This window comes from Paroedura picta, chromosome 7 (assembly GCF_049243985.1).
Source record: "Paroedura picta isolate Pp20150507F chromosome 7, Ppicta_v3.0, whole genome shotgun sequence".
NCBI lineage: Eukaryota > Metazoa > Chordata > Lepidosauria > Squamata > Gekkonidae > Paroedura > Paroedura picta.
In genome coordinates this window covers 114,892,880-114,961,379 of record NC_135375.1, presented here as the reverse complement: position 1 = coordinate 114,961,379, position 68,500 = coordinate 114,892,880, and the positions used below count along the sequence as shown (strand labels likewise).

At 53.8% G+C, this 68,500-nt stretch overlaps 5 protein-coding genes across 5 annotated transcripts; all 5 read left to right on the top strand.

The window, feature by feature from the left end:
* The first annotated feature begins 9,869 nt into the window (after window positions 1-9,869).
* On the top strand, window positions 9,870-11,167 carry LOC143841972 (uncharacterized). The gene is made up of 2 exons (XM_077346522.1): window positions 9,870-10,271; window positions 10,887-11,167. The coding sequence occupies exons 1-2, from the start codon at window positions 9,870-9,872 to the stop codon at window positions 11,112-11,114; spliced, it is 630 nt and encodes a 209-aa protein (XP_077202637.1). The 3' UTR covers window positions 11,115-11,167.
* Window positions 11,168-15,889: 4,722 nt separating this feature from the next.
* LOC143841593 (transmembrane emp24 domain-containing protein 1-like) lies at window positions 15,890-17,792 on the top strand. Its single transcript, XM_077346071.1, has 2 exons — window positions 15,890-16,147; window positions 17,352-17,792. Exons 1-2 carry the CDS (start codon window positions 15,980-15,982, stop codon window positions 17,568-17,570), a joined length of 387 nt encoding a protein of 128 aa, XP_077202186.1. The 5' UTR covers window positions 15,890-15,979; the 3' UTR covers window positions 17,571-17,792.
* Window positions 17,793-25,558: 7,766 nt separating this feature from the next.
* On the top strand, window positions 25,559-33,811 carry LOC143841971 (uncharacterized). Its single transcript, XM_077346521.1, has 6 exons — window positions 25,559-25,573; window positions 26,436-26,600; window positions 31,055-31,219; window positions 31,657-31,809; window positions 32,634-32,924; window positions 33,540-33,811. The coding sequence occupies exons 1-6, from the start codon at window positions 25,559-25,561 to the stop codon at window positions 33,765-33,767; spliced, it is 1,017 nt and encodes a 338-aa protein (XP_077202636.1). The 3' UTR covers window positions 33,768-33,811.
* A 6,453-nt stretch (window positions 33,812-40,264) lies between these two features.
* On the top strand, window positions 40,265-42,273 carry LOC143841970 (transmembrane emp24 domain-containing protein 1-like; the record flags this gene model as incomplete). Its single annotated transcript, XM_077346520.1, has 2 exons — window positions 40,265-40,466; window positions 41,557-42,273. Coding segments are annotated over 2 exons (546 nt in total), but the record flags the coding sequence as incomplete, so codon positions are not given.
* A 16,745-nt stretch (window positions 42,274-59,018) lies between these two features.
* On the top strand, window positions 59,019-60,901 carry LOC143841592 (transmembrane emp24 domain-containing protein 1-like). Its single transcript, XM_077346070.1, has 2 exons — window positions 59,019-59,222; window positions 60,461-60,901. Exons 1-2 carry the CDS (start codon window positions 59,055-59,057, stop codon window positions 60,677-60,679), a joined length of 387 nt encoding a protein of 128 aa, XP_077202185.1. The 5' UTR covers window positions 59,019-59,054; the 3' UTR covers window positions 60,680-60,901.
* The last annotated feature ends 7,599 nt before the right edge of the window (window positions 60,902-68,500 follow it).

Genomic DNA, 68,500 nt, shown 5'->3' with positions numbered 1-68,500 from the left:
CATTTTGTTCCGTTTAGCCCACTTCTCAAGCCTTTTAGTTCTCTTCCCCTTGAGGTTCCCAGGTGACCCAATCTGGTGGGAATTAGAATTGAAAAGCAAGGGGAAAGGCCGCTTGGAGGGATGGATCCAGGCCCCTCTCCACCCCGCCCCTCCCTTGTGCCTCTCCAGCACCTGGTGTTTTCTTGGGAGACGGCCTCTGAATCGTCAGTGGGAATTCAGGTCAGTAGATGAAAAGCTCTCAGAGAGAAGTCCTATTGTGGAGGACGTCCAGTGATGAAGAAATGGCCATTTGGCTCTTGGTCAGAGTACTGATGACACGTAATGGGCACCAAACTGCCAGTTCTTACCATACAATTTATTTATAGTGCCATTCCTCATACGATCCACAGTAGAAGAGCAGATCAGTAGAACGTGACTGCTTTCCAGTGTAGTAATTGATGCATAAGACAAGCCCTAATGATGTGAGACTATTGTGACCACTTGAGGCTAAGCCATTCTGGGTCTGGTCCCTTTGGCCAGCCAGATCTCTCTGGCCTTTCCCTCGGCTAGTGGCGTTTCTGTGCATGCAGCCCCCTCAGCCTCCGGACAGAAAGTCACCGTCTCTCTTACCATTCCCTCATCCATTCTTCTGGCAGCTGCTCGAGAGGATCCAGCTCCTGGAAATATAGCAGGGAGATGTGAACCCACAATTCCGCTGACCGTTGAGCCTGGACCCAACTGACCGGGCCAGCGAGGTTCCGAGCTGACATCATCAAAGGTTCTGGATTTGTCCCCTGGGGAAGATTCCGTTCCGACTGGGACTGCCTTGGTCTCCCACAGAACTGCAAGGAAAGACATGTCAATGCCTAACGCTTGAAGGAGAGCAAACTCTTATTAAAAACCTTTTCATGTTTTTGGCAACCCATAAAATCAGGCTTATTCTAAAGAGCCAGTGGCTAATTGTATGCCATGTACCAGCCCAGACACACACACACACAGACAGATATCCAGCAGGGCATTATGCCAGGAAGCCCCTCCTCCCGAAGAGCCATTTTCTGGAGATCAGTTGGGATTTGGGGACATCTCCAGACTAAGAATGCCATTCTCCAGTTGGGGCTTGAGGATCTCGCGATTAGTGAGATCAGGAGCCCAAAACAGCTGCTTTGCAGGGTGGACTTGTGCCCTGCTGAGGTCTCTGTCCTCCCTCTCCCACCTCCAGGCCTGCAGGGGAAGAAGCAGGGAGTCCTGAGGGCCAAGGGAACCGGGAAGCCATCTGGGTCTGAGAAGGGCAAAGAATGGGGCGACTCCAGAAGGAGCCTCCCTAGATCTCCAGCCTCCGGGGAACTGCAAGCCTTGAGAGCCCCCAGCCCAGGAGAAGAGGCGGCTGGAGGCCCCTCACGTCCTGCTCTGATGTTCCTGGATACAAAAGGCAAAGATCTTAAGGAAATGGCAAATACAAATAGATCAATTCATTTTTAGATCCAGGAAACCGAGAGTAGCAAAATTATTGAGATACCATTCAGTGAAAGAAGGAGGTTGGGGAATCCCAAATATTTCGCTATATTATGATGGGTATCAATTAAGACATATTATTCCTTTCCTATCTCTCTCAAGGGAAATTAACAGCTCAAACTTGGATAATTAGATTTCGGAGAAAATAGGAGGTTTCCAGGTTTTATTTGGCAAGATCGCAGGTAAAAATTTAAACATAAACTCATTGCTTAGTCTTCATAGTCCGATACTCGTGTGGAAAAAAAGGAAAAAGAACCTATACCCTGCCATCTTCCCATTAACACCTATTTTTTGCCACCCAAAATTTGTAGCATTTAAAAGTTAATGATTAGACCTTATAGGAGACCTTGGTAAAGTCCTTTTTCGTAAAAATATACATACAAATTTATCAGAGGTTAGCAAAATGTGAAGGCTTGAAAGATATTTTCCAGAGGGACATAACTGGATGTTGAAACTTCTGCAAGGAAATAAATTCAAATCCAGTTGGCTAGACCAGTGACAGACTTTGAAAAACTAATTGATAACATAGATAAAATAGAAGGGAAACTAATATCAAACTTATATAAGATACTGTTAGATCAGGAACAATCAGCATCACAAACAATAAAACTGTGGGAATTAGACTTAAATATCATTATTCATGGGATGGAGGGGAATAAGACGGTGGTCCCCAACCACCGGGCCGTGGCACGGTGCCGGGCCGTGGTCCTGGCACCGGACCGCAGTTCCCTCTCCCTGCAGGGCCGTGCTGGCCCGCGCATGTGTGTTTGCGCCATGCGCAGCCGCAAACGCGCATGCGTGGCATTCCCGCGCATGTGTGCATGAACGGCCGTGTCGCACGTGCGTGTTTGCACCATGCGTGGCCGCAAACACGCATGCACGACCCCGGCAACGCATGCGCGGCATGCGCGGCCGGGCCATCGCCCTCCCCGCCGCCGCCGGTCCACAGCCTGAAGAAGGTTGCGGATCACTGGAATAAGATATTTAGGCAAGTTTCATTTAAGTCAATATCAAGGAAAGTACAAGAACATCCAAAAAAGGTAATACAAAAATGGTATTATACCCCAATTGGGCTATATCGGATGATCTAGCAAATCCCTCTGCCTTCATTGTTAGTGAAGGCAACAGGTATGTCACAGCTCCCTTGGCTTATCTGACGAATCTTGAGGTGCCGAGTCACCGGAGGGCCTTCCCTTTAGCTCCCTGCAATGCCCTTCCCTCAGCTGTCCTTGACGGGAGATGCAAGAAAACCCCCTATGGTGAAAGGAAGTGCCCCTGTGGCTCCGGCCAGCTAGAAACATTGGAACAGATCCTTTTGCATGGTCAGTTTCATGAGGATGTTCGTCCCAGATTTATCACACCCTGGTTACATAGAGTCCCAGGGAGTTCAGGACAATCCTATATCTCCCTGCTGCTCACAGACACAAACTGCTCCATCACATAGCGTGTCGCCAGGTTTTGTGCTGCAGCCATGAAATTGCGGCGAAAGTGGACTAAAACGTAACTGACCCTGAGAGCAATTAGAACAATTACCTGTATTTCCCTTTACTTTTAACTGGTATTTTAGCAGACTCATAATCTGTTTAATATAATGCGATTTTATGAGTGAAACCATGTTTTGGCCATATTATTGGTGTCACTGTGAAATTGTTTTGATTTTGCTGGTCTGTGACCGTCATAAAGATATGTGTGCATGTATGTATGTATGCTCAATGCGAGCAGAAAACATTGGTGAACTTTCTGCTTGTAGCTGCCAGGATGTAAATTGCTACTAACGGGAAAAAGGCGGATAATATCTCACGAGATAACTGGCAAAAGAACATTAGGCAGCTTATGTTGTTGGAGAAGTTACCAAATAACATCAAAGTAATCCAAGGAGAGAAAAAGACTGAAGATTTCAATGAAATTCGGCTTGATTTGGCAAATGACTTAAGGCAATTTTCGGACTGTGAAGTATGTGATCTGGTGTGATCTGATGTGAGGCCTGGAATTATGATGGGCAGCTGAGATGTAATAGATGAAATGGACACCGTTTACTGGACTCAAAATTTTCATGAAGCTACAGAGTTGTGTTGGGGTGAATTTTGTTTTTGCTGGGTGTTTCTGTTAGTTGTCTGTTATTTATTCAATAAAATTTAAAAATGTATTTAAAAAAAGATGGTCTTGGTATCTCCACGGCAGCCCCCTCCCCCGGCAGCAGCCGTAGGGTTGGGCCTCCCCATCTCCTCTTCCTCCCTGCCCCTCCTCTTGCTCTCCATCTCTGGCCCCCGAGCCCTCCTGACGGGAATTTCAGGCTGGACGGGGAAACCCCTCTCCTGTCACAGAGAAGCAGGGGAAGCCCTGCCTGGCAGCATTCCCCTGGGAGGGTGACGGGCCCCTGCAGCCAAGGGAGTGCACGGAGGGTGGAGATGCGCATCCCATGAAGATCTGGATCCCAACCCTGTGCAGGGGCCTCCCAAGAGTCAGGGCCCCCCAGAGTCTTCTCCTGCCCTGAGGGGAGGCTCCGTGGCAGGCTGGAGGGGGCTGGGGAAGAAGCCCCACTGGGCCTCCTTGGAGGGTCCCCAGGCCTGTGGGGAAAGACAGGGCACAGCGGGGGTGGGGAAGAATACCAACTCCCCACTCGGGCCACGGGTGCAGACTGGCTGCCCGTGGGCCTGTCACCTCTCTCAGCCTAGCCTACCTCCCACGGTTGCTCAGGGCAGGAGAAGACTCTGGGGGGCCCTGACTCTTGGGAGGCCCCTGCACAGGGTTGGGATCCAGATCTTCATGGGATGCGCATCTCCACCCTCCGTGCACTCCCTTGGCTGCAGGGGCCCGTCACCCTCCCAGGGGAATGCTGCCAGGCAGGGCTTCCCCTGCTTCTCTGTGACAGGAGAGGGGTTTCCCCGTCCAGCCTGAAATTCCCGTCAGGAGGGCTCGGGGGCCAGAGATGGAGAGCAAGAGGAGGGGCAGGGAGGAAGAGGAGATGGGGAGGCCCAACCCTACGGCTGCTGCCGGGGGAGGGGGCTGCCGTGGAGATACCAAGACCATCTTTTTTTAAATACATTTTTAAATTTTATTGAATAAATAACAGACAACTAACAGAAACACCCAGCAAAAACAAAATTCACCCCAACACAACTCTGTAGCTTCATGAAAATTTTGAGTCCAGTAAACGGTGTCCATTTCATCTATTACATCTCAGCTGCCCATCATAATTCCAGGCCTCACATCAGATCACACCAGATCACATACTTCACAGTCCGAAAATTGCCTTAAGTCATTTGCCAAATCAAGCCGAATTTCATTGAAATCTTCAGTCTTTTTCTCTCCTTGGATTACTTTGATGTTATTTGGTAACTTCTCCAACAACATAAGCTGCCTAATGTTCTTTTGCCAGTTATCTCGTGAGATATTATCCGCCTTTTTCCCGTTAGTAGCAATTTACATCCTGGCAGCTACAAGCAGAAAGTTCACCAATGTTTTCTGCTCGCATTGAGCATACATACATACATGCACACATATCTTTATGACGGTCACAGACCAGCAAAATCAAAACAATTTCACAGTGACACCAATAATATGGCCAAAACATGGTTTCACTCATAAAATCGCATTATATTAAACAGATTATGAGTCTGCTAAAATACCAGTTAAAAGTAAAGGGAAATACAGGTAATTGTTCTAATTGCTCTCAGGGTCAGTTACGTTTTAGTCCACTTTCGCCGCAATTTCATGGCTGCAGCACAAAACCTGGCGACACGCTATGTGATGGAGCAGTTTGTGTCTGTGAGCAGCAGGGAGATATAGGATTGTCCTGAACTCCCTGGGACTCTATGTAACCAGGGTGTGATAAATCTGGGACGAACATCCTCATGAAACTGACCATGCAAAAGGATCTGTTCCAATGTTTCTAGCTGGCCGGAGCCACAGGGGCACTTCCTTTCACCATAGGGGGTTTTCTTGCATCTCCCGTCAAGGACAGCTGAGGGAAGGGCATTGCAGGGAGCTAAAGGGAAGGCCCTCCGGTGACTCGGCACCTCAAGATTCGTCAGATAAGCCAAGGGAGCTGTGACATACCTGTTGCCTTCACTAACAATGAAGGCAGAGGGATTTGCTAGATCATCCGATATAGCCCAATTGGGGTATAATACCATTTTTGTATTACCTTTTTTGGATGTTCTTGTACTTTCCTTGATATTGACTTAAATGAAACTTGCCTAAATATCTTATTCCAGTGATCCGCAACCTTCTTCAGGCTGTGGACCGGCGGCGGCGGGGAGGGCGATGGCCCGGCCGCGCATGCCGCGCATGCGTTGCCGGGGTCGTGCATGCGTGTTTGCGGCCACGCATGGTGCAAACACGCACGTGCGACACGGCCGTTCATGCACACATGCGCGGGAATGCCACGCATGCGCGTTTGCGGCTGCGCATGGCGCAAACACACATGCGCGGGCCAGCACGGCCCTGCAGGGAGAGGGAACTGCGGTCCGGTGCCAGGACCACGGCCCGGCACCGTGCCACGGCCCGGTGGTTGGGGACCACCGTCTTATTCCCCTCCATCCCATGAATAATGATATTTAAGTCTAATTCCCACAGTTTTATTGTTTGTGATGCTGATTGTTCCTGATCTAACAGTATCTTATATAAGTTTGATATTAGTTTCCCTTCTATTTTATCTATGTTATCAATTAGTTTTTCAAAGTCTGTCACTGGTCTAGCCAACTGGATTTGAATTTATTTCCTTGCAGAAGTTTCAACATCCAGTTATGTCCCTCTGGAAAATATCTTTCAAGCCTTCACATTTTGCTAACCTCTGATAAATTTGTATGTATATTTTTACGAAAAAGGACTTTACCAAGGTCTCCTATAAGGTCTAATCATTAACTTTTAAATGCTACAAATTTTGGGTGGCAAAAAATAGGTGTTAATGGGAAGATGGCAGGGTATAGGTTCTTTTTCCTTTTTTTCCACACGAGTATCGGACTATGAAGACTAAGCAATGAGTTTATGTTTAAATTTTTACCTGCGATCTTGCCAAATAAAACCTGGAAACCTCCTATTTTCTCCGAAATCTAATTATCCAAGTTTGAGCTGTTAATTTCCCTTGAGAGAGATAGGAAAGGAATAATATGTCTTAATTGATACCCATCATAATATAGCGAAATATTTGGGATTCCCCAACCTCCTTCTTTCACTGAATGGTATCTCAATAATTTTGCTACTCTCGGTTTCCTGGATCTAAAAATGAATTGATCTATTTGTATTTGCCATTTCCTTAAGATCTTTGCCTTTTGTATCCAGGAACATCAGAGCAGGACGTGAGGGGCCTCCAGCCGCCTCTTCTCCTGGGCTGGGGGCTCTCAAGGCTTGCAGTTCCCCGGAGGCTGGAGATCTAGGGAGGCTCCTTCTGGAGTCGCCCCATTCTTTGCCCTTCTCAGACCCAGATGGCTTCCCGGTTCCCTTGGCCCTCAGGACTCCCTGCTTCTTCCCCTGCAGGCCTGGAGGTGGGAGAGGGAGGACAGAGACCTCAGCAGGGCACAAGTCCACCCTGCAAAGCAGCTGTTTTGGGCTCCTGATCTCACTAATCGCGAGATCCTCAAGCCCCAACTGGAGAATGGCATTCTTAGTCTGGAGATGTCCCCAAATCCCAACTGATCTCCAGAAAATGGCTCTTCGGGAGGAGGGGCTTCCTGGCATAATGCCCTGCTGGATATCTGTCTGTGTGTGTGTGTGTCTGGGCTGGTACATGGCATACAATTAGCCACTGGCTCTTTAGAATAAGCCTGATTTTATGGGTTGCCAAAAACATGAAAAGGTTTTTAATAAGAGTTTGCTCTCCTTCAAGCGTTAGGCATTGACATGTCTTTCCTTGCAGTTCTGTGGGAGACCAAGGCAGTCCCAGTCGGAACGGAATCTTCCCCAGGGGACAAATCCAGAACCTTTGATGATGTCAGCTCGGAACCTCGCTGGCCCGGTCAGTTGGGTCCAGGCTCAACGGTCAGCGGAATTGTGGGTTCACATCTCCCTGCTATATTTCCAGGAGCTGGATCCTCTCGAGCAGCTGCCAGAAGAATGGATGAGGGAATGGTAAGAGAGACGGTGACTTTCTGTCCGGAGGCTGAGGGGGCTGCATGCACAGAAACGCCACTAGCCGAGGGAAAGGCCAGAGAGATCTGGCTGGCCAAAGGGACCAGACCCAGAATGGCTTAGCCTCAAGTGGTCACAATAGTCTCACATCATTAGGGCTTGTCTTATGCATCAATTACTACACTGGAAAGCAGTCACGTTCTACTGATCTGCTCTTCTACTGTGGATCGTATGAGGAATGGCACTATAAATAAATTGTATGGTAAGAACTGGCAGTTTGGTGCCCATTACGTGTCATCAGTACTCTGACCAAGAGCCAAATGGCCATTTCTTCATCACTGGACGTCCTCCACAATAGGACTTCTCTCTGAGAGCTTTTCATCTACTGACCTGAATTCCCACTGACGATTCAGAGGCCGTCTCCCAAGAAAACACCAGGTGCTGGAGAGGCACAAGGGAGGGGCGGGGTGGAGAGGGGCCTGGATCCATCCCTCCAAGCGGCCTTTCCCCTTGCTTTTCAATTCTAATTCCCACCAGATTGGGTCACCTGGGAACCTCAAGGGGAAGAGAACTAAAAGGCTTGAGAAGTGGGCTAAACGGAACAAAATGAACTTCAACAGGGACAAATGTGCAGTTCTGCATTTAGGTAGGAAAAACCACCTACACCAGAATAGGATGGGGGAGACTTGTCTTGGCAGTAGTAAGTGCAAAAGGGATCTAGGAGTCTTGGTAGACCATACATGGAACAGGAGTCAGCAGTGTGCCTCAGTGGCTAAAAAGGCCAATGGGATTTCTGAGAAGGGTCTTAAAGTCCAACTTCTCTGGACACTTTGGCCTTGCAGGTGTAGCAGCAGGAGAGACCGGAGGAGGAAGAGGTGCGGCAGGATACGTCCAGAGAAGGGAAAGAAGACGGTGCAGAAAGGCCTTTGTCTTCTGACAGCCGGGAGGAGTGTGGTCCTCTGCAGAGGATGTGCCTGAAGGTGTACCTGAGGTTGTTAGAAAAGCAGGTGAGTCTTGATAGGAAAGGCAGAAGCTGGGCAGATCACCAGAAGGACAGGCTGGCTTAGGAGTTGGAGGAATGAAGGAAAAATCAGTTAGAGGTCCATGTCCAGAAAATGAATGAGGGAGCAAACCAGCTGCCAGGAGGACACGCCCCATGAAGCTGCCAGATGTAGCCTCAGAGTGCCTGTTTCCATAGCCTGGTCTCCTTTCCCCGGTCTTGAGCATCAGCTCTACCCTGGCACCTGGGATCCCCGTGAGGCCAGAATTAAAATTCCTGTATGCAGAGCACGGCCTCCGGAGTCACCACATTGCCCCTCTCGTGCAAATGAACGAGATAAGAAATATATGAATGAAATGTGCATCCTTGTTTCTTCATGAAAAGCCAACTGTGATGATTCCTAGGCGGGCCATAATTTTAACCTTCTTTGGGCACTTGGTCTTGCAGATGGATGAACTTGACAAACAGCTGTCCCAGGACAACCCAGGTTTCACAGAGGAAGGGGATGTGGACGAGGCTTCATCTCTGGGCTCCCAGGAGGACATCTGGCCTCAGCCAGGAGAAGAACACGGTCCACCCCTGGAGGTCCATGTAATAGTGGTGAGTCTTCAAAGGAGAGGCGGAGAAGCCGGTCGGTTCAGGGGCCCTGGGGAATGAGAGAAGAATTCAGTGGGCAGGCAAGATCCTGTCAGGGAGGGAGGCAGGGCAATGAGATGAGAAGCCACCACTGGACATTTAACAAGCCTTATTTCTATCATTCAATGCACCAAGTGATTAGGAACAATTTACCATGTTGAAAACTCACCTAAGGAAAACCATTCCTTCCAAATACATGAGAGTGCCAGGTCCATAGGATGGACGAGAGGGCACCCCCACCTTCCTGGGAAGCTGCCAAAGGAGACTCCAGCTGGCCATCCCGGTTGTCTCCTCTCCTCTGACTGGCAGGAGCTACTCCCCAGGTGCCCCCGGGATCTTCATGGCATGTGCAAAACATGGTGCCTGACCATTGAGCGATGGGCCCTTCCAGAAACCCCTGGAGCTGATTGAGGCAGAGTCAGCCTCTTGGTCTGCCGGCTTTAATATTGCCAGCTCTGACTGGCAGCTGCTCTGCAGGCAGTGACAGCCCTCTCACCATGCCTGCTGCCTGAGAGCCTTTAATTCTAGAGGGAGCCCAGGACCTTCAGCATGCAGATTGTGGCCTCTGACCCTGGAGAAATGGGCCTTACTTCCTATGGAACATCTGCTGCGACCGTCCAGCTCTGCGTTCCCCCCTGGCTCCTAACACCCGAGACCTTCTCCACCAGAGCTAATGGGAAATGGATCCGGGCTTCCTCCCTTCCCTGAGTACGACTTTGACTCCGAGATTCCCCTGGCACCGTCCAAAGCACTCGCTGGTTTTAAAATCATGTTTCCCTTCCAGGTTCCCTCGGTTTACAGCCTTGACAGTTGCGAGATTGACAGCCCCCAGACCCCCCAGCCAGAGTCTTCTCAAGACAGCACAACGGAGGGAGACCTTTCCCACCTCCTGGGCCTCCAGGACTCCGGGTCTTCCAGAGCCTCCTCACCCGCCTACAGCACCATCAGCACTCTGTGCGAGGCTGCGGACCCTCCCCAGCCCCCTGGCAGGAAAGATGAGGGAGCTCCGGCTGGAGCCAGCAAGGGGGACAGAGGACTGGAGGCCACCCCCAGCGGGGAAGCGATCAACAGTGAGGTACGTGGTGCTAACCCCATCTCAGCCAAGAGGCAAGTTCTGGAAGGTTTGAGGAAGGGGGACGTGGGACTCAAAAGACAGGGATGACCAGAGGGGGCCTCTCGCTCCCATCGCCCTGGCCCTTTCCTGCATTCTGAAAGTAGCCCCCCGGGTCTGTCAGGGAAAGGTGCGGGCCCTCTTTGGCTGCCTGCGCCCAACTCCAGGCACTCGGAGATAGACTGCTCCTGCATGCAAGTGATCTACTTGGCACTCTTCCACAAACTGGTCCAATTCAGTCAGCCCGATCTTCTGCTGACACAGCCGTCTAGCAAAAAGGCCCCGGAAGGCATGGCCAATTTTGCCTCCAGCAAATGCCACCCCCCTGAATGGGCCCAATGGGTCAGGGGGCAGGCTGGAGTATAGCCCTGAAACCATCTCCCTCCCCCTTCGCTCCCTCCCTCCCTGCTTTAGAGATTGGCCGCTCCACACTCCACAGGCCAGGCCCACCTGAGCAGCCCGCCTGGGACCCCCAGCCACTTGGGGGGAGAGCCCACGTCCCTCCCTGAAGCCGCGGCCCCAGAGCCACAGTCAGGGCCTGAGGCCGAGGTCAGCCTGTGGCATCTCTCCTTCCTGCAGGGTCTGGACGGGGCCACGGCAGAGGAGGACGTGGGCACCCCAGCGGCTCCGGCCACCCCCCGGCGGAGGATCTCCACGTGGGTCCGCCAGGCCTTCCGGTGTAGCTGTGTGCCGCGGCCAGAGCCCAGCCCAGTGGCGGAAGAAGACGGGAGAAGGAGGCGTCTGGGCGGTCGGCTGAGGGCCTGGATCCGGAAGCACCGGGGGCGCGTGCACCCAGACCTGGGCTGAGAAAAGCCTGAGCACAAATGGGACTCTTTGTAAATATGTTCTTTAGACAAGGTTTGTAGATTACGATCATATAGATACGTAGATGTAGATGTAGTACTTTTAGTTGATTTAATGGTGCCTTTTTGATTGGGTTTAATAAATGGTGTTATTATGTACGTTTTTCGGTGCCTGGTGGCCTTTGTGAGGCTATAAAGTCAGATCCAAATTTTGAAAAATAAATAAATACATTTCAGGGGGCTCCGTGGGGTGCCGTGGGGAGAGGGGAATCAGGGGTAATTCCCATCCTTGTAAGAACTTACTGCCCTCCAGAACGAGGTGGCTTGTGAGACCCAGGGGAGGGGGGGGTCTCAACCGGGTGGCCCTTTATGGCCTCTTTCAACTCGGGGTGGTTCTGGGATTACCTATTACTCTCTGTGGCCCCTTTTACTGGAGGCCACTAGCGGGAGCTGTAAAATAACAGAGCTAGGAGAGTGGCCATGTGGGTGGCCGTGCTTGAGCAAAACATGCGCAGGAGTTTTAAGGAACGCTCAACGGACATTGATGCAGATCCAGGAAGCTCCAGGGATCAGGGAGGGAAAGGGCCCTGGAGCCCTCCTGGGCAGGGGCAGCTTCTCCACCCCTTCCCAGTTTCACGCCTGGCGAAGAAGGCACTTTCAGTACACTTTCACTGCACCCCCACCTACCACCCTCACCCCTCAATGGGCACCCTGCGGATTTTGCCCCAACCTACCTTGGCTCATGGCCACTGAGGCCCCTGGCGAGCCAGCAGGCCTCATGGTCTGGGTCTCCAGGCTCTTCTTTTTGCCCAGGGGCCAAGTGACATGGCAGCAGTGGCTCCAGGAGATGGCCAGGCTCCCCTTTGACCTCCCAAAAGCAGGACTCCAAAGTGATGCTCATACCTGCAGTGGTGGTGAGCACCCTGAGCTGGAAGAAGCCAGGGGCTGCACATGAGGGACCGCCAAGGAACTGGGTGAGTGGACCGAGGCGGGTCGACACAGAAGCCCTGAAGTGGAGATGTTGCTGCGATGGGAGTTTGTTGAAATGAAGCCGCAATCCAAAGCCCAGCTGGACGATCTGTTGGGGGCTACAGCAATGCTGTTCCTGGGAAAGGAAGGGAAGGCCAGGGCATCTGCCCAACGCAGTCTGGGGAAATACGCAGGTGAAATGGAGGAAGAAGGTGTGACGTCGGCCGTGGCCTTGGAGGCAAGAGCCCCCACGGCCAGGGTCCCCCAGGCGGGGGGAAATGCCTCTTGAATGGCAGCCCTGATCCCAGCCCCGGGGGGGGGGGGTTCCAGAGCGGCAGAAACTCCGCACCAATTTTGATGTTCGTGAAGGAAACATCGGGGTCCCTGCGACCAGGAACGGATTCCTGGGGGCTCAAGGCCATTTGCACCTCCAATGTCTACCCTCTCCCGCTTGTCAAGGAGCTCTTGGGACAGTGAGGACTGGGTAGGATCTTCACTACATTCAGTCCAGGAGTATGAATGAATCTCATAGACGAGGTCCTGCACAATCTGTTGTGCAAGGGGGTCTTGGTTTGGTTTAATGACATCTCAATATATTCAAAAATGAGTGATGAGTGTGTACACGTGACCTGGGAGGTGTTGAAGAGACTTGGGAGTGCCCTGCCTAGCTCAGGGGCTTGGGCTCGATGGCCCAGGAGATGACGCAGGCTCCCAGTCCGTGGGGCCATTTACAGTTTCCCGTATCATTAAGGAGGTGGCGGTGGAGCTCTCTCTGCCTACGACTCATAAAAAGGTCCACCCTGTGTTTCCATGTAGCATGCTGCACCGTGCTCCTGAACCAGACCCCTACTGAGAGGCGCACCGAGCATGGGCACCCGAAATTGGGGAGGCTGCCTCCTTGCTGCTTTGGAAGCAGCCAGCGCCTGGTCGCCCCGGTTGAGATTGTGCACGAGAAGACCTGCTGGTGCATTTCACTGGCAATTTTACTGGCATTTCATTGGTCTTAGTAATAAAACTTTGTTATAGGAAAGACTTTATGGATTTTTTTCCAGCCACTTTAGGGGCAGCGTTTGGGCATGGGGGCTGCCGGTAGGGAGGTCTGAAACTCTTCTGGATGACAACCTCTTCCGTTTCCTTATTTTATGGGCTTCGTTGGCCTGCCTGCCTTCCTCCCCCATGGGGGCCCGAAATGGCTCATGTCCTTCTCTTCTCCTCTCTCACAGCAACCGTGGGAGGTAGGCTAGGCTGAGAGAGGTGACAGGCCCACGGGCAGCCAGTCTGCACCCGTGGCCCGAGTGGGGAGTTGGTATTCTTCCCCGCCCCCGCTGTGCCCTGTCTTTCCCCACAGGCCTGGGGACCCTCCAAGGAGGCCCAGTGGGGCTTCTTCCCAGCCCCCTCCAGCCTGCCACGGAGCCTCCCCTCAGGGCAGGAGAAGACTCTGGGGGGCCCTGACTCTTGGGAGGCCCCTGCACAGGGTTGGGATCCAGATCTTCATGGGATGCGCATCTCCACCCTCCGTGCACTCCCTTGGCAGCAGGGGCCCGTCACCCGCCCAGGGGAATGCTGCCAGGCAGGGCTTCCCCTGCTTCTCTGTGACAGGAGAGGGGTTTCCCCGTCCAGCCTGAAATTCCCGTCAGGAGGGCTCGGGGGCCAGAGATGGAGAGCAAGAGGAGGGGCAGGGAAGAAGGAGAGGTGGGGAGGCCCAACCCTACGGCTGCTGCCCTTGGTGGGAGGGCTGCCATGGAGATACCACCACTATCTTCAAGCGATTGAAAAATGTCATGAGGTCTCAACCTTGATCAGACTCACAGAGCAGTGAGAGCTAGCATGGCTCAGGTAGGTGGGGCTGAGAGAGCTCTAAGAGAACTGAGTCATCTAGTCCAACCCCCTGCACTATGCAGGACACCCACAACTCACAATCTACCATTGATATAACAATGGGAATGAATTCTCAGGGATTTCTCGTGACAGCCTAGGCTCCCCAAGGTCCCCTGGAAAGCCAGTCCAGTTCCTGCAGCTACTGAAGGCTTCCTTCCAGGAGGAATTTGGACCAATGAGGGTAAAGCCTCTGCTTCATTGTAGGTGCAAGCCCCCCCGCCCACCACCACCTCCACCTTTGCTGCTAGGGTAACACCTATTGGAATATAAAAGGGCCTATCGAGATATGCAAGTTATCTTACTTTTTAAAGTATTTTTAAAGCTCAAATGGTGTTACTCAGAGCAGCCCTTTCCTGCTGAGGATGGCATTACGTAAGAGACATGCTGGATCAGGCCACTAGGCCAGTGGTCTGTCTACTGCAGAATCCTGTTTCACTCGGTGGCCAATCAAGCTGCCCCTCGAAAGAATAATGGGAACCCAAATAGAAGGACCGGCATTTAGAAGAAGAAGAAGAAGAAGAAGAAGAAGAAGAAGAAGAAGAAGAAGAAGAGGAAGAAGAAGAAGAAGAAGGAGAGTTGGCTCTTATATGCCACATTTCTGTACCCGAAGGAGGCTCAAAGTGGCTTCCAGTCGCCTTCCCTTTCCTCCCCCCTCAACAGACACCCTGTGAGGGACGTGGGGCTGAGAGAGCCCTGAGATTACTGAAGAAGGACAGTTGGCTCATATATGCCACATTTCTGTACCCGAAGGAGGCTCAAAGTGGCTTCCAGTCGCCTTCCCTTTCCTCCCCCCTCAACAGACACCCTGTGAGGGACGTGGGGCTGAGAGAGCCCTGAGATTACTGAAGAAGGACAGTTGGCTCATATATGCCACATTTCTGTACCAGAAGGAGGCTCAAAGTGGCTTCCAGTCGCCTTCCATTTCCTCCCCCCTCAACAGACACCCCTGTGAGGGACGTGGGGCTGAGAGAGCCCTGATATTCCTGCTCGGTCAGAACAGCTTTCTCAGTGCCATGGCGATCCCAAGGTCACCCAGATGGCTGCATGTCGGGGAGCAAAGAATTAAACCCGCCTCGCCAGGTAGGAAGTCTGCACTCCGAAACAAAACACCAAGCGGGCGGATAACTGTGGAGATAGTTTGGCTTGATTTCAGTAAGGCTTTTGATAAGGTTCCACATTCTTATTAACAAGGTAAAATGTGGTATGGATCCTGTTTCTGTTAGGTGGATCGAGAACTGGTTGGCAGATCGCATCCAAAGGGTGCTTGTAAATGGCTCGTCAGCTTCTTGGAGAGGACTGATGAGTGGAGTGCCCCAGGGATCTGTCCTGGGCCTGTGTTGTTCCATTTAATATTTCTAATAAGGGCTTGGAGGAGGAGTTGGCCACATTCCCAGTATTGCCATGAAAGCAGGGAACTGGCCACTTCCATTGACCTGGGGGGGCATTCTCGCACCTGGGAAAGGGGTGGAGCCTGGACGCCTGCTGCCTCCTTTCTCCCCCCCCCCCAATCCTCTTTTAGCATGGCCCACTGATATCACTTCCAGCTGGTTCCAAGGCTCCTCAAAGCCTGAACACCATTTTACCAAATATTTGTAACCATTTTGGCAAGGTTCCCACAGCCTTAAAAAGATTGGAGCCCGCTGGTATAAATCACGTTCTCGAGGACAGAATCCTGTAAGAGAAATCAAACCTAAAAGCTAGCTCTTACGGAGAGGATAGAGATGATGTGGCTGAAGTGGAAGAATCCTAGATGACCTCCAGGGTCATCTAGTTCAGGGGGAGTCAACCTGTGGTCCTCCAGATGCCCATGGATTACAATTCCTATGAGCCCCTGCCAGCAAACGTTGGCAGGGGCTCATGGGAATTGTAGTCCATGAACATCTGGAGGACCACAGGTTGACTAGTCCCTGCAGAATGCAGGACACTCACAACTCAAGACGCGTGCCTTTCTCGTCCAAGCCTTCTTGACTTTGCCCCCCTGTTGGTTTCTGTTTCCCCGCCGGCAGCATTGAACCCACCGAGATGGGGGACTACAAGCTCTGCTTTGACAACTCCTTCAGCACCCTCTCCGAGAAGCTCGTCTTCTTTGAACTGATCTTTGACAGCCCCCAGGAGGACGAGGACTTAGCCGGCTGGGCAGAAATGGCAGAGCCAGAAGAGACGCTCGACATTAAGATGGAGGACATCAAGGTGGGCTGAGAGCTGGGGGGGGGGCTGGGGGGCGCTGAGGACAGAGGAAATTTTTCTAGCACTGATGTTTGAATTGAGGAGCACATCTCCAAATCCATGCACAGTGCAATATTATTGGACCCAAGCTTTTGGAGTCCCGGGCACCTTTGGGATTCTGGCACTGTGGATTGGGTCCTGCTGCGAAATGGCTGCTTCAGAAGGAGTGCCGCAGGAGGCAGAGGCAGAGCCAGCCCCGATATGACTCCCAGAGCTTGCCTCCAGTCGTATAGAGAAGGTCTTTGTGATGGGGTGGCAGGTGCTGCTCAAGCAACATTTTTAAAAACTGCATAGCCAATCGAAAGCCTTGCTGGGCAGAAGCCCCCCCCCCCGCCAGAACAGGTGTTAGCAGGTGCTGAAGTGGTGGTGGGCACCTCGTTGGGGACCCCTACATTCAACCAAAGGGGTCCAAGGCCAGTCCGCAGGAAGGCCTGACGTCAGAGGCCTTGGCTGGGGGCGGGGGAGGGGGAATGATGGGGTTTGATGGTGAAAATATTGAGGGTAATATTGGGATTTTGATGTCTGTCAATACCTCAGCTGAGGAAAAAATAAAACAGGACGAGATCCTTTGGTGGAAGCTGGCCAACATACACTAATCTTCAAGTCAGAGTTTGTTCAGCCCAGTGAGAAACCGGTGTAAAAGCTGCCAGGTGACAGCAATTTCTTATCCTCTTCTTATTTCAAATAACAAGGCCTGCCATCTTCTGCAGTCATACTGAGCATGTTTGCTGTCATCGTAGGGAACAGTCAAACCCAATCTTTAACAGAAACCTTTTCTCTGAGGTAAAAACCTGCTCTTCAGAGATATTCTTTCCCCCTGGTTCATATGAAGTTAACAATCAGGATGTTCACAATATGGACATAGTACATAGTAATTGCTTCACACACAGTTTATGGCATAGTCTACCTCAGGGGTAGTCAAACTGCGGCCCTCCAGATGTCCATGGACTACAATTCCCAGGAGCCCCTGCCAGCGAATGGCAGGGGGCTCCTGGGAATTGTAGTCCATGGACATCTGGAGGGCCGCAGTTTGACTACCCCTGGTCTACCTGGTACTATAGCAGACCATCGGATTCAAATTCTAGCCGAACGTCGTTGTGTCTTTCTCTCTCCGGGCGAGTCCATCCAAGGGTTCTCTGAGCAGTCTTTCTCCGGTCTGCTGTTCTAGGGATCCATTGAGACGGTGAAGAGCCGCCTGGAAAGGAGTCTCCAGATGCAGGCCCTCCTGAGAGCCTTTGAGGCCCGCGACCGCAACCTGCAGGAGAGCAACCTCAGCAGAGTCACCTTCTGGTCCGCCGTCAACCTCAGCGTGCTGCTGGTCGTCTCCTTTCTCCAGGTGTCCCTGTTGAAAAGCCTCTTTGAGAACAAGAGGCGAGTTTGGATGTAGCGCATGAGACAGGCCTCCTGCATGGGCCAGGGTCCGCCCTCCCGGCCCAGACTGCTTGAAGGCTGCTGCCATCCTTGTCCGAGGAAACTATGGACGAAAAGCTGCCCTCGAGATCAAGGGCCGACTGGGCTCCAGGCGGCCATCGAGGTGTGCGGCAGCTGCCAGTGAGCAAGAGCAGATTTCTGTGCCTTGGACATTGCAATAAACTTTGGCGTTCTCAGGGCCTGAGTGCGGGCTACGTCTGTAAACATGGCTTATCCCGTAGACCTCATCTGGGAGGGACCGCTGCGCCTGGCCAGAAGCTGCCTTTTCCTCCCGACGGCTTCTGGCCAGAGCTCTCCAGGGGGGCTGTCATCCCTCCGGCCTCTTCTTCCCTGGCCCTGCATTCCCAGCCTGTCTCCCTCAGGAATAGCCACCACTGCCTCTGATTGGAGGGCCTGTTCTCAAGGAAGTGTTTGGCCCTCTGCTGGGGGGCACGGGGGGACGGGGCGTGTGCCAGCCTGTGGTGCTGCCACCTGCTCAAGCCGGAGCTGCTTTCCAGCGGGAGGTTGTGTCTGGGGCTGCCCCTCTGCCTTTGCGAAGCCCACGTCTTTCAGGATTCGGGGGCAAGAAGAGCCATGACTCCTGTTTTTCATATGCTCACAGTCTCCGGATGTCACCTGGGGAAGAGATCGGGTTACATTGATGCTTTTTGTGTCCAGGTTGCCACCAGAAGCTCTTTGCTGGACCCACAGTTAAGAAGGCTTGACCCTGACTTGGAATATAGGGCAGGCCCAGTGATGTGTAACTGACCACCCTCTCCTGTGCCTCTGAGATCCCCTGGCTAGTCTAGGAGCAGCCTGGGCAGGCAAAACCCATCATCGGATGATGGAAGCCAAGCAGGGGTCCCTCAAGGCACTCGGGGTGGGGGTGGGGGGCGGCGCAGAGGCAAGCAACGGCCAGCCCCCTCTGGATGCCTCTTGCCTGGGAAGGCCTGCAGGGATTGCCCTAAGTTGGTGGCAAAGGAAAGGGAGGACAGGGCTCTGAGAAGGAGGCTTGGAAAGGAAACAGGTCAGCGGTCCTTTGGTAGAGCGGTACTGGCCCGAGATCAGGGAGAAATGTCCGCAGTCCGAGAAGTTCAGCAGCCGAATCAGTTGCCTCCGGAGGTGGTGAGCTCTCCATCCCAGGCAGTCCTTGCATGGGTGCTTGAGGCTGATCCTGCATTGAACAGGGGGGTGGTCTAGATGGCCTCTGTGGGCATTCCCACTCTTGCTCTCCGTGTGCCTCTTCCCAGGTAGGTGGCAGCCAGAGACAGGGGGCCTTCCGCTTGAAGCTCACCTGGCACCTGATTTCACACGGAAACACACCTTTTTGGCCGTTTAGGCTGTCTTGTGCTGTTCCTACTGGCTTCCCTACCAATTTTGATAACTGTACAGTCATAGCGTTTATAATTTTTGTTTTTATGTGATGAGTGACCTTGAGCAGGTCTCTGGAGAGGTGACATATGAACTTTCTAAATAAACTTATGTTCCACGAGATGACTCGAATGCCATCTGCTGCAGTGTAGCAAAATGGATCTTTATTTTTCTCTCCTGCCCTTCCTGTGAGGCTCAGGGGGGAGATGCCAAGCTGAAGAGCACATCCCTACTCAGAAGCTAATCCCGGTGGGCGCTGCTTGGCTCTTGGAGGGGCACCGCAGAGGAAGTCCGGGGGGACTTCTGCTCACCTCTTGCCCTGGAAGCCCTATGAGGTTGCCCTCGTCTCCTGTGACTTGACAGGACTGCCCACCACAGATAGTTGAAGAAGCAGACACAGACACAATCAGTGACTGCTTTTTGACTTAAATATATATAAGTATTTTTAAAGCTCAAATGGTGTTACTCAGAGCAGCCCTTTCCTGCTTAGGATGGCATTACGTAAGAGACATGCTGGATCAGGCCACTAGGCCAGTGGTCTGTCTATTGCAGAATCCTGTTTCACTCGGTGGCCAATCAAGCTGCCCCTCGAAAGAATAACGGGAACCCAAATATAAGGACCGGCATTTAGAAGAAGAAGAAGAAGAAGAAGCAGGAGGAGGAGGAGGAGGAGGAGGGACACCCCTGTGAGGGACGTGGGGCTGAGAGAGCCCTGATATTCCTGCTCGGTCAGAACAGCTTTCTCAGTGCCATGGCGATCCCAAGGTCACCCAGACGGCTGCATGTCGGGGAGCAAAGAATTAAACCCGCCTCGCCAGGTTGGAAGTCTGCACTCCGAAACAAAACACCAAGCAGGCTTTAGAAGTCCCATTTAATCGTCGCCAGTGGAGATGACTGTGTTTTTACACTGAACTGTGTTATCATGTGAACGGCCCCTTCCTTGCTTACATCTTTTAATGGTTTTCCCAGGTTTGCTGCCATACGGAGGGCAGCATAGAAGAAAGGGACCAAACTGGGCAGAGTGGTTAGGAGTGGTGGCTTCTCATCTGGCGAGATGGGTTTCATTCCCCCCTCTGTTTCCACACGCAGCCAGCTGGTGACCTTGGGATAGTCACAGTCGTGTTCTCACAGAGCGATTCTGTCAGTGATCTCTCAGCCCCTTCTCCCTCACGGGTTGTCTGTTGTACGGAGAGGAAGGGAAGACGATTGGAAGCCACTTTGACATTCCTTCAGGTAGCGAAAAGCAGAGAATAAAAATCGACTCTTGTTTATCTTCCAATCTTTCCACCGTCAAATTTCGTTAAGGGGTAAGTGGGCGGAGAGTGGGTGGGGCCGGTCCGGGTGAGGGGCCAATCGGAAGGCGCAGAGTCCCTTCCAATTGGATCCTCCCCCGGACGGACAACAGGGAGGGCTTCCCCGCCAGCCTCCGATGTCACCGGGGAGAGGGTAGGCCGGGGATGGCTTCCCCGGGGAGGGCAGCCGGCCACGGAGGCCGGCAGGAGGGCCCTTCAAAACCCGTCCTTAGGGACAGGCTTTGAATCTAGTAAATAAATAAGAGAGTGGTCTCCCAGAAGGCAGCAGGGCCCCCACAGTCGTACTTCAGCGGTCATTTCTTACCTTGTTCTGTGTCAAAGATGGCAAAGACATGCTTGGTGGACAGGAACCCCTTCTCCACATCTCTGATTTTGAGGTTGTCCAGAGGCAGCAAGTCTTTCTTCTCTTTCTCCTATGAGGGGAAACACACACACAAGCCACAGAGTCACAGGCATTGGCATCCAGCAGAAAGCATCTCCGCTCAGATATCTGCATGGCATTCAGTGGGGACAGAGGTCCAGTGAAAGGTCCAGCTTGGAGCGTGAGCTTCTCTTCATGCTTCCCCACAGGACTCCACAAAGCTGTTCTGTTCCCAGCAGGAAAACACACACACACACAGTGCAATCCAAGGCTACGATGATCCCAAGCCCAGGGGTGGGAGTCCAGTACAAATGCTTCAATGCACATCGGAGCCTCCGATTAGCAAGTGGTCACTATCTCAAGCGGTGACTCCCATCTCAGAAAGTCAGGAAGTCGACTGCTGGGTTCATCTCATTCACATACCCACGAAGCACTCGGTGCCAGTCACGCTTTCTAGAAGCTGAGAGTTTGGCAGCAGCCCAAAAGGCTGCAAACGTTTTCATGACTGGCTCAGCTCCTCCCAGTTCACACGTCTCCTATTAGGTGATATTTTCATTCCTGGGGAACATGGGAAGGACGTCCCCAAGAAATGTTACCAGGCTAACAACTTTCACCCCGCTGTCAGCCTCAGCATGGCCAGTCCACACAACAGGGATGTATTCTGGACACCTCTTATGGCCAAACCCACCACCTTGTGCTGAAAACCCACCAACCCTCCCCAGGCTTCCAGCTACTTAAAACCAAACAAAGGTTACAATCCCATTTGCTTCCATCCCTCAGACAGCAACTCTCTCCTAAAGGATAAGCCACATGCCTTCCTCGCATTATGGCCCCCTCCCTGGTCCAGGAAAGACGGAAGAAGCCAGAACGTTTCCTGGAAAGAGCCGATCACAGCAGAACGAGACACAGGACCCCCCGGAAGGTTTCTTCCCTTCAGTGGGGCAAAGTCACCCAAGCTGGTTGGGTCACACCTCTGCTCTCTCAGGAAGGCACTGCAAACATATGCAAAGTTTCTGAATACCCAAAGCCTGACCTCCCAAGTCTTGCCCCAAGCCCTGATGCGTTTACATGTATCAGCCTTGCTGACCATTCTGGGCTAGTCTGCCCCTGGAGTCTCGTCCGCTCCTTCTGGGCCCTGTTCATGTATTCAAGTATTCATTTATTCTCCTTGTTGTAACCTTGAGTCTACACGGCCTCCCAAGGGTGGGAAGTCGATGCCTTTGCTCCTTCAGGGGAGTCCAATGTTTCGGTCTCCTTCAGGGGGGCCAAAGGCAGCACCCAAGCAGGCCTCCAGGGCAGGAGTGCAGAATCCCCCTCAGTCCTGGGCGACCTGTTGCAGCACCCCGTGGGGCCAAAGGTCTCTTCCACTGTGTCCAGTCTGGTCAAGGCAGTAGTGCTTGACAAGTGTGGAAAATGACGTCCGTGCATTCTCTCTGCCACTGGGGCCCCGGTGGAGAAGGAAGCGGAAGGAAGCTGCAGCCTGGATCGAATGCCAGGGGATCTTGCCCTCAGACCCATGAGTCTGGATGATACATGGTTTGACCCAGTCACCTTCCTGCCCAGCCTCTGGGTGCTGCGGGAGACGAACGGAGCATCTGAGCATGTGAAACCGCCTGCCCTCTTGGCACAGACATGCAACAAGCTACATACATCTAGTTTGTGGCGCTCCTTCTCTCTCTGGTTCCTCAGTTTGGGGCAGAAAGCCTGAGGTACCACTGGCTGCTCCAAGTGTTGGGGCCACAGCAATGTTGTTCCTGGGAAAGGAAGAGAAGGCCAGGGCACATGCCCAACGCATTCTGGGGAAATACGCAGGTGAAATGGAGGAAGAAGGTGTGACTTTGGCCGTGGCCTTGGAGGCAAGAGCCCCCACGGCCAGGGTCCCCCAGGCGGGGGGAGATTCCTCCTGAATGGCGGCCCTGATCCCAGCCCCCGGGAGGGGGGGTTCCAGAGCGGCAGAAACTCCGCACCAAGTTTGATGTTTGTGAAGGAAACATCGGGGTCCCTGCGACCAGGCACGGATTCCTGGGGGCTCAAGGCCATTTGCACCTCCAATGTCTACCCTCTCCCGCTTGTCAAGGATCTCTTGGGACAGTGAGGACTTGACTGCATTCAGTCCAGGAGTATGAATGAATCTCATAGACGAGGTCCTGCACAGTCTGTTGTGCAAGGGGGACTTGGTTTGGTTTAATGACATCTCAATATATTCAAAAATGAGTGATGAGTGTGTACACGTGACCTGGGAGGTGTTGAAGAGACTTGGGAGTGCCCTGCCTAGCTCAGGGAGTTGGGCTCGATGGCCCAGGAGATGACGCAGGCTCCCAGTCCGTGGGGCCATTTACAGTTTCCCGTATCATTAAGGAGGTGGCGGTGGAGCTCTCTCTGCCTACAACTCATAAAAAGGTCCACCCTGTGTTTCCATGTAGCATGCTGCACCGTGCTCCTGAACCAGACCCCTACTGAGAGGCGCACTGAGCATGGGCACCCAAAATTGGGGAGGCTGCCTCCTTGCTGCTTGGGAAGCAGCCAGCGCCTGGTCGCCCCGGTTGAGATTGTGCACGAGAAGACCTGCTGGTGCATTTCACTGGCAATTTTACTGGCATTTCATTGGTCTTAATAATAAAACTTTGTTATAGGAAAGACTTTGGGGATTTTTTCCCAGTCACTTTAGGGGCAGCGTTTGGGCATGGGGGCTGCCGGTAGGGAGGTCTGAAACTCTTCTGGATGACAACCTCTTCCGTTTCCTTATTTTATGGGCTTCGTTGGCCGGCCTGCCTTCCTCCCCCATGGGGGCCCGAAATGGCTCATGTCCTTCTCCTCTCCTCTCTCACAGCAACCGTGGGAGGTAGGCTAGGCTGAGAGAGGTGACAGGCCCACGGGCAGCCAGTCTGCACCCGTGGCCCGAGTGGGGAGTTGGTATTCTTCCCCACCCCCGCTGTGCCCTGTCTTTCCCCACAGGCCTGGGGACCCTCCAAGGAGGCCCAGTGGGGCTTCTTCCCCAGCCCCCTCCAGCCTGCCACGGAGCCTCCCCTCAGGGCAGGAGAAGACTCTGGGGGGGCCTGACTCTTGGGAGGCCCCTGCACAGGGTTGGGATCCAGATCTTCATGGGATGCGCATCTCCACCCTCCGTGCAGTCCCTTGGCAGCAGGGGCCCGTCACCCGCCCAGGGGAACGCTGCCAGGCAGGGCTTCCCCTGCTTCTCTGTGACAGGAGAGGGGTTTCCCCGTCCAGCCTGAAATTCCCGTCAGGAGGGCTCGGGGGCCAGAGATGGAGAGCAAGAGGAGGGGCAGGGAAGAAGGAGAGGTGGGGAGGCCCAACCCTACGGCTGCTGCCGGGGGAGGGGGCTGCCGTGGAGATACCAAGACCATCTTTTTTTAAATACATTTTTAAATTTTATTGAATAAATAACAGACAACTAACAGAAACACCCAGCTAAAACAAAATTCACCCCAACACAACTCTGTAGCTTCATGAAAATTTTGAGTCCAGTAAACGGTGTCCTTTTCATCTATTACATCTCCGCTGCCCATCATAATTCCAGGCCTCACATCAGATCACACCAGATCACATACTTCACAGTCCGAAAATTGCCTTAAGTCATTTGCCAAAGCAAGCCGAATTTCATTGAAATCTTCAGTCTTTTTCTCCCCTTGGATTACTTTGATGTTATTTGTTAACTTCTCCAACAACATAAGCTGCCTAATGTTCTTTTGCCAGTTATCTCGTGAGATATTATCCGCCTTTTTCCCGTTAGTAGCAATTTACATCCTGGCAGCTACAAGCAGAAAGTTCACCAATGTTTTCTGCTCACATTGAGCATACATACATACATGCACACATATCTTTATGACGGTCACAGACCAGCAAAATCAAAACAATTTCACAGTGACACCAATAATATGGCCAAAACATGGTTTCACTCATAAAATCGCATTATATTAAACAGATTATGAGTCTGCTAAAATACCAGTTAAAAGTAAAGGGAAATACAGGTAATTGTTCTAATTGCTCTCAGGGTCAGTTACGTTTTAGTCCACTTTCGCCCCAATTTCATGGCTGCAGCACAAAACCTGGCGACACGCTATGTGATGGAGCCCTGGGACTCTATGTAACCAGGGTGTGATAAATCTGGGACGAACATCCTCATGAAACTGACCATGCAAAAGGATCTGTTCCAATGTTTCTAGCTGGCCGGAGCCACAGGGGCACTTCCTTTCACCATAGGGGGTTTTCTTGCATCTCCCGTCAAGGACAGCTGAGGGAAGGGCATTGCAGGGAGCTAAAGGGAAGGCCCTCCGGTGACTCGGCACCTCAAGATTCGTCAGATAAGCCAAGGGAGCTGTGACATACCTGTCGCCTTCACTAACAATGAAGGCAGAGGGATTTGCTAGATCATCCGATATAGCCCAATTGGGGTATAATACCATTTTTGTATTACCTTTTTTGGATGTTCTTGTACTTTCCTTGATATTGACTTAAATGAAACTTGCCTAAATATCTTACTCCAGTGATCCGCAACCTTCTTCAGGAGGAGGGGCTTCCTGGCATAATGCCCTGCTGGATATCTGTCGGTGTGTGTGTGTGTCTGGGCTGGTACATGGCATAGAATTAGCCACTGGCTCTTCAGAATAAGCCTGATTTAATGGGTTGCCAAAAACATGAAATGGTTTTTAATTACAGTTTGCTCTCCTTCAAGCGTTAGGCATTGACATCTCTTTCCTTGCAGTTCTGTGGGAGACCAAGGCAGTCCCAGTCGGAACGGAATCTTCCCCAGGGGACAAATCCAGAACCTTTGATGATGTCAGCTCGGAACCTCGCTGGCCCGGTCAGTTGGGTCCAGGCTCAACGGTCAGCGGAATTGTGGGTTCACATCTCCCTGCTATATTTCCAGGAGCTGGATCCTCTCGAGCAGCTGCCAGAAGAATGGATGAGGGAATGGTAAGAGAGACGGTGACCTTCTGTCCGGAGGCTGAGGGGGCTGCATGCACAGAAACGCCACTAGCTGAGGGAAAGGCCAGAGAGATCTGATGGCCAAAGGGACCAGACCCCCCATGGCTTAGCCTCAAGTGGTCACAATAGTCTCACATCATTAGGGCTTGTCTTATGCATCAATTACTACACTGGAAAGCAGTCACGTTCTACTGATCTGCTCTTCTACTGTGGATCGTATGAGGAATGGCACTATAAATAAATTGTATGGTAAGAACTGGCAGTTTGGTGCCCATTACGTGTCATCAGTACTCTGACCAAGAGCCAAATGGCCATTTCTTCATCACTGGACGTCCTCCACAATAGGACTTCTCTCTGAGAGCTTTTCATCTACTGCCCTGAATTCCCACTGACGATTCAGAGGCCGTCTCCCAAGAAAACACCAGGTGCTGGAGAGGCACAAGGGAGGGGCGGGGTGGAGAGGGGCCTCCAGCCCTCTGCATCTGGTCTGGATCCATCCCTCCAAGCGGCCTTTTCCCTTGCTTTTCAATTCTCACTCCCACCAGATGGGGTCACCTGGGAACCTCAAGGGGAAGAGAACTAAAAGGCTTGAGAAGTGGGCTAAATGGAACAAAATGAACTTCAATAGGGACAAATGTGCAGTTCTGCATTTAGGTAGGAAAAACCACCTACACCAGTATAGGATGGGGGAGACTTGTCTTGGCAGTAGTAAGTGCAAAAGGGATCTAGGAGTCTTGGTAGACCATACATGGAACAGGAGTCAGCAGTGTGCCTCAGCGGCTAAAAGGGCAAATGGGATTTCTGAGAAGGGTCTTAAAGTCCAACTTCTCTGGACACTTTGGCTTTGCAGGTGCAGCAGCAGGAAAGACCGGAGGAGGAAGAGGTGCGGCAGGATACGTCCAGAGAAGGGAAAGAAGACGGTGCAGAAAGGCCTTTGTCTTCTGACAGCCTGGAGGAGTGTGGTCCTCTGCAGAGGATGTGCCTGAAGGTGTACCTGAGGTTGTTAGAAAAGCAGGTGAGTCTTGATAGGAAAGGCAGAAGCTGGGCAGATCAACCGAAGGACAGGCTGGCTCAGGAGTTGGAGGAATGAAGGAAAAATCAGTTAGAGGTCCATGTCCAGAAAATGAATGAGGGAGCAAACCAGCTGCCAGGAGGACACGCCCCACGAAGCTGCCATATGTAGCATCAGAGTGCCTGTTTCCATAGCCTGGTCTCCTCTCCGCGGTCTAGAGCATCAGCTGACTCTTGGGAGGCCCTTGCACAGGGTTGGGATCCAGATCTTCATGGGACGCGCATCTCCACCCTCCGTGCACTCCCTTGGCAGCAGGGGCCCTTCACCCGCCCAGGGGAATGCTGCCTGGCAGGGCTTCCCCTGCTTCTCTGTGACAGGAGAGGGGTTTCCCCGTCCAGCCTGAAATTCCCGTCAGGAGTGCTCGGGGGCCAGAGATGGAGAGCAAGAGGAGGGGCAGGGAGGAAGAGGAGATGGGGAGGCCCAACCCTACGGCTGCTGCCCTTGGTGGGAGGGCTGCCATGGAGATACCACCACTATCTTCAAGCGATTGAAAAATGTCATGAGGTCTCAACCTTGATCAGACTCACAGAGCAGTGAGAGCTAGCATGGCTCAGGTAGGTGGGGCTGAGAGAGCTCTAAGAGAACTGTGACTGACCAAGGTCAGTCACTACATGGGAAAGGGGAGAAAGAGTGAGGAATTGACCCTGGCCAGGCACAGTTCTCTCCGATCTCTCTCAGCCCCACCTTTCTGAGCCAGCAGGGAAGGGCGGGGTATAAAAATGAAATACTATTACTACTTCCAGTTTGGTGTAGTGGTTAGGAGTGCGAATTTCTAATCTGGCATGCCAGGTTCGATTCTGCACTCCCCCACATGCAGCCAGCTGGGTGACCTTGGGCTCGCCACAGCACTGATAAAACTGTTCTGACCGAGCAGTGATATCAGGGCTCTCTCAGCCTCACCCACCCCACAGGGTGTTTGTTGTGGGGAGAGGAAAGGGAAGGCGACTGTAAGCCGCTTTGAGCCTCCTTCGGGTAGGAGAGAGCTCTAAGAGAACTGTGATTGACCAAGGTCAGTCACTACATGGGGAAGGGGAGAACGAGTGAGGAATTGACCCTGGCCAGGCACAGTTCTCTCCGATCTCTCTCCGCCCCACCTTTCTGAGCCAGCAGAAGGGGGGTGGGGGGGGGTCGAGAGGAGGGCATGGAGGCACCTGGATTTCCAAACCTGTAGCTGAGAACAAGCCTGGGCATGTCCTGGTTCCCAAGATGGAGTCTGCTCTGACATTGCCCTGCCAGAGTGACTTGGTCTGTCCTGTGTCGAGCTTGCTCCCAAGTCTAGACTGTCGCACTGCAGTATTGGTTAAGGAGTACAGTGTGCCAAGCCATAAGGCAGGGATGCTGCCATGCGTAACACTAGATGGTTACTGTACATATGGAAGACACAACAGAAAGGGAAAGTGGGCCTGGAACACCATGTGGAAAGATTTGTGTGACTGGGGGGAGGGGGGGGAGAAGTAGCCGGGCGTGCGTGTGGTGGGGGTGGGGGGGCAGGGCAGGTGGGACGTGTTGAAAATGCGACGGGACCCAGAACAAAGCCTTTGAAGTTGGGTCGGTCCTTCCCCTCAGGCCTAGAAGCACGGGCTTTGAATCTAGTAATACAATATTATGCAATATTGCATAGCATAATACAATATAAAATATTATACGGCATAAATCAAGTAGACTGGTTTTCCATACCATTATGTCTTAAACATATAGAATCATGGAGTCATAGAGGTGGAAGGGACCTCCAGAGTCATCTAGTCCAACCTCCTGCACTATGCAGGACACCCACAACTCACAATCTACCATATGACTCTATTATCTGTCCAAAATAGATAAAGACATAACAATTGGAATGAATTCTCAGGGATTTCTCTTTACAGCTTAGGCTCCCCAAGGTCACCTGGAAAGCCAGTCCAGTTCCTGCAGCTACTGAAGGCTTCCTTCCAGGAGGAATTTGGACCAATCTAGCAATGAGGGTAAAGCCTCTGCTTCATTGTAGGTGCAAGCCCCCCCGCCCACCACCACCTCCACCTTTGCTGCTGGGGTAACACCTATTGGAATATAAAAGGGCCTATCGAGATATGCAAGTTATCTTACTTTTAAAGGTATTTTTAAAGCTCAAATGGTGTTACTCAGAGCAGCCCTTTCCTGCTGAGGATGGCATTACGTAAGAGACATGCTGGATCAGGCCACTAGGCCAGTGGTCTGTCTATTGCAGAATCCTGTTTCACTCGGTGGCCAATCAAGCTGCCCCTCGAAAGAATAACGGGAACCCAAATATAAGGACCTGGTTTAGAAGAAGAAGAAGGAGGAGAGTTGGCTCTTATATGCCACATTTCTGTACCCGAAGGAGGCTCAAAGCGGCTTACAGTCGCCTTCCCTTTCCTCGCCCGTCAACAGACACCCCTGTGAGGGACGTGGGGCTGAGAGAGCCCTGAGATTCCTGCTCGGTCAGAACAGCTTTCTCAGTGCCATGGCGATCCCAAGGTCACCCAGATGGCTGCATGTCGGGGAGCAAAGAATTAAACCCGCCTCGCCAGGTAGGAAGTCTGCACTCCGAAACAAAACACCAAGCGGGCGGATAACTGTGGAGATAGTTTGGCTTGATTTCAGTAAGGCTTTTGATAAGGTTCCACATTCTTATTAACAAGGTAAAATGTGGTATGGATCCTGTTTCTGTTAGGTGGATCGAGAACTGGTTGGCAAATCGCATCCAAAGGGTGCTTGTAAATGGCTCGTCAGCTTCTTGGAGAGGACTGATGAGTGGAGTGCCCCAGGGATCTGTCCTGGGCCTGTGTTGTTCCGTTTAATATTTCTAATAAGGGCTTGGAGGAGGAGTTGGTCTCATGGTTTAGGTGCCATTCCCTGTACTTGGCCACATTCCCAGTATTGCCATGAAAGCAGGGAACTGGCCACTTCCATTGACCTGGGTGGGCATTCTCGCACCTGGGAAAGGGGTGGAGCCTGGACGCCTGCTGCCTCCTTTCTCCCCCCCCCCCAATCCTCTTTTAGCATGGCCCACTGATATCACTTCCAGCTGGTTCCAAGGCTCCTCAAAGCCTGAACACCATTTTACCAAATATTTGTAACCATTTTGGCAAGGTTCCCACAGCCTTAAAAAGATTGGAGCCCCCTGGTATAAATCACGTTCTCGAGGACAGAATCCTGTAAGAGAAATCAAACCTAAAAGTAAGCTCTTACGGAGAGGATAGAGATGATGTGGCTGAAGTGGAAGAATCCTAGATGACCTCCAGGGTCATCTAGTTCAGGGGGAGTCAACCTGTGGTCCTCCAGATGCCCATGGATTACAATTCCTATGAGCCCCTGCCAGCAAACGTTGGCAGGGGCTCATGGGAATTGTAGTCCATGAACATCTGGAGGACCACAGGTTGACTAGTCCCTGCAGAATGCAGGACACTCACAACCTCGCTGGCCCGGTCAGTTGGGTCCAGGCTCAACGGTCAGTGGAATTGTGGGTTCACATCTCCCTGCTATATTTCCAGGAGCTGGATCCTCTCGAGCAGCTGCCAGAAGAATGGATGAGGGAAAGGTAAGAGAGACGGTGACTTTCTGTCCGGAGGCTGAGGGGGCTGCATGCACAGAAACGCCACTAGCCAAGGGAAAGGCCAGAGAGATCTGATGGCCAAAGGGACCAGACCCCACATGGCTTAGCCTCAAGTGGTCACAATAGTCTCACATCATTAGGGCTTGTCTTATGCATCAAGTACAACATTGGAAAGCAGTCACGTTCTACTGATCTGCTCTTCTACTGTGGATCGTATGAGGAATGGCACTATAAATAAATTGTATGGTAAGAACTGGCAGTTTGGTGCCCATTACGTGTCATCAGTACTCTGACCAAGAGCCAAATGGCCATTTCTTCATCACTGGACGTCCTCCACAATAGGACTTCTCTCTGAGAGCTTTTCATCTACTGCCCTGAATTCCCACTGACGATTCAGAGGCCGTCTCCCAAGAAAACACCAGGTGCTGGAGAGGCACAAGGGAGGGGCGGGGTGGCGAGCGGCCTCCAGCCCTCTGCATCTGGTCTGGATCCATCCCTCCAAGCGGCCTTTCCCCTTGCTTTTCAATTCTCATTCCCACCAGATTGGGTCACCTGGGAACCTCAAGGGGAAGAGAACTAAAAGGCTTGAGAAGTGGGCTAAACGGAACAAAATGAACTTCAATAGGGACAAATGTGCAGTTCTGCATTTAGGTAGGAAAAACCACCTACACCAGTATAGGTTGGGGGAGACTTGTCTTGGCAGTAGTAAGTGCAAAAGGGATCTAGGAGTCTTGGTAGACCATACATGGAACAGGAGTCAGCAGTGTGCCTCATCGGCTAAAAGGGCAAATGGGATTTCTGAGAAGGGTCTTAAAGTCCAACTTCTCTGGACACTTTGGCCTTGCAGGTGCAGCAGCAGGAAAGACCGGAGGAGGAAGAGGTGCAGCAGGATACGTCCAGAGAAGGGAAAGAAGACGGTGCAGAAAGGCCTTTGTCTTCTGACAGCCGGGAGGAGTGTGGTCCTCTGCAGAGGATGTGCCTTAAGGTGTACCTGAGGTTGTTAGAAAAGCAGGTGAGTCTTGACAGGAAAGGCAGAAGCTGGGCAGATCACCAGAAGGACAGGCTGGCTTAGGAGTTGGAGGAATGAAGGAAAAATCAGTTAGAGGTCCATGTCCAGAAAATGAATGAGGGAGCAAACCAGCTGCCAGGAGGACACGCCCCATGAAGCTGCCATATGTAGCATCAGAGTGCCTGTTTCCATAGCCTGGTCTCCTCTCCCGGTCTTGAGCATCAGCTGTACCCTGGCACCTGGGATCCCCGTGAGGCCAGAATTAAAATTCCTGTATGCAGAGCATGGCCTCCAGAGTCACCACGTTGCCCCACTCATGCAAATGAACGAGATAAGAAATATATGAATGAAATGTGCACCCTTGTTTCTTCATGAAAAGCCAACTGTGATGATTCCTAGGTGGGCCATAATTTTAACCTTCTTTGGGCACGGTCTTGCAGATGGATGAACTTGACAAACAGCTGTCCCAGGACAATCCAGGTTTCACAGAGGAAGGGGATGTGGACGAGGCTTCATCTCTGGGCTCCCAGGAGGACATCTGGCCTCAGCCAGGAGAAGAACACGGTCCACCCCTGGAGGTCCATGTAATAGTGGTGAGTCTTCAAAGAGAGGCGGAGAAGCCGGTCGGTTCAGGGGCCGTGGGGAATGAGAGAAGAATTCAGTGGGCAGGCAAGATCCTGTCAGGGAGGGAGGCAGGGCAATGAGATGAGAAGCCACCACTGGACATTTGACAAGCCTTATTTCTATCATTAAATGCACCAAGTGATTAGGAACAATTTACCATGTTGAAAACTCACCTAAGGAAAACCATTCCTTCCAAATACATGAGAGTGCCAGGTCCATGGGATGGATGAGAGGGCACCCCCACCTTCCTGGGAAGCTGCCAAAGGAGACTCCAGCTGGCCATCCCGGTTGTCTCCTCTCCTCTGACTGGCAGGAGCGATTCCCCAGCTAACCCCGGGATCTTCATGGCATGTGCAATACATGGTGCCTGACCACTGAGCGATGGGACCTTCCAGAAACCCCTGGAGCTGATTGAGGCAGAGTCAGCCTCTTGGTCTGCCGGCTTTAATATTGCCAGCTCTGACTGGCAGCAGCTCTGCAGGCAGTGACAGCCCTCTCACCACGCCTGCTGCCTGAGAGCCTTTAATTTTAGTGGGAGCCCAGGACATACAGCATGCAGATTGTGGCCTCTGACCCTGGAGAAATGTGCCTTACTTCCTATGGAACATCTGCTGCGACCATCCAGCTCTGCGTTCCCCCCTGGCTCCTAACACCCGAGACCTTCTCCACCAGAGATAATGGGAAAAGGATCCGGGCTTCCTCCCTTCCCTGAGTACAACTTTGACTCCGAGATTCCCCCCCCCCGGCATCGTCCAAAGCACTCGCTGGTTTTAAAATTATGTTTCCCTTCCAGGTTCCCTCGGTTTATAGCCTTGATAGTTGCGAGATTGACAGCCCCCGGACCCCCCAGCCAGAGTCTTCTCAAGACAGCACAACGGAGGGAGACCTTTCCCACCTCCTGGGCCTCCAGGACTCCGGGTCTTCCAGAGCCTCCTCACCCGCCTACAGCACCATCAGCACTCTGTGCGAGGCTGCGGACCCTCCCCAGCCCCCTGGCAGGAAAGATGAGGGAGCTCCGGCTGGAGCCAGCGTGGGGGACAGAGGACTGGAGGCCACCCCCAGCGGGGAAGCGATCAACAGTGAGGTACGTGGTGCTAACCCCATCTCAGCCAAGAGGCAAGTTCTGGAAGGTTTGAGGAAGGGGGACGTGGGACTCAAAAGACAGGGATGACCAGAGGGGGCCTCCCGCTCACATCGCCCTGGCCCTCTCCTGCATTCTGAAAGTAGCCCCCCGGGTCTGTCAGGGAAAGGTGCGGGCCCTCTTTGGCTGCCTGCGCCCCACTCCAGGCACTCAGAGATAGACTGCTCCTGCATGCAAGGGTCCTACTTGGCACTCTTCCACAAACTGGTCCAATTCAGTCAGCCCGATCCTCTGCTGACACAGCCTTCTAGCAGGAAGGACCTGGAAGGCCTGGCCAATTTTGCCTCCAGCAAATGCCACCCCCCTGAATGGGCCCAATGGGTCAGGGGGCAGGCTGGAGTATAGCCCTGAAACCATCTCCCTCCCCCTTCGCTCCCTCCCTCCCTGCTTTAGAGATTGGCCGCTCCACACTCCACAGGCCAGGCCCACCTGAGCAGCCCGCCTGGGACCCCCAGCCACTTGGGGGGAGAGCCCACGTCCCTCCCGGAAGCCGCGGCCCCAGAGCCACAGTCAGGGCCTGAGGCCGAGGTCAGCCTGTGGCATCTCTCCTTCCTGCAGGGTCTGGACGGGGCCACGGCAGAGGAGGACGTGGGCACCCCAGCGGCTCCGGCCACCCCCCGGCGGAGGATCTCCACGTGGGTCCGCCAGGCCTTCCGGTGTAGCTGTGTGCCGCGGCCAGAGCCTAGCCCAGTGGCGGAAGAAGACGGGAGAAGGAGGCGTCTGGGCGGTCGGCTGAGGGCCTGGATCCGGAAGCACCAGGGGCGCGTGCACCCAGACCTGGGCTGAGAAAAGCCTGAGCACAAATGGGACTCTTTGTAAATATGTTCTTTAGACAAGGTTTGTAGATTACGATCATATAGATACGTAGATGTAGATGTAGTACTTTTAGTTGATTCAATGGTGCCTTTTTGATTGGGTTTAATAAATGGTGTTATTATGTACGTTTTTCGGTGCCTGGTGGCCTTTGTGAGGCTATAAAGTCAGATCCAAATTTTGCAAAATAAATAAATACATTTCAGGGGGCTCCGTGGGGTGCCGTGGGGAGAGGGGAATCAGGGGTAATTCCCATCCTTGTAAGAACTTACTGCCCTCCAGAACGAGGTGGCTTGTGAGACCCAGGGGAGGGGGGGGCTCGACCGGGTGGCCCTTTATGGCCTCTTTCAACTCGGGGTGGTTCTGGGATTACCTATTACTCTCTGTGGCCCCTTTTACTGGAGGCCACTAGCGGGAGCTGTAAAATAACAGAGCTAGGAGAGTTGAGATCTGGGTGTCCGCACTTGAGCAAAACATGCGCAGGGGTTTTAAGGAACGCTCAACGGACATTGATGCAGATCCAGGAAGCTCCAGGGATCAGGGAGGGAAAGGGCCCTGGAGCCCTCCTGGGCAGGGGCAGCTTCTCCACCCCTTCCCAGTTTCACGCCTGGCGAAGAAGGCACTTTCAGTACACTTTCACTGCACCCCCACCTACCACCCCCACCCCTCAATGGGCACCCTGCGGATTTTGCCCCAGCCTACCTTGGCTCATGGCCACTGAGGCCCCTGGCGAGCCAGCAGGCCTCATGGTCTGGGTCTTCAGGCTCTTCTTTTTGCCCAGGGGCCAAGTGACATGGCAGCAGTGGCTCCAGGACATGGCCAGGCTCCCCTTTGACCTCCCAAAAGCAGGGGGCATGGCAGGACTCCAAAGTGATGCTCATACCTGCAGTGGTGGTGAGCACCCTGAGCTGGAAGAAGCCAGGGGCTGCACATGAGGGACCGCCAAGGAACTGGGTGAGTGGACCGAGGTGGGTCGACACAGAAGCCCTGAAGTGGAGACGTTGCTGCGATGGGAGGTTGTTGAAATGAAGCCGCAATCCAAAGCCCAGCTGGACGATCCGTTGGGGGCTACAGCAATGCTGTTCCTGGGAAAGGAAGGGAAGGCCAGGGCATCTGCCCAACGCAGTCTGGGGAAATACGCAGGTGAAATGGAGGAAGAAGGTGTGACGTCGGCCGTGGCCTTGGAGGCAAGAGCCACCACGGTTGGGGGAAATGCCTCTTGAATGGCGGCCCTGATCCCAGCCCCCGGGGGGGGGTTCCAGAGCGGCAGAAACTCCGCACCAAGTTTGATGTTTGTGAAGGAAACATCGGGGTCCCTGCGACCAGGCACGGATTCCTGGGGGCTCAAGGCCGTTTCCACCTCCAATGTCTACCCTCTCCCGCTTGTCAAGGATCTCTTGGGACAGTGAGGACTGGGTAGGATGTTCACTACATTCAGTCCAGGAGTATGAATGAATCTCCTAGACGAGGTCCTGCACAATCTGTTGTGCAAGGGGGTCTTGGTTTGGTTTAATGGCATCTCAATATATACAAAAATGAGTGATGAGTGTGTACACGTGACCTGGGAGGTGTTGAAGAGACTTGGGAGTGCCCTGCCTAGCTCAGGGGGTTGGGCTCGATGGCCCAGGAGATGACGCAGGCTCCCAGTCCGTGGGGCCATTTACAGTTTCCCGTATCATTAAGGAGGTGGCGGTGGAGCTCTCTCTGCCTACGACTCATAAAAAGGTCCACCCTGTGTTTCCATGTAGCATGCTGCACCGTGCTCCTGAACCAGACCCCTACTGAGAGGCGCACCGAGCATGGGCACCCGAAATTGGGGAGGCTGCCTCCTTGCTGCTTGGGAAGCAGCCAGCGCCTGGTCGCCCCGGTTGAGATTGTGCGCGAGAAGACCTGCTGGTGCATTTCACTGGCAATTTTACTGGCATTTCATTGGTCTTAGTAATAAAACTTTGTTATAGGAAAGACTTTAGGGATTTTTCCCCAGTCACTTTAGGGGCAGCGTTTGGGCATGGGGGCTGCCGGTAGGGAGGTCTGAAACTCTTCTGGATGACAACCTCTTCCGTTTCCTTATTTTATGGGCTTCGTTGGCCGGCCTGCCTTCCTCCCCCATGGGGGCCCGAAATGGCTCATGTCCTTCTCCTCTCCTCTCTCACAGCAACCGTGGGAGGTAGGCTAGGCTGAGAGAGGTGACAGGCCCACGGGCAGCCAGTCTGCACCCGTGGCCCGAGTGGGGAGTTGGTATTCTTCCCCACCCCCGCTGTGCCCTGTCTTTCCCCACAGGCCTGGGGACCCTCCAAGGAGGCCCAGTGGGGCTTCTTCCCCAGCCCCCTCCAGCCTGCCACGGAGCCTCCCCTCAGGGCAGGAGAAGACTCTGGGGGGCCCTGACTCTTGGGAGGCCCCTGCACAGGGTTGGGATCCAGATCTTCATGGGATGCGCATCTCCACCCTCCGTGCACTCCCTTGGCTGCAGGGGCCCGTCACCCTCCCAGGGGAATGCTGCCAGGCAGGGCTTCCCCTGCTTCTCTGTGACAGGAGAGGGGTTTCCCCGTCCAGCCTGAAATTCCCGTCAGGAGGGCTCGGGGGCCAGAGATGGAGAGCAAGAGGAGGGGCAGGGAGGAAGAGGAGATGGGGAGGCCCAACCCTACGGTGCTGCCCTTGGTGGGAGGGCTGCCATGGAGATACCATCACTATCTTCAAGCGATTGAAAAATGTCATGAGGTCTCAACCTTGATCAGACTCACAGAGCAGTGAGAGCTAGCATGGCTCAGGTAGGTGGGGCTGAGAGAGCTCTAAGAGAACTGTCACTGACCAAGGTCAGTCACTACATGGGGAAGGGGAGAAAGAGTGAGGAATTGACCCTGGCCAGGCACAGTTCTCTCCGATCTCTCTCAGCCCCACCTTTCTGAGCCAGCAGGGAAGGGCGGGGTATAAAAATGAAATACTATTACTATTTCCAGTTTGGTGTAGTGGTTAGGAGTGCGGACTTCTAATCTGGCATGCCGGGTTCGATTCTGCGCTCCCCCACATGCAGCCAGCTGGGTGACCTTGGGCTCGCCACAGCACTGATAAAGCTGTTCTGACCGAGCAGTGATATCAGGGCTCTCTCAGCCTCACCCACCCCACAGGGTGTCTGTTGTGGGGAGAGGAAAGGGAAGGCGACTGTAAGCCGCTTTGAGCCTCCTTCGGGTAGGAGAGAGCTCTAAGAGAACTATGACTGACCAAGGTCAGTCACTACATGGGGAAGGGGAGAACGAGTGAGGAATTGACCCTGGCCAGGCACAGTTCTCTCCGATCTCTCTCAGCCCCACCTTTCTGAGCCAGCAGAAGGGGGGTGGGGGGGGTCGAGAGGAGGGCATGGGGGCACCTGGATTTCCAAACCTGTAGCTGAGAACAAGCCTGGGCTTGTCCTGGTTCCCAAGATGGAGTCTGCTCTGACATTGCCCTGCCAGAGTGACTTGGTCTGTCCTGTGTCGAGCTTGCTCCCAAGTCTAGACTGTCGCACTGCAGTATTGGTTAAGGAGTACAGTGTGCCAAGCCATAAGGCAGGGATCCTGCCATGCGTAACACTAGATGGTTACTGTACATATGGAAGACACAACAGAAAGGGAAAGTGGGCCTGGAACACCATGTGGAAAGATTTGTGTGACTGGGGGGGGGAGGGGGAGAAGTAGGCGGGCGAAGGACGGGCCACTCTTTTGTCGCCAAGCCTAAACAGCTGGCAGCCCCCCACTCATCACACTGGAGGCAGCTCCGCTCCTCACCAGCGCCTCCCCCCAAGCTACTGCCACACGACTCTCACTGGCGCCGCCATTTCACGGGCCGCCGCCTTCTTTCCCGCCGTCCAGCTGCCCTTGGGGAGGAAGAGGAGGGCGACCCGCGCCCCCCCACCCCCTGCAGCAGCCGCTTCTGCTTTTCCTTCCGCGAGAGGCACCGCCTGCTCCAACCGCCGGGAAGGAAGGAGCCGGAGTCCCACTTTCCTCACGGCTCACAAGGCGGCGTCATTTCCGCGGGCCCTGCCAGGCCGCCTCCCACCCTGACACCGCTGTTGCGCCTCTCTGCTCCCCATTCCTCCACGCCCCGGAGGCTCCCTAGAGGAGCGTTGTTGGAGTCGGAGCGCCCAGACAAGCCAAGGAGGTGAAGGCAGCCCTGGCAAGGGTGGAAAGGGGCAGGAAGGGGCTTGGACCCCCGCCCCATAAACACTGCCGTCCAGGCCCCTCCCAGATAGGCCACTCAGCAACCAGGCGGCTGGGCTTGGATCCCCAAAGTGGCTCCCTCTGGTGGTGGGAAGCCGGCCCGCACGCCCTGCCTCGCTCGCCCAGCCGACATCCAGCAGCCGGCCGGCCGGCCGGGCGTGCGTGGGGTGGGGGTGGGGGGGCAGGGCAGGTGGGACGTGTTGAAAATGCGATGGGACACAGAACGAAGCCTGTGAAGTTGGGTCGGTCCGGCCAAAGGAGGGATATCTGGTCTCCTTAGTAAAGACGGAGGCCTTCCCCTCGGGTACTCGAAGGGACCCAGGATGTGCTTCTAGGCCCGAGCAGAAGGCCATGCCGAAGGAAGGGAGGGCGAGGGGGGAAGCAGGCCTTCCCCTCAGGCCTAGAAGCACGGGCTTTCAATCTAGTAATACAATATTATGGAATATTGCATAGCATAATACAATATAAAATATTATACGGCATAAATCAAGTAGACTGGTTTTCCATACCATTATGCCTTAAACATATAGAATCATGGAGTCATAGAGGTGGAAGGGACCTCCAGAGTCATCTAGTCCAACCCCCTGCACTATGCAGGACACCCACAACTCACAATCTACCATTGATATAACAATTGGAATGAATTCTCAGGGATTTCTCGTGACAGCCTAGGCTCCCCAAGGTCACCTGGAAAGCCAGTCCAGTTCCTGCAGCTACTGAAGGCTTCCTTCCAGGAGGAATTTGGACCAATCTAGCAATGAGGGTAAAGATTCTGCTTCATTGTAGGCGCAAGCCCCCCCCCCCCCACCACCACCACCTTTGCTGCTAGAGTAACACCTATTGGAATATAAAAGGGCCTATCGAGATATGCAAGTTATCTTACTTTTTAAAGTATTTTTAAAACTCAAATGGTGTTACTCAGAGCAGCCCTTTCCTGCTTAGGATGGCATTACGTAAGAGACATGCTGGATCAGGCCACTAGGCCAGTGGTCTGTCTGTTGCAGAATCCTGTTTCACTCGGTGGCCAATCAAGCTGCCCCTCGAAAGAATAACGGGAACCCAAATAGAAGTACCGGCATTTAGAAGAAGAAGAAGAAGAAGAAGAAGAGTGGGTTCTTATATGCCACATTTCTGTACCCGAAGGAGGCTCAAAGTGGCTTCCAGTCGCCTTCCCTTTCCTCCCCCCTCAACAGACACCCCTGTGAGGGACGTGGGGCTGAGAGAGCCCTGATATTCCTGCTCGGTCAGAACAGCTTTCTCAGTGCCATGGCGATCCCAAGGTCACCCAGATGGCTGCATGTCGGGGAGCAAAGAATTAAACCCGCCTCGCCAGGTAGGAAGTCTGCACTCCGAAACAAAACACCAAGCGGGCGGATAACTGTGGAGATAGTTTGGCTTGATTTCAGTAAGGCTTTTGATAAGGTTCCACATTCTTATTAACAAGGTAAAATGTGGTATGGATCCTGTTTCTGTTAGGTGGATCGAGAACTGGTTGGCAGATCACATCCAAAGGGTGCTTGTAAATGGCTCGTCAGCTTCTTGGAGAGGACTGATGAGTGGAGTGCCCCAGGGATCTGTCCTGGGCCTGTGTTGTTCCGTTTAATATTTCTAATAAGGGCTTGGAGGAGGAGTTGGTCTCATGGTTTAGGTGCCATTCCCTGTACTTGGCCACATTCCCAGTATTGCCATGAAAGCAGGGAACTGGCAACTTCCATTGACCTGGGGGGGCATTCTCGCACCTGGGAAAGGGGTGGAGCCTGGACGCCTGCTGCCTCCTTTCTCCCCCCCCCCAATCCTCTTTTAGCATGGCCCACTGATATCACTTCCAGCTGGTTCCAAGGCTCCTCAAAGCCTGAACACCATTTTACCAAATATTTGTAACCATTTTGGCAAGGTTCCCACAGCCTTAAAAAGATTGGAACCCGCTGGTATAAATCACGTTCTCGAGGGCAGAATCCTGTAAGAGAAATCAAACCTAAAAGCAAGCTCTTACGGAGAGGATAGAGATGATGTGGCTGAAGTGGAAGAATCCTAGATGACCTCCAGGGTCATCTAGTTCAGGGGGAGTCAACCTGTGGTCCTCCAGATGCCCATGGATTACAGTTCCTATGAGCCCCTGCCAGCAAACGTTGGCAGGGGCTCATGGGAATTGTAGTCCATGAACATCTGGAGGACCACAGGTTGACTAGTCCCTGCAGAATGCAGGACACTCACAACTCAAGACGCGTGCCTTTCTCGTCCAAGCCTTCTTGACTTTGCCCCCCTGTTGGTTTCTGTTTCCCCGCCGGCAGCATTGAACCCACCGAGATGGGGGACTACAAGCTCTGCTTTGACAACTCCTTCAGCACCCTCTCCGAGAAGCTCGTCTTCTTTGAACTGATCTTTGACAGCCCCCAGGAGGACGAGGACTTAGCCGGCTGGGCAGAAATGGCAGAGCCAGAAGAGACGCTCGACATTAAGATGGAGGACATCAAGGTGGGCTGAGAGCTGGGGGGGGGGGGGGGCTGGGGGGCGCTGAGGACAGAGGAAATTTTTCTAGCACTGATGTTGGAATTGAGGAGCACATCTCCAAATCCAAGCACAGTGCAATATTATTGGACCCAAGCTTTTGGAGTCCCGGGCACCTTTGGGATTCTGGCACCGTGGATTGGGTCCTGCTGCGAAATGGCTGCTTCAGAAGGAGTGCCGCAGGAGGCAGAGGCAGAGCCAGCCCCGATATGACTCCCAGAGCTTGCCTCCAGTCGTATAGAGAAGGTCTTTGTGATGGGGTGGCAGGTGCTGCTCAAGCAACATGTTTAAAAACTGCATAGCCAATCGAAAGCCTTGCTGGGCAGAAGCCCCCCCCCGCCTCTGCCCACTTGGTGGGCGCCAGAACAGGTGTTAGCAGGTGCTGAAGTGGTGGTGGGCACCTCGTTGGGGACCCCTACATTCAACCAAAGGGGTCCAAGGCCAGTCTGCAGGAAGGCCTGACGTCAGAGGCCTTGGCTGGGGGGGGAGGGGGAATGATGGGGTTTGATGGTGAAAATATTGAGGGTAATATTGGGATTTTGATGTCTGTCAATGCCTCAGCTGAGGAAAAAATAAAACAGGACGAGATCCTTTGGTGGAAGCTGGCCAACATACACTAATCTTCAAGTCAGAGTTTGTTCAGCCCAGTGAGAAACCGGTGTAAAAGCTGCCAGGTGACAGCAATTTCTTATTCTCTTCTTATTTCAAATAACAAGGTCTGCCATCTTCTGCAGTCATACTGAGCATGTTTGCTCTCATCGTAGGGAACAGTCAAACCCAATCTTTAACAGAAACCTTTTCTCTGAGGTAAAAACCTGCTCTTCAGAGATATTCTTTCCCCCTGGTTCATATGAAGTTAACAATCAGGATGTTCACAATATGGACATAGTACATAGTAATTGCTTCACACACAGTTTATGGCATAGTCTACCTCAGGGGTAGTCAAACTGCAGATGTCCATGGACTACAATTCCCAGGAGCCCCTGCCAGCGAACGCTGGCAGGGGCTCCTGGGAATTGTAGTCCATGGACATCTGGAGGGCCGCCGTTTGACTACCCCTGGTCTACCTGGTACTATAGCAGACCATCGGATTCAAATTCTAGCCGAACGTCGTTGTGTCTTTCTCTCTCCGGGCGAGTCCATCCAAGGGTTCTCTGAGCAGTCTTTCTCCGGTCTGCTGTTCTGGGGATCCATTGAGACGGTGAAGAGCCGCCTGGAAAGGAGTCTCCAGATGCAGGCCCTCCTGAGAGCCTTTGAGGCCCGCGACCGCAACCTGCAGGAGAGCAACCTCAGCAGAGTCACCTTCTGGTCCGCCGTCAACCTCAGCGTGCTGCTGGTCGTCTCCTTTCTCCAGGTGTCCCTGTTGAAAAGCCTCTTTGAGAACAAGAGGCGAGTTTGGATGTAGCACATGAGACAGGCCTCCTGCATGGGCCAGGGTCCGCCCTCCCGGCCCAGACTGCTTGAAGGCTGCTGCCATCCTTGTCCGAGGAAACTATGGACGAAAAGCTGCCCTCGAGATCAAGGGCCGACTGGGCTCCAGGCGGCCATCGAGGTGTGCGGCAGCTGCCAGTGAGCAAGAGCAGATTTCTGTGCCTTGGACATTGCAATAAACTTTGGCGTTCTCAGGGCCTGAGTGCGGGCTACGTCTGTAAACATGGCTTATCCCCTAGACCTCATCTGGGAGGGACCGCTGCGCCTGGCCAGAAGCTGCCTTTTCCTCCCGACGGCTTCTGGCCAGAGCTCTCCAGGGGGGCTGTCATCCCTCCGGCCTCTTCTTCCCTGGCCCTGTCTTCCCAGCCCGGCTCCCTCAGGAATAGCCAGCACTGCCTCTGATTGGAGGGCCTGTTCTCAAGGAAGTGTTTGGCCCTCTGCTGGGGGGCACGGGGGGACGGGGCGTGTGCCAGCCTGTGGTGCGGCCACCTGCTCAAGCCGGAGCTGCTTTCCAGCGGGAGGTTGTGTCTGGGGCTGCCCCTCTGCCTTTGCGAAGCCCACGTCTTTCAGGATTCGGGGCAAGAAGAGCCATGACTCCTGTTTTTCATATGCTCACAGTCTCCGGATGTCACCTGGGGAAGAGATCGGGTTACATTGATGCTTTTTGTGTCCAGGTTGCCACCAGAAGCTCTTTGCTGGACCCACAGTTAAGAAGGCTTGACCCTGACTTGGAATCTAGGGCAGGCCCAGTGATGTGTAACTGACCACCCTCTCCTGTGCCTCTGAGATCCCCTGGCTAGTCTAGGAGCAGCCTGGGCAGGCAAAACCCATCATCGGACGATGGAAGCCAAGCAGGGGTCCCTCAAGGCACTCGGGGTGGGGGGGGGGGCGACGCAGAGGCAAGCCAGCCCCCTCTGGATGCCTCTTGCCTGGGAAGGCCTGCAGGGATTGCCCTAAGTTGGTGGCAAAGGAAAGGGAGGACAGGGCTCTGAGAAGGAGGCTTGGAAAGGAAACAGGTCAGCGGTCCTTTGGTACAGCGGTACTGGCCCGAGATCAGGGGGAAATGTCCGCAGTCCGAGAAGTTCAGCAGCCGAATCAGTTGCCTCCGGAGGTGGTGAGCTCTCCATCCCAGGCACTCCTTGCCTGGGTGCTTAGGGCTGATCCTGCATTGAACAGGGGGGGTGGTCTAGATGGCCTCTGTGGGCCTTCCCACTCTTGCTCTCCGTGTGCCTCTTCCCAGGTAGGTGGCAGCCAGAGACAGGTGGCCTTCCGCTTGAAGCTTACCTGGCACCTGATTTCACACGGAAACACACCTTTTTGGCCGTTTAGGCTGTCTTGTGCTGTTCCTACTGGCTTCCCTACCAATTTTGATAACTGTACAGTCATAGCGTTTATAATTTTTGTTTTTATCTGATGAGTGACCTTGAGCAGGTCTCTGGAGAGGTGACATATGAACTTTCTAAATAAACTTATGTTCCACGAGATGACTCGAATGCCATCTGCTGCAGTGTAGCAAAATGGATCTTTATTTTTCTCTCCTGCCCTGGAAGATGCCAAGCTGAAGAGCACATCCCTACTCAGAAGCTAATCCCGGTGGGCGCTGCTTGGCTCTTGGAGGGGCACCGCAGAGGAAGTCTGGGGGGGGGGAGGGTAATGGCCAGCCTCTTCTGCTCACCTCTTGCCCTGGAAGCCCTATGAGGTTGCCCTCGTCTCCTGTGACTTGACAGGACTGCCCACCACAGATAGTTGAAGAAGCAGACACAATCAGTGACTGCTTTTTGACTTAAATATATATAAGTATTTTTAAAGCTAAAAATGGTGTTACTCAGAGCAGCCCATTCCTGCTTAGGATGGCATTACGTAAGAGACATGCTGGATCAGGCCACTAGGCCAGTGGTCTGTCTGCTGCAGAATCCTGTTTCACTCGGTGGCCAATCAAGCTGCCCCTCGAAAGAATAACGGGAACCCAAATATAAGGACCGGCATTTAGAAGAAGAAGACGAAGGAGAGTTGGCTCTTATATGCTGCTTTTCTCTACCCGAAGGAGTCTCAGAGTGGCTTACAGTCGCCTTCCCTTTCCTCCCCCCTCAACAGACTCCCCTGTGAGGGACGTGGGGCTGAGAGAGCCCTGAGATTCCTGCTCGGTCAGAACAGATTTCTCAGTGCCATGGCGATCCCAAGGTCACCCAGACGGCTGCATGTCGGGGAGCAAAGAATTAAACCCGCCTCGCCAGGTTGGAAGTCTGCACTCTGAAACAAAACACCAAGCGGGCTTTTGGAAGTCCCATTTAATCGTCGCCAGTGGAGATGACTGTGTTTTTACACTGAACTGTGTTATAATGTGAACGGCCCCTTCCTTGCTTACGTCTTTTAATGGTTTTCCCAGGTTTGCTGCCATACCGAGGGCAGCATAGAAGAAAGGGACCAAACTGGGCATAGTGGTTAGGAGTGGTGGCTTCTCATCTGGCGAGATGGGTTTCATTCCCCCCTCTGTTTCCACACGCAGCCAGCTGGTGACCTTGGGATAGTCACAGTCGTGTTCTCACAGAGCGATTCTGTCAGTGATCTCTCAGCCCCTCGTCCCTCACGGGTTGTCTGTTGTACGGAGAGGAAGGGAAGGCGATTGGAAGCCACTTTGGCATTCCTTCAGGTAGCGAAAAGTATAAAAATCGACTCTTGTTTATCTTCCAATCTTTCCCTTTTCGTCAAATTTCGTTAAGGGGTAAGTGGGCGGAGAGTGGGTGGGGCTGGTCCGGGTGAGGGGCCAATCGGAAGGCGCAGAGTCCCTTCCAATTGGATCCTCCCCCGGACAGACAACAGGGAGGGCTTCCCCGCCAGCCTCCGATGTCCCCGGGGAGAGGGTAGGCCGGGGATGGCTTCCCCGGGGAGGGCAGCCGGCCGCGGAGGCCGGCAGGAGGGCCCTTCAAAACTCGTCCTTAGGGACAGGCTTTGAATCTAGTAAATAAATAAGAGAGTGGTCTCCCAGAAGGCAGCAGGGCCCCCACAGTCGTACTTCAGCGGTCATTTCTTACCTTGTTCTGTGTCAAAGATGGCAAAGACATGCTTGGTGGACATGAACCCCTTCTCCACATCTCTGATTTTGAGGTTGTCCAGAGGCAGCAAGTCCTTCTTCTCTTTCTCCTGTGAGGGGAAACACACACACAAGCCACAGAGTCACAGGCATTGGCATCCAGCAGAAAGCATCTCCGCTCAGATACCTGCATGGCATTCAGTGGGGACAGAGGTCCAGTGAAAGGTCCAGCTTGGAGCGTGAGCTTCTCCTCATGCTTCCCCACAGGACTCCACAAAGCTGTTCTGTTCCCAGCAGGAAAACACACACACACACACACAGTGCAATCCAAGGCTACGATGATCCCAAGCCCAGGGGTGGGAGTCCAGCACAAATGCTTCAATGCACATCGGAGCCTCCGATTAGCAAGTGGTCACTATCTCAAGCGGTGACTCCCATCTCAGAAAGTCAGGAGGTCCACTGCTGGGTTCATCTCATTCACATACCCACGAAGCACTCGGTGCCAGTCACGCTTTCTAGAAGCTGAGAATTTGGCAACAGCCCAAAAGGCTGCAAACGTTTTCATGACTGACTCAGCTCCTCCCAGTTCACACGTCTCCTATTAGGTGATATTTTCATTCCTGGGGAACATGGGAAGGACGTCCCCAAGAAATGTTACCAGGCTAACAACTTTCACCCCGCTGTCAGCCTCAGCATGGCCAGTCCACACAACAGGGATGTATTCTGGACAGCTCTTATGGTCAAACCCACCACCTTGTGCTGAAAACCCACCAACCCTCCCCAGGCTTCCAGCTACTTAAAACCAAACAAAGGTTACAATCCCATTTGCTTCCATCCCTCAGACAGCAACTCTCTCCTAAAGGATAAGCCATGTGCCTTCCTCGCATTATGACCCCCTCCCTGGTCCAGGAAAGACGGAAGAAGCCAGAACGTTTCCTGGAAAGAGCCGATCACAGCAGAACGAGACACTGGACCCCCCGGAAGGTTTCTTCTCTTCAGTGGGGCAAAGTCACCCAAGCTGGTTGGGTCACACCTCTGCTCTCTCAGGAAGGCACTGCAAACACATGCAAAGTTTCTGAATATCCAAAGCCTGACCTCCCAAGTCTTGCCCCAAGCCCTGATGCGTTTTCATGTATCAGCCTTGCTGACCATTCTGGGCTAGTCTGCCCCTGGAGTCTCGTCCGCTCCTTCTGGGCCCTGTTCATGTATTCAAGTATTCATTTATTCTCCTTGTTGTAACCTTGAGTCTACACGGCCTCCCAAGGGTGGGAAGTCGATGCCTTTGCTCCTTCAGGGGAGTCCAATGTTTCGGTCTCCTTCAGTGGGGCCAAAGGCAGCACCCAAGCAGGCCTCCAGGGCAGGAGTGCAGAATCCCCCTCAGTCCTGGGCGACCTGTTGCAGCACCCCGTGGGGCCAAAGGTCTCTTCCACTGTGTCCAGTCTGGTCAAGGCAGTAGTGCTTGACAAGTGTGGAAAATGACGTCCGTGCATTCTCTCTGCCACTGGGGCCCCGGTGGAGAAGGAAGCGGAAGGAAGCTGCAGCCTGGATCGAATGCCAGGGGATCTTGCCCTCAGACCCATGAGTCTGGATGATACATGGTTTGACCCAGTCACCTTCCTGCCCAGCCTCTGGGTGCTGCGGGAGACGAACGGAGCATCTGAGCATGTGAAACCGCCTGCCCTCTTGGCACAGACATGCAACAAGCTACATACATCTAGTTTGTGGCGCTCCTTCTCTCTCTGGTTCCTCAGTTTGGGGCAGAAAGCCTGAGGTACCACTGGCTGCTCCAAGTGTTGGGGCCACAGCAATGTTGTTCCTGGTAATGGAAGGGAAGGCCAGGGCATCTGCCCAACGCATTCTGGGGAAATACGCAGGTGAAATGGAGGAAGAAGGTGTGACTTTGGCCGTGGCCTTGGAGACAAGAGCCCCCACGGCCAGGGTCCCCCAGGCGGGGGGAAATGCCTCCTGAATGGCGGCCCTGATCCCAGCCCCGGGGGGGGGGGTTCCAGAGCGGCAGTAACTCCGCACCAATTTTGATGTTTGTGAAGGAAACATCGGGGTCCCTGCGACCAGGCACGGATTCCTGGGGGCTCAAGGCCATTTGCACCTCCAATGTCTACCCTCTCCCGCTAGCCAAGGATCTCTTGGGACAGTGAGGACTGGGTAGGATCTGCACTACATTCAGTCCAGGAGTATGAATGAATCTCATAGACGAGGTCCTGCACAATCTGTTGTGCAAGGGGGTCTTGGTTTGGTTTAATGACATATCAATATATTCAAAAATGAGTGATGAGTGTGTACACGTAACCTGGGAGGTGTTGAAGAGACTTGGGAGTGCCCTGCCTAGCTCAGGGGGTTGGGCTCGACGTCCCAGGAGATGACGCAGGCTCCCAGTCCGTGGGGCCATTTACAGTTTCCCGTATCATTAAGGAGGTGGCGGTGGAGCTCTCTCTGCCTACGACTCATAAAAAGGTCCACCCTGTGTTTCCATGTAGCATGCTGCACCGTGCTCCTGAACCAGACCCCTACTGAGAGGCGCACTGAGCATGGGCACCCGAAATTGGGGAGGCTGCCTCCTTGCTGCTTGGGAAGCAGCCAGCGCCTGGTCGCCCCGGTTGAGATTGTGCATGAGAAGACCTGCTGGTGCATTTCACTGGCAATTTTACTGGCATTTCATTGGTCTTAGTAATAAAACTTTGTTATAGGAAAGGCTTTAGGGATTTTTCCCCAGTCGCTTTAGGGGCAGCGTTTGGGCATGGGGGCTGCCGGTAGGGAGGTCTGAAACTCTTCTGGACGACAACCTCTTCCGTTTCCTTATTTTATGGGCTTCGTTGGCCTGCCTGCCTTCCTCCCCCATGGGGGCCCGAAATGGCTCATGTCCTTCTCCTCTCCTCTCTCACAGCAACCGTGGGAGGTAGGCTAGGCTGAGAGAGGTGACAGGCCCACGGGCAGCCAGTCTGCACCCGTGGCCCGAGTGGGGAGTTGGTATTCTTCCCCACCCCCGCTGTGCCCTGTCTTTCCCCACAGGCCTGGGGACCCTCCAAGGAGGCCCAGTGGGGCTTCTTCCCATCCCTCTCCAGCCTGCCACGGAGCCTCCCCTCAGGGCAGGAGAAGACTCTGGGGGGCCCTGAATCTTGGGAGGCCCCTGCACAGGGTTGGGATCCAGATCTTCATGGGATGCGCATCTCCACCCTCCGTGCACTCCCTTGGCAGCAGGGGCCCGTCACCCGCCCAGGGGAATGCTGCCAGGCAGGGCTTCCCCTGCTTCTCTGTGACAGAGCTCTACTACTTCCCCTGCTTCTCCGTTCTTTGCCCTTCTCAGACCCAGATGGCTTCCCGGTTCCCTTGGCCCTCAGGACTCCCTGCTTCTTCCCCCGCAGGCCTGGAGGTGGGAGAGGGAGGACAGAGACCTCAGCAGGGCACAAGTCCACCCTGCAAAGCAGATGTTTTGGGCTCCTCGCTAATCGCGAGATCCTCAAGCCCCAACTGGAGAATGGCATTCTTAATCTGGAGATGTCCCCAAATCCCAACTGATCTCCAGAAAATGGCTCTTCGGGAGGAGGGGCTTCCTGGCATAATGCCCTGCTGGATATCTGTCTGTGTGTGTGTGTGTCTGGGCTGGTACATGGCATAGAATTAGCCACTGGCTCTTCAGAATAAGCCTGATTTAATGGGTTGCCAAAAACATGAAAAGGTTTTTAATAAGAGTTTGCTCTCCTTCAAGCGTTAGGCATTGACATCTCTTTCCTTGCAGTTCTGTGGGAGACCAAGGCAGTCCCAGTCGGAACGGAATCTTCCCCAGGGGACAAATCCAGAACCTTTGATGATGTCAGCTCGGAACCTCGCTGGCCCGGTCAGTTGGGTCCAGGCTCAACGGTCAGCGGAATTGTGGGTTCACATCTCCCTGCTATATTTCCAGGAGCTGGATCCTCTCGAGCAGCTGCCAGAAGAATGGATGAGGGAATGGTAAGAGAGACGGTGACCTTCTGTCCGGAGGCTGAGGGGGCTGCATGCACAGAAACGCCACTAGCCCAGGGAAAGGCCAGAGAGATCTGGCTGGCCAAAGGGACCAGACCCCAAATGGCTTAGCCTCAAGTGGTCACAATAGTCTCACATCATTAGGGCTTGTCTTATGCATCAAGTACAACATTGGAAAGCAGTCACGTTCTACTGATCTGCTCTTCTACTGTGGATCGTATGAGGAATGGCACTATAAATAAATTGTATGGTAAGAACTGGCAGTTTGGTGCCCATTACGTGTCATCAGTACTCTGACCAAGAGCCAAATGGCCATTTCTTCATCACTGGACGTCCTCCACAATAGGACTTCTCTCTGAGAGCTTTTCATCTACTGTCCTGAATTCCCACTGACGATTCAGAGGCCGTCTCCCAAGAAAACACCAGGTGCTGGAGAGGCACAAGGGAGGGGCGGGGTGGAGAGGGGCCTCCAGCCCTCTGCATCTGGTCTGGATCCATCCCTCCAAGCGGCCTTTCCCCTTGCTTTTCAATTCTCACTCCCACCAGATTGGGTCACCTGGGAACCTCAAGGGGAAGAGAACTAAAAGGCTTGAGAAGTGTGCTAAATGGAACAAAATGAACTTCAATAGGGACAAATGTGCAGTTCTGCATTTAGGTAGGAAAAACCACCTACACCAGTATAGGATGGGGGAGACTTGTCTTGGCAGTAGTAAGTGCAAAAGGGATCTAGGAGTCTTGGTAGACCATACATGGAACAGGAGTCAGCAGTGTGCCTCAGCGGCTAAAAAGGCCAATGGGATTTCTGAGAAGGGTCTTAAAGTCCAACTTCTCTGGACACTTTGGCTTTGCAGGTGCAGCAGCAGGAAAGACCGGAGGAGGAAGAGGTGCGGCAGGATACGTCCAGAGAAGGGAAAGAAGACGGTGCAGAAAGGCCTTTGTCTTCTGACAGCCGGGAGGAGTGTGGTCCTCTGCAGAGGATGTGCCTTAAGGTGTACCTGAGGTTGTTAGAAAAGCAGGTGAGTCTTGATAGGAAAGGCAGAAGCTGGGCAGATCACCAGAAGGACAGGCTGGCTTAGGAGTTGGAGGAATGAAGGAAAAATCAGTTAGAGGTCCATGTCCAGAAAATGAATGAGGGAGCAAACCAGCTGCCAGGAGGACACGCCCCATGAAGCTGCCAGATGTAGCCTCAGAGTGCCTGTTTCCATAACCTGGTCTCCTCTCCGCGGTCTAGAGCATCAGCTGTACCCTGGCACCGGGGATCCCCGTGAGGCCAGAATTAAAATTCCTGTATGCAGAGCATGGCCTCCGGAGTCACCACATTGCCCCACTCGTGCAAATGAACGAGATAAGAAATATATGAATGAAATGTGCATCCTTGTTTCTTCATGAAAAGCCAACTGTGATGATTCCTATGCGGGCCATAATTTTAACCTTCTTTGGGCACTTGGTCTTGCAGATGGATGAACTTGACAAACAGCTGTCCCAGGACAACCCAGGTTTCACAGAGGAAGGGGATGTGGACGAGGCTTCGTCTCTGGGCTCCCAGGAGGACATCTGGCCTCAGCCAGGAGAAGAACACGGTCCACCCCTGGAGGTCCATGTAATAGTGGTGAGTCTTCAAAGGAGAGGCGGAGAAGCCGGTCGGTTCAGGGGCTGTGGGGAATGAGAGAAGAATTCAGTGGGCAGGCAAGATCCTGTCAGGGAGGGAGGCAGGGCAATGAGATGAGAAGCCACCACTGGACATTTGACAAGCCTTATTTCTATCATTAAATGCACCAAGTGATTAGGAACAATTTACCATGTTGAAAACTCACCTAAGGAAAACCATTCCTTCCAAATACATGAGAGTGCCTGGTCCATAGGATGGACGAGAGGGCACCCCCACCTTCCTGGGAAGCTGCCAAAGGAGACTCCAGCTGGCCATCCCGGTTGTCTCCTCTCCTCTGACTGGCAGGAGCTACTCCCCAGCTGCCCCCGGGATCTTCATGGCATGTGCAATACATGGTGCCTGACCATTGAGCGATGGGACCTTCCAGAAACCCCTGGAGCTGATTGAGTCAGAGTCAGCCTCTTGGTCTGCCGGCTTTAATATTGCCAGCTCTGACTGGCAGCAGCTCTGCAGGCAGTGACAGCCCTCTCACCATGCCTGCTGCCTGAGAGCCTTTAATTCTAGAGGGAGCCCAGGACCTTCAGCATGCAGATTGTGGCCTCTGACCCTGGAGAAATGGGCCTTACTTCCCATGGAACATCTGCTGCGACCGTCCAGCTCTGCGTTCCCCCCTGGCTCCTAACACCCGAGACCTTCTCCACCAGAGCTAATGGGAAATGGATCCGGGCTTCCTCCCTTCCCTGAGTACGACTTTGACTCCGAGATTCCCCCGGCACCGTCCAAAGCACTCGCTGGTTTTAAAATCATGTTTCCCTTCCAGGTTCCCTCGGTTTACAGCCTTGACAGTTGCGAGATTGACAGCCCCCGGACCCCCCAGCCAGAGTCTTCTCAAGACAGCACAACGGAGGGAGACCTTTCCCACCTCCTGGGCCTCCAGGACTCCGGGTCTTCCAGAGCCTCCTCACCCGCCTACAGCACCATCAGCACTCTGTGCGAGGCTGCGGACCCTCCCCAGCCCCCTGGCAGGAAAGATGAGGGAGCTCCGGCTGGAGCCAGCGTGGGGGACAGAGGACTGGAGGCCACCCCCAGCGGGGAAGCGATCAACAGTGAGGTAGGTGGTGCTAACCCCATCTCAGCCAAGAGGCAAGTTCTGGAAGGTTTGAGGAAGGGGGACGTGGGACTCAAAAGACAGGGATGACCAGAGGGGGCCTCCCGCTCACATCGCCCTGGCCCTTTCCTGCATTCTGAAAGTAGCCCCCCGGGTCTGTCAGGGAAAGGTGCAGGCCCTCTTTGGCTGCCTGCGCCCAACTCCAGGCACTCAGAGATAGACTGCTCCTGCATGCAAGGGTGCTACTTGGCACTCTTCCACAAACTGGTCCAATTCAGTCAGCCCGATCTTCTGCTGACACAGCCTTCTAGCAAAAAGGCCCCGGAAGGCATGGCCAATTTTGCCTCCAGCAAATGCCACCCCCCTGAATGGGCCCAATGGGTCAGGGGGCAGGCTGGAGTATAGCCCTGAAACCATCTCCCTCCCCCTTCCCTCCCTCCCTCCCTGCTTTAGAGATTGGCCGCTCCACACTCCACAGGCCAGGCCCACCTGAGCAGCCCGCCTGGGACCCCCAGCCACTTGGGGGGAGAGCCCACGTCCCTCCCTGGAGCCGCGGCCCCAGAGTCACAGTCAGGGCCTGAGGCCGAGGTCAGCCTGTGGCATCTCTCCTTCCTGCAGGGTCTGGACGGGGCCACGGCAGAGGAGGACGTGGGCACCCCAGCGGCTCCGGCCACCCCCCGGCGGTGGATCTCCACGTGGGTCCGCCAGGTCTTCCGGTGTAGCTGTGTGCCGCGGCCAGAGCCTAGCCCAGTGGCGGAAGAAGACGGGAGAAGGAGGCGTCTTGGCGGCCGGCTTAGGGCCTGGATCCGCAAGCACCGGGGGCGCGTGCACCCAGAACGGGGCTGAGAAACGTCTGAGCACAAATGGGACTCTTTGTAAATATGTTCTTTAGACAAGGTTTGTAGATACGTAGATGTAGATGTAGTACTTTTAGTTGATTCAATGGTGCCTTTTTGATTGGGTTTAATAAATGGTGTTATTATGTACGTTTTTCGGTGCCTGGTGGCCTTTGTGAGGCTATAAAGGCAGATCCAAATTTTGCAAAATAAATAAATACATTTCAGGGGGCTCCGTGGGGTGCCGTGGGGAGAGGGGAATCAGGGGTAATTCCCATCCTTGTAAGAACTTACTGCCCTCCAGAACGAGGTGGCTTGTGAGACCCGGGGGGGGGAGGGGGGGCTCGACCGGGGTGGCCCTTTATGGCCTCTTTCAACTCGGGGTGGTTCTGGGATTACCTATTACTCTCTGTGGCCCCTTTTACTGGAGGCCACTAGCGGGAGCTGTAAAATAACAGAGCGAGGAGAGTTGAGATCTGGGTGGCCGTGCTTGAGCAAAACATGCGCAGGGGTTTTAAGGAACGCTCAACGGACATTGATGCAGATCCAGGAAGCTCCAGGGATCAGGGAGGGAAAGGGCCCTGGAGCCCTCCTGGGCAGGGGCAGCTTCTCCACCCCTTCCCAGCTTCACGCCTGGCGAAGAAGGCACTTTCAGTACAGTTTCACTGCACCCCCACCTACCACCCTCACCCCTCAATGGGCACCCTGCGGATTTTGCCCCAGCCTACCTTGGCTCATGGCCACTGAGGCCCCTGGCGAGCCAGCAGGCCTCATGGTCTGGGTCTTCAGGCTCTTCTTTTTGCCCAGGGGCCAAGTGACATGGCAGCAGTGGCTCCAGGACATGGCCAGGCTCCCCTTTGACCTCCCAAAAGCAGGGGGCATGGCAGGACTCCAAAGTGATGCTCATACCTGCAGTGGTGGTGAGCACCCTGAGCTGGAAGAAGCCAGGGGCTGCACATGAGGGACCGCCAAGGAACTGGGTGAGTGGACCGAGGCGGGTCGACACAGAAGCCCTGAAGTGGAGACGTTGCTGCGATGGGAGTTTGTTGAAATGAAGCCGCAATCCAAAGCCCAGCTGGACGATCCATTGGGGGCTACAGCAATGCTGTTCCTGGGAAAGGAAGGGAAGGCCAGGGCATATGCCCAACGCAGTCTGGGGAAATACGCAGGTGAAATAGAGGAAGAAGGTGTGACGTCGGCCGTGGCCTTGGAGGCAAGAGCCCCCACGGCCAGGGTCCCCCAGGCGGGGGGCAATGCCTCCTGAATGGCGGCCCTGATCCCAGCTCCAAGGGGGGTTCCAGAGCTGCAGAAACTCCGCACCAAGTTTGATGTTTGTGAAGGAAACATCGGGGTCCCTGCGACCAGGCACGGATTCCTGGGGGCTCAAGGCCATTTGCACCTCCAATGTCTACCCTCTCCCGCTTGTCAAGGAGCTCTTGGGACAGTGAGGACTGGGTAGGATCTTGACTACATTCAGTCCAGGAGTATGAATGAATCTCCTAGACGAGGTCCTGCACAATCTGTTGTGCAAGGGGGTCTTGGTTTGGTTTAAAGACATCTCAATATATTCAAAAATGAGTGATGAGTGTGTACACGTGACCTGGGAGGTGTTGAAGAGACTTGGGAGTGCCCTGCCTAGCTCAGGGGGTTGGGCTCGATGGCCCAGGAGATCACGCAGGCTCCCAGTCCGTGGGGCCATTTACAGTTTCCCGTATCATTAAGGAGGTGGCGGTGGAGCTCTCTCTGCCTACGACTCATAAAAAGGTCCACCCTGTGTTTCCATGTAGCATGCTGCACCGTGCTCCTGAACCAGACCCCTACTGAGAGGCGCACTGAGCATGGGCACCCGAAATTGGGGAGGCTGCCTCCTTGCTGCTTGGGAAGCAGCCAGCGCCTGGTCGCCCCGGTTGAGATTGTGCATGAGAAGACCTGCTGGTGCATTTCACTGGCAATTTTACTGGCATTTCATTGGTCTTAGTAATAAAACTTTGTTATAGGAAAGGCTTTAGGGATTTTTCCCCAGTCGCTTTAGGGGCAGCGTTTGGGCATGGGGGCTGCCGGTAGGGAGGTCTGAAACTCTTCTGGATGACAACCTCTTCCGTTTCCTTATTTTATGGGCTTCGTTGGCCTGCCTGCCTTCCTCCCCCATGGGGGCCCGAAATGGCTCATGTCCTTCTCCTCTCCTCTCTCACAGCAACCGTGGGAGGTAGGCTAGGCTGAGAGAGGTGACAGGCCCACGGGCAGCCAGTCTGCACCCGTGGCCCGAGTGGGGAGTTGGTATTCTTCCCCACCCCCGCTGTGCCCTGTCTTTCCCCACAGGCCTGGGGACCCTCCAAGGAGGCCCAGTGGGGCTTCTTCCCCAGCCCCCTCCAGCCTGCCACGGAGCCTCCCCTCAGGGCAGGAGAAGACTCTGGGGGGCCCTGAATCTTGGGAGGCCCCTGCACAGGGTTGGGATCCAGATCTTCATGGGATGCGCATCTCCACCCTCCGTGCACTCCCTTGGCAGCAGGGGCCCGTCACCCGCCCAGGGGAATGCTGCCAGGCAGGGCTTCCCCTGCTTCTCTGTGACAGGAGAGGGGTTTCCCCGTCCAGCCTGAAATTCCCGTCAGGAGGGCTCGGGGGCCAGAGATGGAGAGCAAGAGGAGGGGCAGGGAGGAAGAGGAGATGGGGAGGCCCAACCCTACGGCTGCTGCCGGGGGAGGGGGCTGCCGTGGAGATACCACCACTATCTTCAAGCCATTGAAAAATGTCATGAGGTCTCAACCTTGATCAGACTCACAGAGCAGTGAGAGCTAGCATGGCTCAGGTAGGTGGGGCTGAGAGAGCTCTAAAAGAACTGTGACTGACCAAGGTCAGTCACTACATGGGGAAGGGGAGAAAGAGTGAGGAATTGACCCTGGCCAGGCACAGTTCTCTCCGATCTCTCTCAGCCCCACCTTTCTGAGCCAGCAGGGAAGGGCGGGGTATAAAAATGAAATACTATTACTATTTCCAGTTTGGTGTAGTGGTTAGGAGTGCGAACTTCTAATCTGGCATGCCAGGTTCGATTCTGCACTCCCCCACATGCAGCCAGCTGGGTGACCTTGGGCTCGCCACAGCACCGATAAAGCTGTTCTGACCGAGCAGTAATGTCAGGGCTCTCTCAGCCTCACCCACCCCACAGGGTGTCTGTTGTGGGGAGAGGAAAGGGAAGGCGACTGTAAGCCGCTTTGAGCCTCCTTCGGGTAGGAGAGAGCTCTAAGAGAACTATGACTGACCAAGGACAGTCACTACATGGGGAAGGGGAGAACGAGTGAGGAATTGACCCTGGCCAGGCACAGTTCTCTCCGATCTCTCTCAGCCCCACCTTTCTGAGCCAGCAGAAGGGGGGGGGGGAGTCGAGAGTAGGGCATGGGGGCACCTGGATTTCCAAACCTGTAGCTGAGAACAAGCCTGGGCTTGTCCTGGTTCCGAAGATGGAGTCTGCTCTGACATTGCCCTGCCAGAGTGACTTGGTCTGTCCTGTGTCGAGCTTGCTCCCAAGTCTAGACTGTCGCACTGCAGTATTGGTTAAGGAGTACAGTGTGCCAAGCCATAAGGCAGGGATCCTGCCATGCGTAACACTAGATGGTTACTGTACATATGGAAGACACAACAGAAAGGGAAAGTCGGCCTGGAACACCATGTGGAAAGATTTGTGTGACGGGGGGGGGGGGGGGAGAAGTAGGCGGGCGAAGGACGGGCCACTCTTTTGTCGCCAAGCCTAAGGAGGGGGCACAAACAGCTGGCAGCCCCCCACCCATCACACTGGAGGCAGCTCCGCTCCTCACCAGCGCCTCCCCCCAAGCTACTGCCACACGACTCTCACTGGCGCCGCCATTTCACGGGCCGCCGCCTTCTTTCCCGCCGTCCAGCTGCCTTTGGGGAGGAAGAGGAGGGCGACCCGCGCCCCCCCACCCCCTGCAGCAGCCGCTTCTGCTGTTCCTTCCGCGAGAGGCACCGCCTGCTCCAACCGCCGGGAAGGAAGGAGCCGGAGTCCCACTTTCCTCACGGCTCACAAGGCGGCGTCATTTCCGCGGGCCCTGCCAGGCCGCCTCCCACCCTGACACCGCTGTTGCGCCTCTCTGCTCCCCATTCCTCCACGCCCCGGAGGCTCCCTAGAGGAGCGTTGTTGGAGTCGCAGCGCCCAGACAAGCCAAGGAGGTGAAGGCAGCCCTGGCAAGGGTGGAAAGGGGCAGGAAGGGGCTTGGACCCCCGCCCCATAAACACTGCCGTCCAGGCCCCTCCCAGATAGGCCACTCAGCAACCAAGCGGCTGGGCTTGGATCCCCAAAGTGGCTCCCTCGGGTGGTGGGAAGCCGGCCCGCACGCCCTGCCTCGCTCGCCCAGCTGACATCCAGCAGCCGGCTGGCCGGCCGGGCGTGCGTGGGGTGGGGGTGGGGGGGCAGGGCAGGGCAGGTGGGACGTGTTGAAAATGCGACGGGACCCAGAACAAAGCCTGTGAAGTTGGGTCGGTCCGGCCAAAGGAGGGATATCTGGTCTCCTTAGTAAAGACGGAGGCCTTCCCCTCGGGTACTCGAAGGGACCCAGGATGGGCTTCTAGGCCCGAGCAGAAGGCCATGCCGAAGGAAGGGAGGGCGAGGGGGGAAGCAGGCCTTCCCCTCAGGCCTAGAAGCACGGGCTTTCAATCTAGTAATACAATATTATGCAATATTGCATAGCATAATACAATATAAAATATTATGCGGCATAAATCAAGTAGACTGGTTTTCCATACCATTATGCCTTAAACATATGGAATCATGGAGTCATAGAGGTGGAAGGGACCTCCAGAGTCATCTAGTCCAACCCCCTGCACTATGCAGGACACCCACAACTCACAATCTACCATATGACTCTATTATATGTCCCAAATAGATAAAGACATAACAATTGGAATGAATTCCCAGGGATTTCTCGTGACAGCTTAGGCTCCCCAAGGTCCCCTGGAAAGCCAGTCCAGTTCCTGCAGCTATTGAAGGCTTCCTTCCAGGAGGAATTTGGACCAATGAGGGTAAAGATTCTGCTTCATTGTAGGTGCAAGCCCCCCCCCCCCACCACCACCACCTTTGCTGCTAGAGTAACACCTATTGGAATATAAAAGGGCCTATCGAGATATGCAAGTTATCTTACTTTTTAAAGTATTTTTAAAACTCAAATGGTGTTACTCAGAGCAGCCCTTTCCTGCTTAGGATGGCATTACGTAACAGACATGCTGGATCAGGCCACTAGGCCAGTGGTCTGTCTGTTGCAGAATCCTGTTTCACTCGGTGGCCAATCAAGCTGCCCCTCGAAAGAATAACGGGAACCCAAATATAAGGACCGGGTTTAGAAGAAGAAGAAGAAGGACAGTTGGCTCTTATATGCCACATTTCTGTACCCGAAGGAGGCTCAAAGTGGCTTCCAGTCGCCTTCCCTTTCCTCCCCCCTCAACAGACACCCTGTGAGGGACGTGGGGCTGAGAGAGCTCTGATATTCCTGCTCGGTCAGAACAGCTTTCTCAGTGCCATGGCGATCCCAAGGTCACCCAGATGGCTGCATGTCGGGGAGCAAAGAATTAAACCCGCCTCGCCAGGTAGGAAGTCTGCACTCCGAAACAAAACACCAAGCGGGCGGATAACTGTGGAGATAGTTTGGCTTGATTTCAGTAAGGCTTTTGATAAGGTTCCACATTCTTATTAACAAGGTAAAATGTGGTATGGATCCTGTTTCTGTTAGGTGGATCGAGAACTGGTTGGCAGATCGCATCCAAAGGGTGCTTGTAAATGGCTCGTCAGCTTCTTGGAGAGGACTGATGAGTGGAGTGCCCCAGGGATCTGTCCTGGGCCTGTGTTGTTCCGTTTAATATTTCTAATAAGGGCTTGGAGGAGGAGTTGGTCTCATGGTTTAGGTGCCATTCCCTGTACTTGGCCACATTCCCAGTATTGCCATGAAAGCAGGGAGCTGGCCACTTCCATTGACCTGGGGGGGCATTCTCGCACCTGGGAAAGGGGTGGAGCCTGGACGCCTGCTGCCTCCTTTCTCCCCCCCCCCAATCCTCTTTTAGCATGGCCCACTGATATCACTTCCAGCTGGTTCCAAGGCTCCTCAAAGCCTGAACACCATTTAACCAAATATTTGTAACCATTTTGGCAAGGTTCCCACAGCCTTAAAAAGATTGGAGCCCGCTGGTATAAATCACGTTCTCGAGGACAGAATCCTGTAAGAGAAATCAAACCTAAAAGCAAGCTCTTACGGAGAGGATAGAGATGATGTGGCTGAAGTGGAAGAATCCTAGATGACCTCCAGGGTCATCTAGTTCAGGGGGAGTCAACCTGTGGTCCTCCAGATGCCCATGGATTACAATTCCTATGAGCCCCTGCCAGCAAACGTTGGCAGGGGCTCATGGGAATTGTAGTCCATAAACATCTGGAGGACCACAGGTTGACTAGTCCCTGCAGAATGCAGGACACTCACAACTCAAGACGCGTGCCTTTCTCGTGCAAGCCTTCTTGACTTTGCCCCCCTGTTGGTTTCTGTTTCCCCGCCGGCAGCATTGAACCCACCGAGATGGGGGACTACAAGCTCTGCTTTGACAACTCCTTCAGCACCCTCTCCGAGAAGCTCGTCTTCTTTGAACTGATCTTTGACAGCCCCCAGGAGGACGAGGACTTAGCCGGCTGGGCAGAAATGGCAGAGCCAGAAGAGACGCTCGACATTAAGATGGAGGACATCAAGGTGGGCTGAGAGCTGGGGGGCGCTGAGGACAGAGGAAATTTTTCTAGCACTGATGTTGGAATTGAGGAGCACATCTCCAAATCCATGCACAGTGCAATATTATTGGACCCAAGCTTTTGGAGTCCCGGGCACCTTTGGGATTCTGGCCCCGTGGATTGGGTCCTGCTGCGAAATGGCTGCTTCAGAAGGAGTGCCGCAGGAGGCAGAGGCAGAGCCAGCCCCGATATGACTCCCAGAGCTTGCCTCCAGTCGTATAGAGAAGGTCTTTGTGATGGGGTGGCAGGTGCTGCTCAAGCAACATTTTTAAAAACTGCATAGCCAATCGAAAGCCTTGCTGGGCAGAAGCCCCCCCCCCCCCCGCCTCTGCCCACTTGGTGGGCGCCAGAACAGGTGTTAGCAGGTGCTGAAGTGGTGGTGGGCACCTCGTTGGGGACCCCTACATTCAACCAAAGGGGTCCAAGGCCAGTCCGCAGGAAGGCCTGACGTCAGAGGCCTTGGCTGGGGGCGGGGGAGGGGGAATGATGGGGTTTGATGGTGAAAATATTGAGGGAAATATTGGGATTTTGATGTCTGTCAATGCCTCAGCTGAGGAAAAAATATAACAGGATGAGATCCTTTGGTGGAAGTTGGCCAACATACACTAATCTTCGAGTCAGAGTTTGTTCAGCCCAGTGAGAAACCGGTGTAAAAGCTGCCAGGTGACAGCAATTTCTTATTCTCTTCTTATTTCAAATAACAAGGTCTGCCATCTTCTGCAGTCATACTGAGCATGTTTGCTCTCATCGTAGGGAACAGTCAAACCCAATCTTTAACAGAAACCTTTTCTCTGAGGTAAAAACCTGCTCTTCAGAGATATTCTTTCCCCCTGGTTCATATGAAGTTAACAATCAGGTTATGACAGTGTTTCATTGCATGTTCACAATATGGACATAGTACATAGTAATTGCTTCACACACAGTTTATGGCATAGTCTACCTCAGGGGTAGTCAAACTGCGGCCCTCCAGATGTCCATGGACTACAATTCCCAGGAGCCCCTGCCAGCATTCGCTGGCAGGGGCTCCTGGGAATTGTAGTCCATGGACATCTGGAGAGCCGCAGTTTGACTACCCCTGGTCTACCTGGTACTATAGCAGACCATAGGATTCAAATTCTAGCCGAACGTCGTTGTGTCTTTCTCTCTCCGGGCGAGTCCATCCAAGGGTTCTCTGAGCAGTCTTTCTCCGGTCTGCTGTTCTAGGGATCCATTGAGACGGTGAAGAGCCGCCTGGAAAGGAGTCTCCAGATGCAGGCCCTCCTGAGAGCCTTTGAGGCCCGCGACCGCAACCTGCAGGAGAGCAACCTCAGCAGAGTCACCTTCTGGTCCGCCGTCAACCTCAGCGTGCTGCTGGTCGTCTCCTTTCTCCAGGTGTCCCTGTTGAAAAGCCTCTTTGAGAACAAGAGGCGAGTTTGGATGTAGCGCATGAGACAGGCCTCCTGCATGGGCCAGGGTCCGCCCTCCCGGCCCAGACTGCTTGAAGGCTGCTGCCATCCTTGTCCGAGGAAACTATGGACGAAAAGCTGCCCTCGAGATCAAGGGCCGACTGGGCTCCAGGCGGCCATCGAGGTGTGCGGCAGCTGCCAGTGAGCAAGAGCAGATTTCTGTGCCTTGGACATTGCAATAAACTTTGGCGTTCTCAGGGCCTGAGTGCGGGCTACGTCTGTAAACATGGCTTATCCCCTAGACCTCATCTGGGAGGGACCGCTGCGCCTGGCCAGAAGCTGCCTTTTCCTCCCGACGGCTTCTGGCCAGAGCTCTCCAGGGGGGCTGTCATCCCTCCGGCCTCTTCTTCCCTGGCCCTGTCTTCCCAGCCCGGCTCCCTCAGGAATAGCCAGCACTGCCTCTGATTGGAGGGCCTGTTCTCAAGGAAGTGTTTGGCCCTCTGCTGGGGGGCACGGGGGGACGGGGCGTGTGCCAGCCTGTGGTGCGGCCACCTGCTCAAGCCGGAGCTGCTTTCCAGCGGGAGGTTGTGTCTGGGGCTGCCCCTCTGCCTTTGCGAAGCCCACGTCTTTCAGGATTCGGGGGCAAGAAGAGCCATGACTCCTGTTTTTCATATGCTCACAGTCTCCGGATGTCACCTGGGGAAGAGATCGGGTTACATTGATGCTTTTTGTGTCCAGGTTGCCACCAGAAGCTCTTTGCTGGACCCACAGTTAAGAAGGCTTGACCCTGACTTGGAATCTAGGGCAGGCCCAGTGATGTGTAACTGACCACCCTCTCCTGTGCCTCTGAGATCCCCTGGCTAGTCTAGGAGCAGCCTGGGCAGGCAAAACCCATCATCGGACGATGGAAGCCAAGCAGGGGTCCCTCAAGGCACTCGGGGTGGGGGGGGGGGCGACGCAGAGGCAAGCAACGGCCAGCCCCCTCTGGATGCCTCTTGCCTGGGAAGGCCTGCAGGGATTGCCCTAAGTTGGTGGCAAAGGAAAGGGAGGACAGGGCTCTGAGAAGGAGGCTTGGAAAGGAAACAGGTCAGCGGTCCTTTGGTACAGCGGTACTGGCCCGAGATCAGGGGGAAATGTCCGCAGTCCGAGAAGTTCAGCAGCCGAATCAGTTGCCTCTGGAGGTGGTGAGCTCTCCATCCCAGGCACTCCTTGCCTGGGTGCTTAGGGCTGATCCTGCATTGAACAGGGGGGGTGGTCTAGATGGCCTCTGTGGGCCTTCCCACTCTTGCTCTCCGTGTGCCTCTTCCCAGGTAGGTGGCAGCCAGAGACAGGTGGCCTTCCGCTTGAAGCTCACCTGGCACCTGATTTCACACGGAAACACACCTTTTTGGCCGTTTAGGCTGTCTTGTGCTGTTCCTACTGGCTTCCCTACCAATTTTGATAACTGTACAGTCATAGCGTTTATAATTTTTGTTTTTATCTGATGAGTGACCTTGAGCAGGTCTCTGGAGAGGTGACATATGAACTTTCTAAATAAACTTATGTTCCACGAGATGACTCGAATGCCATCTGCTGCAGTGTAGCAAAATGGATCTGTATTTTTCTCTCCTGCCCTTCCTGTGAGGCTCAGGGGGAAGATGCCAAGCTGAAGAGCACATCCCTACTCAGAAGCTAATCCCGGTGGGCGCTGCTTGGCTCTTGGAGGGGCACCGCAGAGGAAGTCTGGGGGGGGGGAGGGTAATGGCCAGCCTCTTCTGCTCACCTCTTGCTCTGGAAGCCCTATGAGGTCGCCCTCGTCTCCTGTGACTTGACAGGACTGCCCACCACAGATAGTTGAAGAAGCAGACACAATCAGTGACTGCTTTTTTAAAGCTCAAATGGTGTTACTCAGAGCAGCCCTTTCCTACTTAGTATGGCATTACGTAAGAGACATGCTGGATCAGGCCACTAGGCCAGTGGTCTGTCTATTGCAGAATCCTGTTTCACTCGGTGGCCAATCAAGCTGCCCCTCGAAAGAATAACGGGAACCCAAATATAAGGACCGGCATTTAGAAGAAGAAGAAGAAGAAGAAGAACAAGAAGAAGAAGAAGCAGGAGGAGGAGGAGGAGGAGGAGGAGGGACCCCCCTGTGAGGGACGTGGGGCTGAGAGAGCCCTGAGATTCCTGCTCGGTCAGAACAGCTTTCTCAGTGCCATGGCGATCCCAAGGTCACCCAGACGGCTGCATGTCGGGGAGCAAAGAATTAAACCCGCCTCGCCAGGTAGGAAGTCTGCACTCCGAAACAAAACACCAAGCGGGCTTTTGGAAGTCCCATTTAATCGTCGCCAGTGGAGATGACTGTGTTTTTACACTGAACTGTGTTATAATGTGAACGGCCCCTTCCTTGCTTACATCTTTTCATGGTTTTCCCAGGTTTGCTGCCATTCGGAGGGCAGCATAGAAGAAAGGGACCAAACTGGGCATAGTGGTTAGGAGTGGTGGCTTCTCATCTGGCGAGATGGGTTTCATTCCCCCCTCTGTTTCCACACGCAGCCAGCTGGTGACCTCGGGATAGTCACAGTCGTGTTCTCACAGAGCGATTCTGTCAGTGATCTCTCAGCCCCTCGTCCCTCACGGGTTGTCTGTTGTACGGAGAGGAAGGGAAGGCGATTGGAAGCCACTTTGACGTTCCTTCAAGTAGCGAAAAGCAGAGTATAAAAATCGACTCTTGTTTATCTTCCAATCTTTCCACCGTCAAATTTCGTTAAGGGGTAAGTGGGCGGAGAGTGGGTGGGGCCGGTCCGGGTGAGGGGCCAATCGGAAGGCGCAGAGTCCCTTCCAATTGGATCCTCCCCCGGACAGACAACAGGGAGGGCTTCCCCGCCAGCCTCCGAAGTCACCGGGGAGAGGGTAGGCCGGGGATGGCTTCCCCGGGGAGGTCAGCCGGCCGCGGAGGCCGGCAGGAGGGCCCTTCAAAACTCGTCCTTAGGGACAGGCTTTGAATCTAGTAAATAAATAAGAGAGTGGTCTCCCAGAAGGCAGCAGGGCCCCCACAGTCGTACTTCAGCGGTCATTTCTTACCTTGTTCTGTGTCAAAGATGGCAAAGACATGCTTGGTGGACATGAACCCCTTCTCCACACCTCTGATTTTGAGGTTGTCCAGAGGCAGCAAGTCCTTCTTCTCTTTCTCCTATGAGGGGAAACACACACACAAGCCACAGAGTCACAGGCATTGGCATCCAGCAGAAAGCATCTCCGCTCAGATATCTGCATGGCATTCAGTGGGGACAGAGGTCCAGTGAAAGGTCCAGCTTGGAGCGTGAGCTCCTCTTCATGCTTCCCCACAGGACTCCACAAAGCTGTTCTGTTCCCAGCAGGAAAACACACACACACACACAGTGCAATCCAAGGCTACGATGATCCCAAGCCCAGGGGTGGGAGTCCAGCACAAATGCTTCAATGCACATCGGAGCCTCCGATTAGCAAGTGGTCACTATCTCAAGCGGTGACTCCCATCTCAGAAAGTCAGGAGGTCCACTGCTGGGTTCATCTCATTCACATACCCACGAAGCACTCGGTGCCAGTCACGCTTTCTAGAAGCTGAGAATTTGGCAACAGCCCAAAAGGCTGCAAACGTTTTCATGACTGGCTCAGCTCCTCCCAGTTCACACGTCTCCTATTAGGTGATATTTTCATTCCTGGGGAACATGGGAAGGACGTCCCCAAGAAATGTTACCAGGCTAACAACTTTCACCCCGCTGTCAGCCTCAGCATGGCCAGTCCACACAACAGGGATGTATTCTGGACAGCTCTTATGGTCAAACCCACCACCTTGTGCTGAAAACCCACCAACCCTCCCCAGGCTTCCAGCTACTTAAAACCAAACAAAGGTTACAATCCCATTTGCTTCCATCCCTCGGACAGCAACTCTCTCCTAAAGGATAAGCCACGTGCCTTCCTCGCATTATGACCCCCTCCCTGGTCCAGGAAAGACGGAAGAAGCCAGAACGTTTCCTGGAAAGAGCCGATCACAGCAGAACGAGACACTGGACCCCCCGGAAGGTTTCTTCTCTTCAGTGGGGCAAAGTCACCCAAGCTGGTTGGGTCACACCTCTGCTCTCTCAGGAAGGCACTGCAAACATATGCAAAGTTTCTGAATGTCCAAAGCCTGACCTCCCAAGTCTTGCCCCAAGCCCTGATGCGTTTTCATGTATCAGCCTTGCTGACCATTCTGGGCTAGTCTGCCCCTGGAGTCTCGTCCGCTCCTTCTGGGCCCTGTTCATGTATTCAAGTATTCATTTATTCTCCTTGTTGTAACCTTGAGTCTACACGGCCTCCCAAGGGTGGGAAGTCGATGCCTTTGCTCCTCCAGGGGAGTCCAATGTTTCGGTCTCCTTCAGTGGGGCCAAAGGCAGCACCCAAGCAGGCCTCCAGGGCAGGAGTGCAGAATCCCCCTCAGTCCTGGGCGACCTGTTGCAGCACCCCGTGGGGCCAAAGGTCTCTTCCACTGTGTCCAGTCTGGTCAAGGCAGTAGTGCTTGACAAGTGTGGAAAATGACGTCCGTGCATTCTCTCTGCCACTGGGGCCCCGGTGGAGAAGGAAGCGGAAGGAAGCTGCAGCCTGGATCGAATGCCAGGGGATCTTGCCCTCAGACCCATGAGTCTGGATGATACATGGTTTGACCCAGTCACCTTCCTGCCCAGCCTCTGGGTGCTGCGGGAGACGAACGGAGCATCTGAGCATGTGAAACCGCCTGCCCTCTTGGCACAGACATGCAACAAGCTACATACATCTAGTTTGTGGCGCTCCTTCTCTCTCTGGTTCCTCAGTTTGGGGCAGAAAGCCTGAAGTACCACTGGCTGCTCCAAGTGTTGGGGCCACAGCAATGTTGTTCCTGGGAAAGGAAGGGAAGGCCAGGGCATATGCCCAACGCATTCTGGGGAAATACGTAGGTGAAATGGAGGAAGAAGGTGTGACTTTGGCCGTGGCCTTGGAGGCAAGAGCCCCCACGGCCAGGGTCCCCCAGGCGGGGGGAGATGCCTCCTGAATGGCGGCCCTGATCCCAGCCCCGGGGCGGGGGTTCCAGAGCGGCAGAAACTCCGCACCAATGTTGATGTTTGTGAAGGAAAAATCGGGGTCCCTGCGACCAGGCACGGATTCCTGGGGGCTCAAGGCCATTTGCACCTCCAATGTCTACCCTCTCCCGCTAGCCAAGGATCTCTTGGGACAGTGAGGACAGGGTAGGATCTTCACTACATTCAGTCCAGGAGTATGAATGAATCTCATAGACGAGGTCCTGCACAATCTGTTGTGCAAGGGGGTCTTGGTTTGGTTTAATGACATCTCAATATATTCAAAAATGAGTGATGAGTGTGTACACTTGACCTGGGAGGTGTTGAAGAGACTTGGGAGTGCCCTGCCTAGCTCAGGGGCTTGGGCTCGATGGCCCAGGAGATGACGCAGGCTCCCAGTCCGTGGGGCCATTTACAGTTTCCCGTATCATTAAGGAGGTGGCGGTGGAGCTCTCTCTGCCTACGACTCATAAAAAGGTCCACCCTGTGTTTCCATGTAGCATGCTGCACCGTGCTCCTGAACCAGACCCCTACTGAGAGGCGCACCGAGCATGGGCACCCGAAATTGGGGAGGCTGCCTCCTTGCTGCTTGGGAAGCAGCCAGCGCCTGGTCGCCCCGGTTGAGATTGTGCGCGAGAAGACCTGCTGGTGCATTTCACTGGCAATTTTACTGGCATTTCATTGGTCTTAGTAATAAAACTTTGTTATAGGAAAGACTTTAGGGATTTTTCCCCAGTCGCTTTAGGGGCAGCGTTTGGGCATGGGGGCTGCCGGTAGGGAGGTCTGAAACTCTTCTGGATGACAACCTCTTCCATTTCCTAAAGCCTCTGCTTCATTGTAGGTGCAAGCCCCCCCGCCCACCACCAACACCTCCACCTTTGCTGCTAGAGTAACACCTATTGGAATATAAAAGGGCCTATCGAGATATGCAAGTTATCTTACTTTTAAAGGTATTTTTAAAGCTCAAATGGTGTTACTCAGAGCAGCCCTTTCCTGCTGAAGAAGAAGAAGAAGAAGAAGAAGAAGAAGAAGAAGAAGAAGAAGAAGAAGAAGAAGAATAGTGGGTTCTTAGATGCCACATTTCTGTATCCGAAGGAGGCTCAAAGCGGCTTCCAGTCGCCTTCCCTTTCCTCTCCCCACAACAGGCACCCTGTGGGGTGGGTGAGGCTGAGAGAGCCCTGATTTTACTGAAGAAGAAGAAGAGTTGGTTCTTATATGCTGCTTTTCTCTACCCGAAGGAGTCTCAGAGTAGCTTACAGTCGCCTTCCCTTCCTCTCCCCACAACAGACACCATGTGAGGGACGTGGGGCTGAGAGAGCCCTGAGATTCCTGCTCGGTCAGAACAGCTTTCTCAGTGCCATGGCGATCCCAAGGTCACCCAGACGGCTGCATGTCGGGGAGCAAAGAATTAAACCCGCCTCGCCAGGTTGGAAGTCTGCACTCTGAAACAAAACACCAAGCAGGCTTTAGAAGTCCCATTTAATCGTCGCCAGTGGAGATGACTGTGTTTTTACACTGAACTGTGTTATAATGTGAACGGCCCCTTCCTTGCTTACATCTTTTAATGGTTTTCCCAGGTTTGCTGCCATTCGGAGGGCAGCATAGAAGAAAGGGACCAAACTGGGCATAGTGGTTAGGAGTGGTGGCTTCTCATCTGGCGAGATGGGTTTCATTCCCCCCTCTGTTTCCACACGCAGCCAGCTGGTGACCTTGGGATAGTCACAGTCGTGTTCTCACAGAGCGATTCTGTCAGTGATCTCTCAGCCCCTCGTCCCTCACGGGTTGTCTGTTGTACGGAGAGGAAGGGAAGGCGATTGGAAGCCACTTTGGCATTCCTTCAGGTAGCGAAAAGTATAAAAATCGACTCTTGTTTATCTTCCAATCTTTCCCTTTTCGTCAAATTTCGTTAAGGGGTAAGTGGGCGGAGAGTGGGTGGGGCTGGTCCGGGTGAGGGGCCAATCGGAAGGCGCAGAGTCCCTTCCAATTGGATCCTCCCCCGGACAGACAACAGGGAGGGCTTCCCCGCCAGCCTCCGATGTCCCCGGGGAGAGGGTAGGCCGGGGATGGCTTCCCCGGGGAGGGCAGCCGGCCGCGGAGGCCGGCAGGAGGGCCCTTCAAAACTCGTCCTTAGGGACAGGCTTTGAATCTAGTAAATAAATAAGAGAGTGGTCTCCCAGAAGGCAGCAGGGCCCCCACAGTCGTACTTCAGCGGTCATTTCTTACCTTGTTCTGTGTCAAAGATGGCAAAGACATGCTTGGTGGACATGAACCCCTTCTCCACATCTCTGATTTTGAGGTTGTCCAGAGGCAGCAAGTCCTTCTTCTCTTTCTCCTGTGAGGGGAAACACACACACAAGCCACAGAGTCACAGGCATTGGCATCCAGCAGAAAGCATCTCCGCTCAGATATCTGCATGGCATTCAGTGGGGACAGAGGTCCAGTGAAAGGTCCAGCTTGGAGCGTGAGCTTCTCTTCATGCTTCCCCACAGGACTCCACAAAGCTGTTCTGTTCCCAGCAGGAAAACACACACACACACACAGTGCAATCCAAGGCTACGATGATCCCAAGCCCAGGGGTGGGAGTCCAGCACAAATGCTTCAATGCACATCGGAGCCTCCGATTAGCAAGTGGTCACTATCTCAAGCGGTGACTCCCATCTCAGAAAGTCAGGAGGTCCACTGCTGGGTTCATCTCATTCACATACCCACGAAGCACTCGGTGCCAGTCACGCTTTCTAGAAGCTGAGAATTTGGCAACAGCCCAAAAGGCTGCAAACGTTTTCATGACTGACTCAGCTCCTCCCAGT

Excerpts from the sequence above, each read along its gene's own strand:
- LOC143841971 (XM_077346521.1), top strand. Across the intron at positions 31,220-31,656 it reads TGAGGTTGTTAGAAAAGCAG|ATGGATGAACTTGACAAACA; the intron begins GTGAGTCTTGAC and ends ACGGTCTTGCAG. Across the intron at positions 31,810-32,633 it reads TGGAGGTCCATGTAATAGTG|GTTCCCTCGGTTTATAGCCT; the intron begins GTGAGTCTTCAA and ends TTTCCCTTCCAG.
- LOC143841972 (XM_077346522.1), top strand. The coding sequence starts at position 9,870 with ATGGGAAATGGATCCGGGCTTCCTCCCTTCCCTGAGTACGACTTTGAC. Across the intron at positions 10,272-10,886 it reads GGGAAGCGATCAACAGTGAG|GGTCTGGACGGGGCCACGGC; the intron begins GTACGTGGTGCT and ends TCCTTCCTGCAG.
- LOC143841593 (XM_077346071.1), top strand. The coding sequence starts at position 15,980 with ATGGGGGACTACAAGCTCTGCTTTGACAACTCCTTCAGCACCCTCTCC. Across the intron at positions 16,148-17,351 it reads TTAAGATGGAGGACATCAAG|GGATCCATTGAGACGGTGAA; the intron begins GTGGGCTGAGAG and ends CTGCTGTTCTAG.
- LOC143841592 (XM_077346070.1), top strand. The coding sequence starts at position 59,055 with ATGGGGGACTACAAGCTCTGCTTTGACAACTCCTTCAGCACCCTCTCC. Across the intron at positions 59,223-60,460 it reads TTAAGATGGAGGACATCAAG|GGATCCATTGAGACGGTGAA; the intron begins GTGGGCTGAGAG and ends CTGCTGTTCTAG.